Raw genomic sequence first — 53,013 nt, 5'->3', positions numbered from 1 at the left:
ACTTTGCATATATATGTAGCAAAATAGCAGAACAAATTGTCTCAGATTCTTTAGTCCAAAGAATATACAATTTGACAAACAATAGACTGCTAATCTACTTGCTCGGCATTGAAAGACAAACACAAAGCAAAGAACATTGTTGTTGTCAAATAAGTTAGAGTTGTAAGAGAAATGTATAATTGCAGACACATTAACTCAAATAATGCACAGCTTAGTTTACACTCAGAGGTTCACCAATAATGAGAACTAGAGCTTCAAGATGAAATTGAACGTAAATGGGGCACTAAAATTGAGATTTGGCACCCAATCCCTCTTATAATAATTCTTTAAGCACATTTTTGAAGAGCCTCCATATTGTATTACTTCTATGCATTCCTTTATGTTTTCTTTAGATGATCAAAACTTTTTTAAATGTTCAAACTTTTTTTGTCAATCATTTATTTTTGTAAACTGTGCCAGTTTTTCCAGCCCAAAGGGAACAACAGTATTTTCCCAACTGATTTTATGTGTTTATTGATAGGCTCTGAGCCAAGGCTCTCAAGCAGGATTTGGTGCTGGAATACAGGGACAATATGCACCTACAATTGTAGGAGGACAACCACGACCAACTGGCATGGCTCCACAACCACTACCACTTGGAGGGGCGCATGATATGCATGGATATGCTATTGATGATGAAGAAATGTTGAAGCTCCGAGCGGAGAGAGGTGGAAGGGCAGGAGGGTGGAGTGTAGAGATTAGCAGGAAGAGGGCACTTGAAGAAGCCTTCAGTAGCATTTGGATTTGTTAGGACCATAGTTTTCTTAATGTCTGTAATGTAATGCATGGTCTTTCATGTAAGAGCATCAGCAGATATTTATTTATTTTTTAAAATTATAAAAATAAGATTTTTGAATATGAGTTTTGGTATAAGTTACCAATGAGAATCCAGATATTTATGCATCAATACAAATTATTTATTAATTCTACAATGATCTCATTTTAGAGTTCTAAAAACTAATTATGGGTTTTGGATGCTGATGCATGTTACACTCTAATTCTGGTCATTCAATGATATCAACTAAGCTTTCAAATTTAGGTCATTCAATTTGGTCAGTCAATTTAAGGGTTGAAAAAATGAAACACAGTCCAACGCAACAAGAACAGGGGTAGGACCGTTATAAACTCGTAAAAAATATTCACCGACCAATAAACTTGTGAAGACATAAAATCCTAAAGGCGCGTACTTTCATCCACTGCTTCAAACTCCATTATCTCCAACTCCCACATCCAAAGGTATGCCATAATCCTCTACTACACCCGCACTCTCTCTCTCTTATATACCTAACAGTTCTTGAACTGAAATTACACTTCTTCAGCACCGAGGCTTACAAATTCCACCAACCCCCATTAAAACCCATAAATCATCAAAACCTTCAAAAAGGTTTATCACAACAAAAACCCAGATTCCCAAAACCAATACAACTCAAAGACCAGAGCAAAACAAAGCCAAAAACTCAACCAAACAAACCAACCTTGACTTAAACGACGTCGTCGTAGATGGTCCCGCACTGCTTCTGGACGCAATATCAGGAAATGCTTCGATGCCGACATTGTTTTACAATCAGAAATCAGAAAACATTTAGAAATTAGAAATCAAATGCGTTCAGGAAAAAAAAATCCCAAATTTCAGGGATTCCAACACCATTCACCATTCACAGGTTTCAAAGCTTACCGTGAGAGTTTCAGAGAAACAGTGCAGATGAAATTGTCTGAGAAACAACTTGGCTCCTCTTCATTCTCTACAGGGTTCCAACCATTTCTTCAACATATGTGACAACGAGTGGGGCAGAGATATATTCCAGAGATAGAACACAGGAATAAGAGGCAAGCTCGCAGAGAGGATGGAGATTTAGTGTGTGGAGAAAGTGGAGATTCAGACAGAAACAATAACCCAGACACCGAGAGTGGAGGTTAGTGTGTGGCTGAGTCTGGTGGTAGGTGAGGCTCGTTTTTCCGCGAAAATTTTCTCTCCCGCCCGTTGGAGGCAAATATTTTGGGCTGAAATTTTTTTTAATTCGCCAGATTTTTCATAGCGTTGAAAAAGTGTCCTAGAATTCAAGTTTATGACATTTCTATGTTGTCATGGTTTAGTCGAAGTATCCATGACGTTGGAAAAACGCCATCCCATTTTTAAATTTTTATGGCACAATATTCATGTCATTGTTTCATTATTTAATGACATTTTTATTTGATTGTCATAGTTAACGATCTATATACTGTATTCCATGGCGTTTTATTTTAAAACGCCATAATAGTGTCTTTTCATGACATTGATTTTTAAAACGCCATTAATAAAATGTCATGAAAAGTCAAATTTGTTGTAGTAAGGCAGTTGGTTTTTAGAAAACAATGGGCTAAAAGTGGTTTTTCAGAAAACAATGGGCTAAGTGTGGTTTTTAGAAAACAATGGGCTAGAGTTATATTTGGTCTAGAAAGGTGGTTTACCGGAGAAAAAAAAAAAAAAGCAAGAATTATATTTGGTATAGAAGGGTGGTTTTGGAAGTTACAAGGACATTAATTTGCTCAATCTGTTTAAGGGCGGTTTAAGGTGAAATGCATGTATACATCAGAAAATAGAAGTGTAAGATTAGTATGTATTCTAGGCTAGGATTTTTTCTATATCATAATAATTCTAAAGCTAACTGGATTAACTTGCTAACCACATTTTTGGGCCCATTACATGATGTATATCTCATAATCCGAACTATTTATTTTTTAGGCTCTACTTCAAAGATCATCATTGTAAAAAATCTCATAAATCGGAAGTCTTTAAGCCATTTAATTAAAATAAGAACTATTTATATACTTTTATTAAAATATAATGTTCGTCTATTTATAACGTTGTTTGAGAGTGACAGGCCATGTTGTTGGCGTTGGGGGATGATATCTTTCAACCTAGTATTATAACACTGGAATCTAGAAGTAATGTACGATGATCAATAACCATTAGGTACTAGAACTGCGGTTATACACATTATGTGCCTTATTAAACTAGCAGCCAAAAAAACCCTCATTAATTTTTAAAATTCTAAGAGTGGCTAATATCGCCATGTGAATAGAAAGCTCGGTGTTGGAGCTCCTTTGCATAACAACCATGGGAATTTCATGGCAGCTTTAACTAGACCAGTTGTGGGTTTTTTCTTTCCCAAGGTGATTAGGTTTCTATTTGGTTGGAGAAGCCTGCTTGGCTAGTTTCTATCCTTCAATCTGATTGATGTGGATTCTTGATGAATTCAAAAGCATAATCTCATGTTGCTGCCTTTCTATCCAAAAAAAAAAAAAAAAAGAGAGAGAGAAAAATATTACTAATCTCGTCGTGAAATAAGAAATTTTTTATCATCGACATGTTCTTATAGATACACTTCTAGTGTCTTTTCTAGTAATTTTATGAAAATCACATTTGCTTATTTATGGATAAAACTCATATGTATAGAAAAGAAGAAAAATACTATTATCAAGAAATATTTATAACAATATTAATATATAAAATTGAAAATTGACTAGAGAGAGTGACAAAAATGATGTTAATGATAGTGACAATTTTTACCAACTATATTATATATTATATATAACCATATAGGAGCAATATGGTGGTAATGGCGTTAACAATAAAATAAAATGTAAATAATTATAAACCCCCTAGTTAGAGAAAAAATCTCTCATAACCCCCACCCAAAATCTACCTCTCTCATAACCCCCCAATCTTACACTTAATATTTTTCTAAACCCCCTAGTCAACTAATACTCAGCCAAGTTTGACTCTCAATCTTTTAATTTTTCAGTTTTACCCGTTTTATTTATTTTTAATTTTCATAAAATTTTAATTGTTTTTTTTTTAATTCCAATCTCTATGTTTTTACCCCATCTCTGACTCCCCATGTTTTTTTAATTTCCTATCTCTATTTTTGCATTCTCTCTCTTTCTCTCTTCTCGTTGGCGCGTGCATCGCCATCCAGCGACAGTTTTCGGCCAGACTGGTCCCACCATGCTCACCTCTTTTCCAGCTTCCTCCCCCTGCCCTCCACTTTCCACGAAACCCAACAACAGCAGCGGATCAACCCAGGCAAACCCAAGCTCCTCTTCCGGCGATCTCCATTTTCCGGCAGCATTGCTGTCTAACTCTGGCACCAATAGCTTCCTCTCCTCGCAATGAACACGGTGGTACCCACCGATCATCCAACCGACCCTCGACGGCGATGGAACGACGCCAAATAGTAGCGAAGCCTCCGTCGACGATCTCTCTTTTTTGGCAGCGTCGCAACCTAGCTCTGGCACCAATAGCTTCCTCTCTTCACGCTGAGTCTCTCTATGTCATTTTCTCACTCTGACCACCACTGGGCATGGCTTTTGTGAAGCTACAAAGCTGCGGCTTCTCTGCCCATTATCTGGCTACTCCAGAAGCCGTTGGCCTCGACACATGTATGGAATCAAATCTCCTCTGCGTTATATTGCTATTGTTTGTGTTTAATTGAATTGGTTTTTGAAGAAATTGAAATCCCTAATTTTGAACCCACGGGCATTGCAGACAATTGAAAGGGTTGCCAAGCTCTAGCTGCAGTTACTCCGAATTTGGACAATTGAAAGGGTTGCCAAGCTCCAGTTGCAGTTACTCCGAATTTAATGTTTGGGTGAAGGTGTAACTGTTTTAGTCAAGGTGTAATTGTTTTAGTCAAGGTGTAATTGCTTTTTAGTGATCAAGGTGTAATTGTTTCATTACTTAATTCAATTTCAGTAAGTGAATTCATAACTAAATTCTTCAATTTAGTGTAACTGAATTTCTGAAATTCAGTTTCAGTGTAACTGAATTCTTGAAATTCAATTTCAGTGTAACTGAATTCTTGAATTTCAGTTTCAGTGTTTGATTTTAGTTTTAGTGAAATATTGAGTTTCAGCAAAAAATTCAGTTTAAAAAAAAAAAAAAATCAGTTTCACCCAAATTCAGTTACAGAAAAAAAAAATCAGTTTCACCAAAATTCAGTTATAGTGACGTCAGCGTGCGTCAGAAGAGTAATTTAGGATTACAAATTATAGGGGGTCTTAAGAGAGTTTCTAAATGGGTGGGGGTTTAGGCAAATTTTTTGGGTGGTTAGGGGGTTTAAAATTACTCACTAGAAAATAAAAAAGTGGTTTAATATGTACTCGATTTTTGGCTTTTGCTTTGTAAGCTCATCAATAGTTTCTTTTCATTTTACTCTACTTTCTCTCATTAATGAAGTTGCCTTCAAGCTTAAATAAAAATATATTTATTATCAAAAGTTTAAATTAATCTATTAATATACGACCTATAAATATGCGAGAAACTATATTAGGGAGATTACGTGCATGGCCGTGTATATATGCATAATTAAATGCATGGCCATGTACGTATAAATAAAATTGAAATATATTTATTTTTTGCTTTTAATGCATGCTATACAAGTTAATTTGTTATTGAAAAAGATGTTTTAGTAAACTTTCTTATAAGATTTTAAACTTTAAAGTTCTATAGATTTTGTAATTATTAGATCTCAAAATGTGTAAAAGATAGGAGTACGGGTATGGATAAGTAAGGAGAAGAATCATAATTAGCATGCATAAATAAAAAAATAGATGTTCAAATCAAATGGATCGGATCTATGGACCTGTCCATCATTTTTCAGATCGACCCGAAACATGAATATATATATATATATATATAAATATAGACATGCCATATATACAAGTTAAAGAGACTCATCATTAATTATAATTACTCCACCATAATGAGCAGGATCTCACTCCCGTCCCAAGTCCTAACTGGTAAGTGCTTGAAGAATCATGATATGTACTCGATTTTTGGCTTATGCTTTGTAAGCTCATCAATATATAGTTTCTTTTCATTTTACTAGCTTTACTTTCTCTCATTAATGAAGTTGCCTTCAAGGTGTTAAATTTAAAAATTTTCGGCGAAATTTTGCCGAAAATTTTGATTTTTTGGAGTGTCGAAATCAAAACCCATATTTCTTAATTTTTTGTGATAATTTTGTCTAAATTTCGCCGAAATCCTCAAAATTTCGACGAAATTTTCGGCGGGTGAGATCGAGGATTGGTTTTGGGTTTTGGAAGGCTGGGTTTTTGGAGAAGAAGCTGGGTTTTTGGAGAAGGAGGAGGGAGCGGCGGCAGGGGGAGATCGAGGGAGAAAGAGGGGCGGCGGTAAGAGGGAGATGGACGGAGAAAGAGGCCGGCAGGGGGGAGATCGAGGGAGAAAGATGGGGCAGTGGCAGGGGGCGACAGGGGGGAGATGAGGGAGAAAGAGGTGAAGGTGAAGGTGAGGGTGGGTTGGTGATGGAGATGGAGAGAGAGAGAGAGAGAGAGAGAGAGAGAGAGAGAGAGAGAGAGAGAGGATGATGAAGAAGAAAAAACAGTGGAGACTCACAGGGAAAAGGAAGGAAAGAAAAAGAAGGAAAAAAACAAAAAAGAGAAAAAAATTAAAAGGTTTAGGGTTGATTGGGGTTTGGGGCCTTTGGGCAATTGTAAAGAAAAAAAATGGTTTGGGGTTTTGTTTGGCCGTTTTGGAGTTTCGTTTAGTTGTTTTTAAACCCTAAACTAGTAAACTCTAATATATTTCTATATAAAAAATAATTAAAAATATCCTAAAGGGTCTAAACCCTAATATCATATATCATATCCTAAACAATATAGAGTATATATTATAAAATATATAAGGTTTAGTGTATAGATTATAGAATATAAATAATATACTAATTTCATTTATTCATTATACTAATTTTATTTAACAGTATTTGTTTCCAACGAGCATTATATTCATCTTATATCACATGAAACCTACTATATAATTTGGTTTCTTCAATATTTTTATCAATTTAGTGGATAATATGTTAAATAAACATATAGTAAAGTTTCACTCAAAATTTCCGTATTTTGATAGCAATTTCCGTCATTTCCGTCTAATTTTTGTCAAAATTTAAAAATCTTCAAAATTTCTATCGAAATTTCTTCAAAACCCGAAATTTTATTCCTTGGTTGCCTTCAAGCTTTAATAAATATATATTAATTTATTATTAAACGTTTAAATTAATCTATTAATATACGACCTATAAATATACGAGAAACTATATTACACTACAAGAAAAAAAGGTTTGGGCGACGAACGTAGTTCCTCTCCCAAAGTTGAATTTCGTCGCCCAAACGTTTGGGCGACGAAATGAGTTCGTCGACAACTTGGCCGCCCAATCCATGACGCCCAAGAGTTTGGGCGACGAACCAGTAAATTTCGTCGCCCAAAGACACCTGGGGCAATAGATTTTTTTCGTCTCCTAAAGCATATGATTCCTCGCCCAAAGCATGTTTTGAGCGAGGAATAAGGAGGTTCGTCGCCCAAAGCATGTTTGGGCGACGAAATTTTCCGTCGCCTAAACACGCTTTGGGAGAGGAATAATTAATTTCCTCGCCCAAACGTGCTTTAGGCGACGTGAAATTGTTCGTCGCCTAAACATGGTTTGGGCGACGAACTTAATTATTCCTCGCCCAAAATATGTTTAGGCAACGAAATTGTTCGTCGCCTAAACACGATTTGGGCGAGGAATAATTAAGTTCGTTGCCCAAATCATGTTTAGGCGACGAACAATTTCGCCGCCTAAACATATTTTTTTTTAAAAAAAATTTTTAATTTAAATTATATATTTGAATTTAATATTTTTCTTATTTATTCAAAAACTATATAAAACAAAATTAATAAATTTATATATCCAAATATCCATACAAAGTAGGAACAATTTAATACTGTATGCAAATATAATCGGTACATACACTAACTAATGGCCCCCTAGGTCAGTAGCATCATCGACACCGGTGGAGGAGTCTGGCATGCACTGGTCAATGTTCGGTGGCAGCACAAACCCAGGTACAATCCTGGCCAACTGGCCAAACATCTGCTGCATCTGATGCACCTTACTCGTCTGCTCAGCATATGCCGCTCTCGATTCCTCTAGCTAACCCTTCAACAGCTGCAGTTCAGGGACATGTTGACTAATTCTGCAGATGGCTGAGACGAAGACCCGACGCTGAGATCACGAACCCAACCCGCTCCCATTCCGCGTATCTCCCTACCATGCCTAACACCCAGTGTCTTCGTCATAATACGAAGACCGGCATCGTGATCGGGACTGAGATCGACGCCAACGGAGTGTCCGGAGGGTATTGGCTGGCCACCTCCTCCAAATAACTCGCCTTCTTGGCGAGCATCTCAGCCTTCAAAATGTTATACACAAGTTAGAAATTAGGAAATCAAATACAAATATTAAAAATTGTGAAATAAAACTAAAATATAAAAACTAACGTGCTTCGCCTTGCCCTTGTCGTCGCCAGGTCGGCCATAAACATCCCCGTAGTTGTCGAGCTCCAGAAATTGCGAACCAGCCTGAAAAAGAATGTAATGTTGACAAAAACTCAAACAATACTAAGGAATATATATATATTAAATTAAATAATGGCGCACCTGACGATACAACTCCACTCGGTATGAGAAAGGCATGGAACCACCATGATGATCAATCCTTGGGGGCGCTTTCCGGTTCTTAAGATTGGCATTCGACTTCTTCTGTTAAATATTAAGCAAATTGTAAATGCATTAGTGCATACACAATAAAGGAATAACATAAGAAAAAAGATTTTTGAAGTCTTAAAATGATATAACATACCAAAAATTTCGGACTCTGAAAATGAGTGCACAACCACTGCCACTGATCAAGCCGAGATGCCATCTCCGGAGGAGGGCTGGCCAATGCCTCAGCTGCCGATCCAAACATGTTATATTCCCTGTGCAGCTCGTGCTTCCATTGTGTGTAAACTTTTCTCAATAACTTCTCCATATATCTAGCTACATCCGAATCTCATAGTTTACCTGAAAAAAAAATTATTAAATTGTTAGGAATGATAAAATTAATCATTTTGTATTAATCAAAATATACTCACAGAAATGGAGCCCATAATGCTCCTCTTGATGGCGTCATCAACCTTTTCCCAACTGGGGAAAAGCATGGGGCAGTCGGCACGGATAATTGCCCTGACAAAGGAAGCGAAAGTACTATGGACCTCCTTGCTCGGTCGTACGTGATCTTGCTGAAGAACGATTCGAATCCTCTCGTTCTTCGTGTGCGTGATTCGGGACGCCTTCAACCCTCTATTTATCCCCCTCGTGGTTTTGGTATCTAGAAAAGCAAATATAACATATTAATTTCACAGTAATCTTATAACATATTAATTTCACAGTAATCTTATAACATAAACACAAGTGCTGTGAAAACATTTTTCTTACTCTCTGATGATGAGGCAGTACGAGTGGATGACGCAACATTATCCTATACACCATAACGGTGACCACGTTGGCCCTCCGTGCCGATTGAATCGCAGACCCAGTATTGGATGAAAGATCTGGGGCTATCGCCGGAGTCGATTCGCCCTGGACTATAAGGTCGGGCTGTACTGTAGGGGCGTGCTGTACTGCAAGGACGGGTTGGGCTGCAGGGGCAGACATGGATGCTGAACTGGACCTCCGAGATCCACCCCTATTCGAGATCAAACTCATCTGCACAATTCAATAAATATTTATGTTAGTCAAAAAGAAAACTAAAGTAATGACTTACTAATCTGAATCATCATTATCACTTACTAATCTGAATCACCATTATCACTTACTAATCTGAATCACCACTAGAAATACTCATTTCATCATCATCATCATCATCATCATCGATACCATCAACATCATCATCTTCATCTTCATCTTCATCTTCATCATCTTCATCTTCATCTTCATTATCTTCATCATCATCATCATCATCATCATCATCATCGATGAAATCATTAACATCAATTCAGGGAAGTGGCCCAAGATCAATTAATAAGGCATCGATCTCAATTAGAGGAACGTCATGTATCTCGACTTGTTGTATGGTAACATTATTGTTGTATGGATTGGGTATGTCGAAGATAAATCCTCTTGATAGGCCACATCATCCTGATTTTCTTTTTCCGGAATATCCCATATATTTCGATTATGAATCATCTGAGCTACTTTCCAACTCACACCCGCCTTAGGATCATCCAGATAACATACTGGATTCGCCATTGTGGCAAGAATAAATGGATCATTCTCATACCATCGAGTGTTTGTGTTCACAGATATTAAGTCATAATCGAGTTTAATACTATTGTTCCTATTCGGGTCTGTATTAAACCAATGACACTTAAATAACACAACTTGAAAGCGATGCGAGTACAACACTTGATGTACACTCGTCAGCTTGCCGTAGAAATCTACCGTGCCAGTCTCCAAGTTCTCTACACAAACCCCGCTATTTTGAGTGCTCAAGATGACATCTCGTTATACAGTTAAAAACTTAACTCCATTCACATTACATCCGGAAAACGTTTTAGCCCATTGAATGTCACTCGTCAAACTCATTAACTCCTTGTATAATGAAGAATTATCATCAATCAGCTTTTTCATCTGTTAAAAGACAATGTAATTAATATATTACAAAAAACATACAAACACATGAACGAACTGATCATTATTGTCAGTAATCACTTACATGTTCCTTAAACCATTTAAGAAACAATTCCCGATGCTTTTTCTGGACACGTTCCCTGTCCCATCTTGGATAGTCGCGATTCATTAGTTCTTCATGCTCAATGCGTAAAGAGTCAACTTCTTCGCAATTGTTGAGTATGAACCAATGAGCCACCTCCATATCGTGTTTCGAGAATTCAACAACTAGTTTAGGGGCTTCGCCAAATGGTCGTGTAATTTGAGAAAAGACAGAAACTGTCTCATTTTTTTCACCATCGTCGTCGTTGCGTTGGGGCCGATTGAATGACGTCTCAACACTGCTGAGATACATTGCACAGTACGTGATGGATTCATTTGCAATGTATGCCTCCGCTATGGAGCCTTCGGGGCGTGCCCTGTTTCGGACGTACCTTTTGTAATTACCCAACATTCTGCAAATGTAAGTACATAGTGAGAAAACTTTTATTAGTAACATAGAGCTAAACTTGGAGAATAGTAACAAAAAAGTTTAGGAATTGTTACCTTTCTATTGAGTACATCTACCGATAACTAACCAGCCTAGCAAGAATTGTTTGTTGCGGTAAATGTATCATTAAGTGAATCATTATATCAAAAACGGCCGGTGGAAATATTTGTTCAAATTTGCATTGGATGTACACAATCTCATCTTTCAATTTTGACATGTCCGACACACGCAACGTCTTAGCGCATATATGCTGTAAGAACCTCGACAACCCAACAATCGGTTTAACCACATCTTCGGGCAAAAATTTTCGAATACCCACCGGAAGCAGACGTTGCAATAAAACATGACAATCATGACTTTTCAAGCCCAAAATTTTTTCATAGTCGATTTTCACATTTCGTGAGATATTGGCCGCATATCCATCTGGAAATTTGACCGATGCAAGAAACTTTAAGAATTCTTTCTTATCCCCAGGCTTCACGGTATAAAATGAATGTTTCTTTATTATTTTATCACCCTTCTTCATTAACCACAAATGTTTCCTGATGCCCATTTCTTGCAAATCTTGTCGAGCCTTAATTGTATCCTTTGATTTTCCCTCAATGCCCAAAATTGTCCCCACCAAACTTTCGCACACGTTCTTCTCAATATGCATTACATCGAGATTGTGCCTGATTTTCAACTTGGACCAATACTCCAACTCGAAGAATATCGACTTGTTTATCCAATTTAGATGTGCAGGTGACCTTGGCATATTTCGTTCTTTGTTAGAGGGATGTTTACCAATCCGGCCAAATTCTAAGTTATTCAACTGCCTCAAGATGTCATCACCAGATAATTCTTTAGGTTTCACGCCCATCTCCTTTTTTCCGTCAAAGGCCTCCTTACTGTGACGCCATTTATGATCCCCCAGCAACCATCTTCGGTGGCCTATATAACATACTTTACCACTGTGTCAAGCGGAAGTTATATCTTTATTACAAGTAGGACATGCCATATAACCATTGGTGCTCCAGCCTGATAGATTCTCATAAGCTGGAAAATCATTTATTGTCCACATGACTGCCGCATGCAAGGAAAACATTGTTCCGGTGGACTTATCATATGTCGGCACACCATTTGACCACAATTATTTCAGCTCATAAATCAACGGTCGCAAATATACATCGATCTCCTTGCCAGGGGATTGCGGTTCCAGAATTAATAGTGTCATAATTGTGAATTTTTTTTTCATGCATTTCCAGGGAAGCAAATTATAAGGAACCACGACCACTGACCAAGTGCTGTGAGATGTGCTCATATTTCCGAATGGATTAAATCCATCAGTAGCAAGTCCTAATTTGACATTTTGTGGATTTGCTACAAAATCCGGATATATCTTGTCAAATTCTTTCCATGCGCTTCCGTCTGCAGGATATCTCATCACATCATCCTTAACCCGCTTATTTTTGTGCCATCTCATGTCACTTGCAGTATGTGTCGACATGTACAATCGTTACAATCTTGGCTTAAGTGGGAAATAACGCAACACCTTTTGTGGAATCTGTTTCTTTCTCTCTACAGACTTGTTCTCATATCTCGGCTCATTGCACACATGACATTTATCCTTCCCTTGGTGTTCTTTGTAAAACAATACACAATCATTCTTGCATGCATGAATCTTTTCATATCCCAAACCGAGATCTTTCAACACCTTATTCGCAAGATAATGGGTTTCAGGTATATGATTGTTCTTCGGAAGCATTCGTTTCAAAATCCCCATCAACTGATCATAACTTCTATTCGAATGTTGATTAAGTACTTTCCAATGCATTAACTCCACAACAGCAGTTAGCACTGAGAACTCTTCACAACCAGAGTACAATTCCCGCTGAGCTTGTTTCAACAATCTCTCGTACTTATCAAACTCTTCTCTTTGGACTTCGGGCAACCCATCATTTTCATCCATATTATCGCTCTCTGTATCATCCTGATTGACTTTGTGATCAAGCGATGCATATGGATAAGCATCATTTATTATGCCCATCACTTGGTCATTATCATCACCAACAGATTCAGTAGGCTGCAAAATTGTTCGAGCATCCGAGGAAGTCGAAGCATAAACTCTCGGTTCACCATGATAATACCATGTCATATAGTTGTGTGACATCTCATATTTCACCAAATGAATTCTGACTTCACGCACTGTCTTTCATAAAGTGTTGTTACAATTCTGGTACGGACACTTTATATTATTTTGAGCATTGACATGTTCTTGTGCAACTTGGATAAATGACTTGATTCCATACAAATATTCATCACTAACACGATTCGTATTACGTATCCACTGTCGGTCCATGATGCCTGTTTCTATATTACACGACAATTAGAAAAAGATTCGTCACCCTTCTTCGTCTCCTTATGCCTCCGGTAAGGGCCCTATCCCATTCGAAAATGCACATATGTGTCGTGGTTGTTGGCTCGCACGACGTAGTTTCGATCTGGGAAAATTTTGGCAGCATCTCCTTATGGTTCTCCAAGTGCACGACGTAGATATTTAAAACAAATATCTAGTATGCACTCGAAGAACACATAAGGAGATGTTGCCGAAATTTTCTCAGATCAAAACCACGTCACATGAACCGCTAACCACAACACATAATTGTGCACTTCCAAATTGTCCATGGGTAATTTGGACAATTCAATAATCATATTGGAGCGCAGTCACGCCCAGTGTCCATACGCACGTCCAACAGACTCTCGAACGGGTCTAAGGTGAATTTAAGTTTAGTGTACAAAGTTATCCATTGATAACTTCGCACGACTAGTTGAATGTACAAAGTTATCGACTGATAACTTCGCACAGGCGCTTCGTGCCACATGACCTAACCCAGTACTCAAGGAGTGCTGAACTACATCATCGGGAATTTTGCAATTACAACTAAATTAAATGTAACATACAAACTAAACTATAATTAATTTTAACATACAAACTAATTCACTAAAAAAGTTTAATACAATTATATATGAAACATTAAATACTAAATCATACAAAAACTTAACTAAAAGATAGATTAAACACATACCTCACCAAAAATGTAATTATCCTTCACAACAAATGCAACACTATCCTTCCTTTACCAAAAAAATAAATCATTGTCAAATATTAGCTCAACATCAATGTAAATTCAAATTTCACAACCAAACCACTAAATTAAAAAAAAACCACAACATTAACTAATTACCACTAAAATAAAAAATTCCACAACAAGTGCAAATTGTTCAATCCTACAAATGCAAAATCCACAATATTAGAAAACATAAAAAACAGAAAATAACAAAACTTAATTAAAATAACAGAAATTGAAAAAAAAAAAAAAATTACCGTGTGTGTGTGGGGGGGGGGGGGGATGGGATTTGGTGGGGGTGGGTTTTCGGGGGAGGGTGGGTTTCGGTGAACTGGGAGGGTGGGGGGGGGGGGGATGGGTTTCGGTGGGGGGGGATGAGATTCGGTAGGGGTGGGTTTTCGGGGGAGGGTGGGTTTCGGTGAACTGGGAGGGTGGGGGGGTGGGTCTCCGATAGGGGGGTGGGTTTCAGTGGGGGGGTGGGTTTTCGGGAGGAGAGAGGAGGAGAAGGTGGGTTTTCGGGAGCAGGGAGGAGGAGGGGGGTTTTTGGGTTTCGAGGGAAGGAGGAGGGAAGGAGGAGGGAGGAGCGAGAGCTGAGAGGGAGTGAGAGGGAGTGAAGCTGAGAGGGAGTGAAGTGTGAAGTGAACCAAGAATTGGGTTATGTAAATTGAAAGACTTTGAGCGACGAACATGATTCCGTCGCCCAAAGCACCTTTAGGCGATGAATTCATTATTTCGTCGCATAAAGAGCCTTTGGGCGACGAAATCATGTTCGTCGCCCAAAGTTGATTTTTGGTATGAACCATGATCGTTCATACGTTCGAGCTCCAATACCAAACTTCTAGATCTCCAATTGACCTAATTTTTTAGAGGAATGATATTTGAGTGGGAAACTAATAAATGAACGGTTCGGATTGTTAAAAACACAATCGACATATAAGGTTCTACATATAAGTCAGTGTACTTAAATAATAAAATTCTATTAACTATTTCGTTCAAACCTTATTGATTCAATAATTGTGAAGACAATAACGTCATTACAACAATCACAGTCGTTCATCATCTATGTTCATACGCAAAGATCATTCCTGCAAAAAATCGGCTCAATCAGAGTTCATCTAGCCGTTCGATTATGATTATAAAAACCATGATCTTTCATACACACTAAATGCTAAACCTAACTTCTACATCTCCGATTGAGATAATTTTTTGTATGGATGATCTTTGAGTGGGGGACTAGCCAATGATCGGTTCGGATCGTTAAAAACATAATAGAAATCTGAGCTTCTACATATAAATACACTTGAAGAGTATAATTCTATTAACTTTTTCGTAGAAATTTTGGCGATTCAACAGTTTGTGAAGACTACAATGTGATTTCAACGATCGGAACCGTTCATTTTATTCGTTTATACTGGAAGATCATCCCTGCAAAAAATCGGCTAAATAGGAATTCATCTCCTCCTTCGATTAGTATTAGATAATTCACGATCGTTCATAAGTTCAACCACCGTTACCTAACTTCTACATCTCCGATTGAGCTAATTTTTTGCAGGGATGATTCTTGAGTGGGGAATTAAAAAATGAATGGTTCGGATCTTTGGAAATACAATCGTATCGTATGTTATTACATATATAAAATTGTAAACAAAAAAGTATTGGAACTTTGGGCGAGGAACTACAAATTTCGTCGCCGAAAGTGATCTTGGGCGAGGAAATGATAAGTTCCTAGCCCAAATCATTATTACAAAACGATCATTCCTACATACGAGCTCCGATACCAAACTTCTACATCTCCAATTGACCTAATTTTCTGTAAGAATAATCTTTAAGTGAGAAACTAATAAATGAATGGTTCGGATCATTGAAAACACGATCGACATATGAGGTTGTACATATAAATGAACGGTTTTTACACTTAAAGAATAAAATTCTATTAACTCTTTCGTTAAAACCTTGTAGCTTCAATAATTGTGAAGACCACAACGTGATTATCATGATCAGAGCCATTCATCATATACGTTCATACTCAAAGATCAACCCTGCAAAAATTCGGCTCAATCGGAGTTCATCTACCCGTTCGATTATTATTATAAGAATCAAGATCGTTCATACACCCTAAATGCCAAACCTAACTTCTACATCTCCAATTGAGATAATTTTTTGCATGGATGATCTTTGAGTGGGACACTAAGAAATGATCAGTTTGGATCGTTAAAAACACAATACAAAAGTGATCTTCTACATACAAATACACTTGAAGAGTATAATTCTATAGTTTTTTCGTTGAAACTTTGTCGATTCAACAATTGTGAAGACTACAATGTAATTTCAACGATCGGAGCCGTTCATTTTATTCGTTTATACTCAAACATCATTCCTGCAAAAAATCGCCCAAATCGGAATTCATCTACTCCATCGATTAATATTAGCAAATTCTTGATCATTCATACATTCGAGCACCGTTACATAACTTTTACATCTCCAATAATCCTAATTTTTTGCAATGCTGATCTTTCAATGAGGAATTAAAAATTGAACGGTTCGGATCGTTGGAAACACGATCGCATTGTATGAATAACATACATATAATTGTACCAAAAAAAGGAATGACCCTTTGGGCGGGGAACATACAAATTCCTCGCCCAAAGGGATTTTGGGTGAGGAATTTGTATATTCCTCGCCCAAATCTGTATGACATTGAGCGACAAATGTTCTTGTTCGTCGCCCAAAATTACTTTGGGCAATGAATATTGGTTTGTCGCCCAAAGTTTCGTCACCCAAATATGTTTTTCTTGTAGTGTTAGGGAGATTACATGCATGGCCGTGTATATATGCATAAGACGCGACTATGTGCATGACCATGTACGTATAAATAAAATTCAAATATATTTATTTTTTGCTTAATTTTAATGCATATTATACAAGTTAATTTGTTATTGAAAAAGATGCTATAGTAAACTTTCTTATAAGATTTTAAACTTTAAAGTTCTATAGATTTTGTAATTATTAGATCTAAAAATGTACATGTACATTATAAGAGTACGGGTAGGTTGTAAGCAGAAGAATCATAACATGCATAAATAAAAAAATAGATGTTCAAATCAAATGGATCAAATCTATGCACCCGTCCATTTTTCAGATCGACCCAAAATAAGAATATATATATATATATATATATATATAGACATGCCATATACAAGTAAAATAGACTCATTATTAATTACTCCACCAAAATGAGACTCTTCCATAATGAGCAGGACCTACCGTCCCAAGTCTTAGCTAATTGGTAAGTACTTGAAGAATCATGACATAACTTAGAGAGACATCTTGTTTGGTGTTCAGCTTCTCCCTTATGATCTAAAATGGAGAATTGGTTCTAGGTAAGGAATAAAATTTCGGATTTCGAAGAAATTTCGATGGAAATTTCGACGGAAATTTCGAAGATTTTTAAATTTCGACAAAAATTCGATGGAAACGACAGAAATTACTATCAAAATACGGAAATTTTGAATGAAACTTTACCATATGTTTATTTAACATATTATCTACTACATTGATAAAAAACATTGAAAAAACCAAGTTATATGGTAGGTTTCATGTGATATGTGATGAATATAATGCGCGCTGGAGGCAAATACTGTTAAAAAAATGCTTTACTAATTAATAATTACTTCAATAACACCTCAATTTTATTTTTACTACAATATTGCCACATGAATTACAAAAGTAATCAATACCACATAGAGTTTCTAGGAGGTTCAAAATTTCCGCTGTCTTCAGTATCATCATGTCCAGAGTAGGTGGTAATGCGAAGAATAATCATTCCAAGATACTTCTCTAGCATAATTTTGCATGTAATTGCCAACATGCCAACCATATGGATCAGGAATCTGTTGTGGTTGAATTTGCCCATAAGCATACTCATTTGAAAAGTTTGTCTCTTGTTGTGCCAATGAGTTACTATCAGACTCAACCAAATAAGGCAGATCTGGTGGGTAGAATATTAGAGGGTTTTGCCCATAATTGTAATTGTCACTTCCTACCCCCATAGAGCCAAAAGTGGTGGATAATAAATCATCTTCTTCTTGTGCCAAACTCTCATGACCTCTTTGTCTGCGACTATAGTCTTTTCCTATGGCACCAATTCCTGGTCCGGCACGCCTACTCCCATGATCCTCATCTTGTGTTGCATGTGTGTAGTTTGCTTCGACAGAAAATGGGCTCATATACTCTTGAGAATGTCCAGTGACATCTTCATTTCCACCTCTACCACCACCACCACCACTACCTCTACCTCCACTGTTGGTAGGAGTGCCCGATCTTGTGCTAGAGTTGCCTGATCGAGAAGGATTAGTGGGAACTGGCTCAGTACGATGTGTCGACCTTGGTTGCATAAGTTCATTCAAACTTGTAGTAGGGCTCACCTCCTCATTTAGAACTCTGTCCACATTGATACCTTCCTGACGTGCTTAAGCTACAATATCAGGGTCTGGATTGCCTGCATCATCATCTAAATGGAGGGGTCTAATCCACTGATAAAGCTGGTTTTCCTCCACATCATCATCCCCTATAGCAGCATCATATATATCCAGCGGATCATATTCATCGACGCGATCCTCCTCTGCTTTCTTGTCTCGAAGTGCAAGCCTCATATTATAGTAGCAATTCACCATCTTTTCTAACCTACTGTATGAGAGCATGTTTCGTTGTTTGGTGTGCATGAGTGCGAAAGTGCTCCAGTTTCTTTCACAAGCTGATGATGACGCCGTTTGTGATAAAACTTTGATGGCTAACTTCCTCACAGTAGGCGCATCACTCTCATACATGATCCACCATTCACCTGAAATGAAAAATTTGTTTGTGTAAGTGTAACTATAAAAATAAATAATTAAGTTAATCTAACTAATACAAGTACGATGTATACTCACTAGGAGACATTCGTCATCTAGCGGCCTTTGCTGCTCGCTCTCCGAACATTTTCCGGACATCTTTAAAATATGTTAACTAGATACAAATACAATACAAATTATACAATATCAATCAAATATATAATTTAAGACAATCAAATTCTATAAAGTATTAATATTTTTTGTAAGGATTCTTATGGGCCTTATGACAAATTATTTTTACCTCATTTGCAAATTGGCCAACTTCTGGTGAATAGGGATCCAATTTGGAGAATACGTTGTGCACAGCCCGAATAAGTTCACCATCATCTCCAACGCCAGGTCTATATTGATAGCGAGGATTCAAATAATAGGCTGCAATCATGCATAAAGTAAATATAGAAATACATAATTAGTAATTTAGTTCATTAATTGAAAGCTAAATCAATTAAAAAAAATGCGAAACCAAAATAACAAATAAATTATTGGGTTACCTGCTACGGGCAAATCGTGTTGTAACGTTTTAAACCATCGATCGTTGATGATTTTTATTACCCACCGTGCACCCTGTTTTTTTTCTAGCTCTTCCTTCACGACACGCATCAACTCATAAATTGATCCCATTATAAGATACACTTCTGTGTCAACAATACGTAAAACTACGTAAAGAGGTTCAAACAAACCGCACACCTTATGCACCTATTGCCAAAAAGAGTGATCAAAAACTATATTGTCAACCCTAATGCCTGCATCTGAACGCCGGAAATTGCTACGACCCCAATCATCACTGGTGAACAATTGCTTCAGCCCCATTATCTTACCATACAAACTATCCAATGCAATATAGTTTGTAGCAAATCGGGTGGCACCAGGACGAACAATATCTCCCTTTGTGATCTCTCGCATCTTTGCCAACAACCAGTTATAGTTGTAAATATAATTCGTGATCATTCTGACTTTTTTAATCACATTAGCAACCTGCTCTTTCTTCCTCATCTCTTCAAACATTAGATCAATGCAATGTGTTACACACGACGTCCAGTACACATTGTATTTGTTCATTAACTTCTTACCTGCTTTGACAAATGCGGAACCATTGTCGGTCACAACTTGAACAACATTCTCCTCTCCAACCACCGTGATTACATCCTTCAGTAGCCCATAAATATATTAATGATCCTTTATGCAATTTGAAGAATCAACGGACTTAAGGAATACCGACTTCCCTCTTGAGTAGGCCATGAAGTTTATGATAGACAGTTTGGTTGGACCTGTCCAACCATCGCACATGATTGTGCAACCATAAGTTGCCCAATCGGTCTTCAATTTGTTAACATGCTCTTGCATTTCTTGAAATTCCTGGTCCAAAAATGCGGTGCGTATCTGATAGGGTGTTGGAGGTTCCACTCCTACTCCTGCCTGTTGACATCCTATCACCAAATTTTTAAAATGATGAGATGCTGCTTTTGAAGGAGGAACATTTTCATATATGAAGAACTTGCTGATCAAGCGTTGCATCCCATCTTTGATTGACCCTCCAGAAAAGAGATTTTTAACACTCTTTTGGCGTGCTTGAGCTGTCTTGTACAAGCTTGGTGCTACTGGAGGTGTTGGTCGTGATTCCCTCATGCTTGATGCTCTTTGCATCTGTGCACCACTACTAGACCCAGAACCTTGTCCCTTATTTGGGACTTTATGTAAGTGTTCCCTCTCCCATTCTGCTGCTCTAGAGGCTCGAAGTGCAGCTCGAAATTCTCTTCGCTCTTGAGGCCCCATATCATCATTATGATCTTCATCATCATCATCCTCATCATCATCACTCAGCTCAATCTAACCTTGTCCTCGAAGCTCTTCTCTGAGCTCTTCCATCCTTTGTATTTTTTTGTTCTTTTGGTGTTGTTTGTGTTGCATCCCTGCAATGATGAATTGTCTCACTTTTGGTGGGACACTATTGCATCGTTGCACATTGTGTCTAGGATCCAAACCACTAAGGTGGTATTTCAATCGTGTCACTCCAGCACCCTTCATTACAAGGCCACAATATTTGTATATTGAACCTTGTCTGCTACCTGGTAGTGGATCGGCATGATCCCAAGCTGGATCACGTGATCTCCCTCCACTGGCCATTGAATTCTAAATTCCTAATAACAAAAAGACATACACAGTAACACAAGAACAATAACAATTAACAAGAGAGTTAAATTTTATATTAATATCATATCAGTATATCCCCAAGAAATTAATATCATATTAGTTATTAACTTATTACTATTAGTAATTTCATATCATATCATATTGATATTACCAATTGGCAATTCCATATTACTAATTTGTAATTTCATATCATATCACCAATTTCATTTCCATATTACTAATTTCATATTAATTATTAATTTATTACCAACTCCATATTAATTTCACTAATTCTAAATTACCAATTCGGCAATTCCATACATGATACATGTTAGATACTATTAACAAATCATACTAATTCCAATTCTATATCATATCACCAATTTCATCTTCCATATCAATATTTATATATCATACAAATTACACAAATCATACAAATTAAAATCAACCCAAAATTATACAATCAATTCCAAAATTATACGATTAAAGATTCAAAATTAACCCAAAATCATACAGATTATACAAATCAAAATCAACCCAAAATCATACAATTAATTCCAAAATTATACAATCAAATATGTAAAATCTCAACATCAATCCAAAATCATACAATCAATTCCAAAATTATTCAATTAACCCTAAAATTTTAGTCACATTATCACATATTGATCTTAGATAATATCATAATAGGTGATAATAATTTATTTTGATGCTAAAAAATTTTAAATAGTAAAATTTTAAATATAGATAATGGCTTACAAAGTTAGAAACTCTGTAAAATTGTAAATAGAGATAATGAATTAATGACTAAAATTATAAAATTGTGTACAAATTACAAAGTACCAAGGGTTTGAATTACAAACCGATTTCTGGGTTAAGACTTAAGAGAGAGAGAGAGGTCGAGACTCGGAGTGGCCTCGAGGTAGCCTCCGATTTCTGGGTTGAGAGAGAGAGGTCGAGACTCGGAGTGGCCTCGAGGTGGCCGGATGCTTCGAGGTGGCCGGAGTTGGTGAGAAGACAGAGAACAGATCGACACAGAGAACGCCGGTGAGAAGAGAGAGAGAGATGAAGCCAGTCCAGTCCAGGCGTCCAGCAAGCCAAGGAGAAGACGAAGGAGAGAGGAGAGATAGCGGCACTGCAGATCGAGTTTGAGATCGAGAGAGGCGTGCGAGTTGCGACTGTGCAGGTGAGGTAAGTTGGTCTGGGTTATTGGGTAAGTGAGCGAAGTTTCGTGGAAATTTCGCTAAATTTCGACGAAATTTCTCTGAAATTAAAAAAATTTGGCTGTTACGGTGTTCGAAATTTCGCCGAAACATTCCGAAATTTTGTCGAATCAGTGTTAAAATTTTGAACCCCCTCAAAATCGAAATTTTCGGCGAAATTTCGCCAAAAACTTTGAAATTTAAACCCTTGGTTCTAGGATGATGGAATAGATATTGATATTAAGAGTCCAAGAGAAGAAACTTGTTCTCTTGACCACGTAGAAAGTTTTTGTATAACTAAAAATGCTTATAATATTGATACTGCAGTAGCATACAACACAAGCTTTAAATAGCTAGACTCTCTAACAGATAAGACTTCCAACACAACATTAAATATTACATAGAAAACTGTAAAGACACATAGAGAAATGTAAAAACACAGCTGACTCTTAATTAATTTCAACCACCAGAATAACTAGAGAAGTCTAGATTATTCTCAGCAATCCCCCTTAAGCTAGACTTCTTTAACTCCAATTAAAGTCCTCATCTTGACAATCAGGTCCTTCTTCAATGGTTTAGTGAATAAGTCTGCAAGCTGGTCTTGAGACTTGCAAAACTGAACTTCAACTTATTTTCCCTTGATTAATTCTATAATAAAATGGAACTTAATCTTGATGTGCTTACTCTTGCTGTGAAACATTGGATTCTCAGATAGACATATGACAAATTTGTTATCACAAAACAGCCTGGTAGGAGCTTCTTGAGATTGATCCAATTCTTCCATGATGCTTCTTAACCACCTAGCTTGACAACCAGCAGAAGTAATTGCAATATACTCTGATTCTGCAGATGAGAAAGCCACAACCAGTTATTTCTTGGATGACCATGAAACTGCACTTGAACCAATGCCAAAAACGTAACCTGAAGTGCTCTTACAATCGTCGACACTTCCAGCCCAATCACTATCATTGTAACCTATCAAATTCGAATTTTTCACAGAATAATAATGAAGGTCATAATTGAGAGTTCCCTTCAGATATCTCAGTATCCTCTTTCCAAGCTCCCAATGAACATCTTTTGGTGATTCCATGAACTGGCTAAGGAAGCTCACAGAAAATGCAAGGTCTAGTCTTATAGTAGTTAGAAACATAAGACCACCAACAAGACTACGAAAGAGTGTTTGATTCACTTTTGAATCTCCATCATTTTTCCCAACTTTAACACCAACTTCTATAGGAGTACTGACTGACTTAGCATATATCTTCAAGTCTGAATCTCTTCACCAATTCTTGGCATATTTCTTTTGAGAGATACAAATACAATTTCCATTTATTTTTTTACTTTAATTCCAAGGAAGAAATGAAGCAGTTTATAAATGCTTGCATAAAGATTGTAGTGGCACGAAACAGCCACCATCCAAGTTGAACACTCCAATTTCAATTCGATCTACACCTACGTAGTAATCTTCCTAAAGAAATATGTCTGTAAGAGAAATAAATGCATTTCCCCTAGGATCCAGGGAAATCTTGACTAGAAGCAGAGAAGCCACAATCTTCACCCATAAACAATATGTGATCACTGAAACTGCATTCAACTTATAAAGCACATGGAGACCCAAGTCAATTAAATTAGGCTAATTAGCACACAAAGAGAAAAAAAAATCAATATATATGAAGTTGGAGCTTTTATATCTAAAGAAGACCCTATGAGGATTTAAATTTTGAATGATGAAAGTCTTGAGCAGCGAGCAACTGGAGTTGATTGTAAAAAAAAAAAAACAAAAAAAAAAAAAACACAATTGACGTTTACACCAATCTCTTAGTAGCAAGTGCAAAACTGATCAAACTCATATGTGGTCTTGGGGGCTCAAATGCAGTGACGGATCCAGGAATTTGATCTCGGGGGGTCATAGTGTACACTATACCATAAATTTATTTTACGAAAATAACACTAAAAAAATTAAATGATAGTAGTTTCATTTATAATTCATGATAAAAATATACTTGCTACAATTGTCCACGACGAGTTTTCATATTTGAAAACGCGTCATTATAGCTTTATTATCAATACAATTAAAAACATTTTTCGCAATGTAAACAATTAAGCTATCGCTCAACCATTGATCTCTCATTTTGCTGTGGAGTGGACCCTTAATAATATTCATGGCGGAAAATGCCCTCTCCACTGAAGTAGTTGCAATCGATAAAACCAAAGTCAATGTAATAAGCAAATACACATAAGTATATGTCCGATCCAACCCTTTCTCCACCAATTTTTTCGCAAGATCACCAATCCCTTTCAATTCTGAAAAATCACTACTTGAACGCATATGATGAATATAAATCCTAAGTTGATCTTCAAGTACCAATAGATCTTGATCCGAAGAATCTTGAGGATAAAATTGAGCAAGGCGAAGTAGCTTTTGTATGTCAAAAGCTACGAAAGAATTATCCGGACTCAAACATGCCAAACAAATAAGTAACTCATGATTTACCTCATTGAAGTGATCCTCCAATTCCATAAGTTCCTCATCAATGACATAAACAAAGAGCTCCACACGATAATGATGATGATATGTTTTTATTGGAGCATTGCGCCGTGACCTCCCTTGAGCTACATATGTCTCATCCATGTTAGGAACCTCAATATGATTTTTGGCACAAAAAGAATATACTTGATCAACCAAAAGATCAAACGCATTATTTCTCATATGGTATAGTCTTTCCTTACATGCTTTGACTAAAGCCATTGCACTCACAATTTCTTGATCTTTCGTTTGTAATGCTTTTGACAAAGCATTTGTGATTCCTAATATAGATCTCATCAAAAATAGGTGAAACACAAACTGAAAAGATAGTATTTCTCTCAATAATCTATTTGCTTTACCCACACTATCATTGTAGCGATCATCAACAATCAATTCAAAAACCTTCACAACTGATGCAAACATGGAAATCAAACTAATCAATATACCATAATGGGAGTTCCAACGTATATCACCGGCACGTTTGAGACTAGATTCTTAATTTAAGCCTCGACCCGTTTGAAGACAATCATTTTCAAAGGCTTCCATAAGCTCTTTTTGGAGTTGCTCTGTCAATGCATCATGACGCTTACAAGATGCTCCAACAATATTAACCACACTATTACAAGATGTGAAAAAAGTGGCAATGTCGGCATTTTTCTTTGCCACGGCAACAAGAGCTAGTTGAAGTTGATGAGCAAAGTAATGAACATAAAATGCACAAGGTTGTTCTCTCAAAATTTTTGTTTTAAGGCCATTGAACTCACCTCTCATATTACTAGCTGCATCATAACCTTGCCCTCGTGGCTTGGAAAAGCTCAATTTGTTGAAAGAAAAGAATGCATCAATGGCATCCTTTAGTGCACTAGAAGTGGTTTCAGCAACATGTTGGACCCCCACAAACCTTTCCATTACCTACCGTTTGTCGTCCACATAACGCAACACCATAGCCATTTGCTCCTTTATTGAAATATCACGTGAATCATCCACCAATATAGAAAAGAGTTGATCTTTCATATCATTCATGATAACCCCAATGGTTTCCATTGCACATGCATTAACAAGATCTTTTTGAATTGAAGGAGCTACTAACTTGAGATTCCCCGGGGCATTTTCCAACACAACGGCCTTAACTTTCTCATCATGATCTGCAAGAAATTGCAAAAGCTCTAAATAATTCCCCCTATTACTTGAAGTGGCACTTTCATTATTGCCACGAAAAAAAGTCCTTATCGCAACAAAAACTTTGTGCAATCAATTGATGCACTCAAGCAAGTGCGATAAGCAATACGAGCTTTGTCTGACTGTTTTTGCACAACTGTTTCAATATGTGAATTTTGGTTCATTAAATTCATAGCAGCTTCTCTAGATCGATTGTGAACACTGTCAACTGGCCCAACATGCGTGCTAAACTTTTCTCTCCCATTCTTCCAATTCCTGAAGCCTACCTTAGTAAAGATGTCACTACCCGCTTGTTTAAAATTGGATTTAAATAGATAGCAATAAAGGCAAAATGCAGCATCCTTAGATTGACTATACTCCGACCAATCAAACTCATCAAACCATTGGGAAATGAAGCGTCGATCAATTCCCGATTGATTAGTTTGTGGGAATATATGACCTCTAGGTTGACAAGGTCTCTTTTGTAGATATGCTCTTCGGATCTCATCTCGAAATAGGGCTATAATCCGTCATTTGAGTTCTTAGTCCAGGGTTTGCTTGAAGATTAGCCAAAATATCATTTAACCCACTTAAAGTCAAATCAAAACTTGAATTAGCCGAATTATTTGAACTACCCGTTGGAATTTTTCTCCTAAAACATCGTTCCATAATTCTACACATGTAAACCAATTTTCAATAATCAATTAAATTATAATAATAAATTTATCAAATTTATTAAAGTAATAACAATAATCAACCAAAATCCAATAATCAACTTAATATAATAAAAACTCATAATCAATTAATCAAATTATCAAAGTAATAACAATAATCAACAACAATCCAATAATCATATTAATACAATAACAACCCATAATCAATTAATCAACCAATAATTAAATCAACATCAAGAAACCACTAATTAGTCTAATTTCATCACAATAATCTTATCAATTAATTAAAAAACATCATATATTATAAATTTAAGGTGAATTGAGAATTAGGGTTTGAAACTTCAAACTTACTTGAAAAAATAAAATTCAAACTTCAAACTTGAGTTTTGCAGGGCACTGGGTAGCAGCCAGCAGGAGCGACAGCGGGCAACACTGCAACAGGGGTGACGGCTGACTGGGTACTAGCCTTTGTGGGTTGGGCTCTGTGTGTGGATTTTGCTGTTTGGGGAAATTAATGAAGGGAATGAGCGAGGAAGAGGCTGAAAGCAGGAACTTAAAAAAAAATTAAACAAGCCAAGTCGTTTTTGGCTAGGCAACAAGTGAACAAACAAAAAAACAAAAAACAAAAAACAAAAAACAAAACAAAACAAACAGCGCCAATGACTCAGTGAGCAGCCCACAACCCAGCCCTTTCTTCTCTTCTCAGTGACCACTTTCATCAAACACCTAGGGGTCGCCTTCTTCACGTCGGAGGGTCTCTAGTGTCGCCGTCCAGAGGTCCAAGCCTGCGTGCTCCGCTGTTCAGGGGGTCGCTCGACCCCCCAAGATTGGCTGTGCGTTCGTCCCTGCTTAAATGTGTTTTTTTTTTATTTTTTATCTGGTAAAGGGAGTAATTTCTGACAATGACAAATTAGTCATCAACATAGTAATTGGGGCAACCTGTATTGTGATCCCTTTATGTCATTACGGTATGACATAACAGGAAATCCACAAAATGCTGCCATGCTAACTTTGGCAAAAAAAAAAAATATATATATATATATAGTCAGATGAATTACTTTCATTTTCTATAATAGAACTAATGTACACTTAACATGTGACAACAAACATAACTGTCAAAATAAAATAAAAAAAGCATAATATATAAAATCATAGTACATAGTCAACCATTGGATTTGGAGATTATGATATTTCACAAACATTAAGATACAAAAAGATTATCAAAAAGCAACCACACATTAAAAAGCAATTAAATTAATCCAGCTTTCTATATCGAGCAGACTTAGGCAAAGGTTGGGGTTGGGAAAAGATATTAGAAAAGCTTGCATAATATGCTAGCCCACCATCATCATCTAAGTTGAACTTGAAAACTCCAATTTCACTAATGTGAGTACTATCTTGAGTAAAGCTAGGACTATAGAAAATATGATTCCCCTTGCAGTTGGGGACATCTTGAGTAGAAACAGAGAAGCAGCAATCACAACCCACAAATAATATTGGATCACCCAAAGCTTCCATATATCCCAACCCATTGTTGTTCAATCACATTCAATTTATAAACCCCGAACTGATCCTCGTATCTATCAACTAAAAGCAGTTTGCCGAATGATTGGACCAAATTCCTCTTGTGATAAATAAACTCACCTAAAAGGTTTTTATGACAAAGATCGAGGTCCACTTTTTGACAATTAAACTCATGTTATAACAAGCCCTGTGTTTTAACAATGTCGATCGCTCGATCTGCTTTTTTTTTCTTTTTTTTTTAAACTAGAGAGTTTGCTACTGTCGAACTGTAGTAATTAGTAACAGTCATTTTTACGTCATAACGCATGTGGCTATATTAGATAGACTTTGTTTATAGGCCTAATCCTATTGTATTTAGTAATGTTTGTGTCATTGCTTGTGCCTTAAGTCATTGGGCTTTCTTTGTACTTGTATACATACACATATTAATTTGTTAATGAGAAGATCGATCATCCAATTACACATAACTCACATGGTATCAGAGTATTCTAGGTTTCCCCCCTCCCTTAAAACCCTAAGATCGATGTGACTCCATAAGCTTGAATTTTGTGTTTTGTGTTAGTTTCATTAGTTTTTGACATGTTTATTAAGAAATGACATATATAAGTATCTTTTTTATGCAGTTTCAAATAGTCATTGTTGCACAGTGGCAATTGTCGCACACTCGGTGAACAGTGCCGAGCGTTTGGCTCATTAAAGTGGACCGGCATGTCACCATGTTTTTACAAGTGGGCCATTCGGTCATAGGCTTTTCAATTTTTGAATTTTTTTTTTTTTAAAAAAAACCCTAAAATTTGAACCCATTATATGCTATTTAATTATATAATTATAATTTGGTTCCAATCACTAAAACACTACTTTCTATAAGTTAGTTAAATAAGAAAGAAAAATTAAATTTGTTAAATATAATATGGTACCATTGTGAATGATACAATTTTATTAAATAAAGGCTTATTATTACTTTTGCCCCCTGAAAGTGTAACGAAATCTCAATTCACCCTCTGTTGTTTTAATTGTCTCAATTTGCCACCTGATAGTATATCTCGTGTTTCAATGTGCCACTTCGGATCAATTCTGTCATAACCTCTGTTAGCCTTGCTGATGTGGTCCCAACGTGGCAGACCATTTTGGTCATTTCCTCACTCACTCGTTCCACCCCCCTTTTTCTATTTTTTTTATCTTCTTTCTCTCATTTTTTTTCCTTCTCTCTCTCTCTCTCTCTCTCTCTCTCTCTCTCTCTCTCTCTCCTTCACCGCACTTGTCACCGGCGTGTCATGCACCGTCCGGTGGTCAACGCTTTAGGTGTTGGTCGGGTTTTGTTCGTTGTCCTTCCCTCTTCCCCCCTCTTCCACTCACTCGCCTGGAAAATCACCCAAAAAAAATAGAACACGACTTGAACACCAACGGGTCCTTGTCGGCGATTTGCCATTTCCGGCGGATCAAGTTGTGATGCTGGACCGGTTGGGTCGTCTTCCTCTCGTCGCACTAAGTCATGTGGTGTCCTTGGATAATTGTGTACAACTGCTAGACGCAGGGAGGCTCCCTGGGTTCCGACAATTTGGGCTTTTCCGGCAGTCATTTTTGTCGAGTTAGGTATCGATTCTCACCATTTCTTCATCCTCTACCTGGTTGTGTGGTTGAATTGAGAAATTTGTTGTAGAATTTGAAAAACCTAGAATCGAGCTCACTGCCACAACGTACTCCGCCGCGTGTGGTAGTGATCGACATTGTGTTTTGGTATTTTTGTTTCTCCCTTAGCCTTTTGGATTGGTTTTCAACTGCTAGGTAGTGTTTGGGTTTAATGTAGGTAGAATTTCTTGCCCAGGTAGCCTTTGCCGCCGTGAATTCTCCACTTGTGGTGGCAGTTTGGATCTGGTTTCCTCTCTGCTTGGTCTGTTGAATCTTTAGGAGTCAATTCCAGGTATATATTTTGTGTGATTGTTGGGTTTTGTGTGTGTAAACAAGCCGGGCAGCCACCAGATAAAATTGATAAGGGTGGAGAGAGGTGAGAGTGAAAAGGGTCGAGGAGTATTAATTTCAGCAGATGGGGAACATAGGAGGAAAAGTGGGCGGGAGTTCAACAAAATGGGTAGGAAAGCTGGCGTGGCAAGGGGTGGGTCCCACTTTTGCGTCTATGTGGCAAAAGTGGGGCGATGAGTGGTCCATGCTGGTTGAAATAACCAAAATGTCATGTCATGTAGACGCCACGTCAATAAGGCTAACAGAGGTTATGATAGAAATGAGCCAAACAAAGTGATAATAAGCCTTAAATAAATAAAGCAACAAACTAATTTACCCACCAATAATATCAAGGCTTATATGCACATTTACCCTTTGAAACTATAGTTTTGTCTCACTTTACCCTCTTAAAGTTTATTGTCTCAATATACCCCTAAAATTTCTCAGGTGCCTTACATAATCCAGAAACCGTCAAGTCTGTCAATTATACCGTCAATTTACCCCCTGCCACGTCAACAATTCAAACGGTGGAATAATAGACTTGACGATTCGGGTTATGTATGACACTGAAGAAACTTACAAGGGGTAAATTGAGACAACAAATTTTAAGGAGGTGAAATGAGACGACACTATAGCTTCAGGGGTAAATGTCCAAATAAGCCTAATATGAATGCAATGGTGATCATGGTAGAACACATGACTAACATATTAGTGGGCTAATTAAGAAAATGTCAACATCAATGTTAGTTTTAGGGAGAGAGGAGAGAAGAGAGATAGAGACAAAGTTAGAGAGGGAAGGAGAGAGAAATGGAGGTTGGTGGGTTGAACCACCGGTGACAGTGGAGGCGCGTGGTGGCCGGGGTCGAGGCCAAGGGTGGAGTCGGGACTTGGGATGGTTGGGTTGAGGTGGATTGTCCTTTATATATGGTCATTTGAGTTTGAGTTAAAATTGTAATTCACTAAATAAATGTGAGCAAGGGGTGCGTAATAAGAGAAAAAGAGGTGTGCATGTTGCTGCCCTCGAGGGGGGTTTGAGCACTTCTCTAAGTGTTTGGTCTAAAAAGGGCTAGGCCACATGTTAGGATGATGGTCGCCATGTGGCTCTCTTTCTTTTGCGGGTATGCCACAGCCTAGGCGCTGGGTCTCGAAGGAAAATGGGTTCTGGCTGTTAAAACTTGGCCCAATTTGACTTTTCCAGTCAAGTCAACTGTTTGGCTGAGAAGTATCTCAGCCCAGGCTCTTTTCTTGCCTAATATAGGTTAAGACTTCACTCATTTGTGTTTGACCTTACTCTGTGAGTGAATTTAAAGGTATGACTATCGGACTTAGAGTGCTTTGCCCTAGGCAAAAACAATAAACTTTAATAGGCTTTTTATCAATTTACCCACCTAAACTTAATTTAACCCGTTTTTCACTTCACCACCTAATAAATTTTTTGACTCGATGTTACACCTTAATTTTAAAAAAATTTCAATGTCAGACCTCTGTTACATTCTGTCTAATTTTCTATCAAAAAATAGTCACGTGCGACACACGTGACCTCTTTTTAAGGGACATTTTGGTCTTTTTGAGTCCTAATGAAATTATTTTAAGATTCTTCGATTCATACCCCAAAATTTACTCTCCATATCCAACAATTTCTAATTTAACCTAAAAGTTAAATTTTTTCAAAAAACAAAAAATATATATAAAATAAACACAACAGCAACCCCACTACCCCTCCCTCTACCACCGCCGACTGTCCTTGCTCTGACCACCCCATTCCCCATCCCTTCCTCCCAACCAGCCCCTTAAAAATCCACCTCATCTTTTCTCATTTTTGCACAAAACCCAAAAAAGGAAAGTATAATCATCATGACCATCTTGATCTTGATCTTCCCAGCAACAAAGAAAGAAAGAGGAAGAGATAAAGAAAGAAACTGATGGAAGGAAAGATTTTGGGTCTTAGGAAAATTGACTTTAATTTCGTCGTCGTCTTTAGTAGGAGATCTGAAAATGACTGTGGGGAGTAGACCAGGGAGGCTGGAGAGAGAGAGAGAGAGAGAGAGAGAGAGAGAGAGAGAGAGAGAGCGCCAAGGGAATGGTTTCATTGAGCAATGTTTAGGAGAGCTGGTGCATACCCAGTTGCTGGTTTTGTGTGGAAACCTGTGGGTGATGAAGAAATGGGAGAGAGGGGTTTGAAAATGAAGGGGTTAAAGTTAGAACCTTATGAATGAAAGTTAGAACCTTATGAATGAAAGATGAGGTTTTGCTGGTGATTAAGTTATTGGGTTTGGTGGTGGAGTGGAGGTGGGGTTGTGGAGTTCACGACGATTATTGTGGTTTCATCATCGTCTAGTTGAAAGAGAGAGCCACTGAATGATCGAAACATATTACATCTGGGTAGCTCAGGGAGTGGACCAGAGAGGCAGTGGGAGTGTGGGGATGAAGGGGAGTGGTGGTTTATCTTTTGTTTTTTAATTTGTTTTTTGTCTTTCAAAAATAATAATGGATGTATATATATTAATTACATACAATTTTGGGAATGTTATAAAGTTTTTTTAAAATAAAAAGACATGTGTAAACTTTTTATTGGTCCAAGTCATGTGAGGTTGCTGCAATTTTTTATTTTTTATTTTTTACAGTAGAAAACTAATATGGAAAGACTAACATGCCCTTATTTTTAACAAAAATATTAACGGAATGTAATGAAGGTCTAACATTGATATTTTTTTTTTAATTAAGGTGTCACATCGAGTTAAAAAAATTTATTAGGTGGTGAAGTAAAAACGGGTCAAAGTTCATGTGAGTAAATGGTTAAAAAAACCACTTTAATATGAAAGGTGAAGTTGATGTGGTGAGGATATGGTTGATAAGTCATTGTGGTTCTAAGGGTTTAAATTTCGAAGTTTTTCGGTGAAATTTCGCCGAAAATTTCGATTTTGAGGGGGTCCGAAATTTTAACACTGATTTGACAAAATTTCGGAATGTTTCGATGAAATATTCGAAATTTCGGGCAAAATTTCGAACACCCTAACAGCTAAATTTTTTAAATTTCAGAGAAATTTCGCTCACTTACCCAATAACCCAGACCAACTTACCTCACTTGCACAGTCGCAACTCGCACGCCTCTCTCGATCTCAAACTCGATTTGCAGCGCCGCCATCTCTCCTCTCTCCTTCGTCTTCTCCTTGGCTTGCTGGATGCTTGGACTGGACTGGCTTTATCTCTCTCTCTCTTCTCACCGGCGTTCTCTGTGTCGATCTGTTCTCTGTCTTCTCACCAACTCCAGCCACCTCGAAGCATCCGGCCACCTCGAGGCTACCTCGAGGCCACTCTGAGTCTCGACCTTTCTCTGACTCGGACCTCTCTCTCTCAACCCAGAAATCAGAGGCTACCTCGAGGCCACTCCGAGTCTCGACCTCTCTCTCTCTCTTAAGTCTTAACCCAGAAATCGGTTTGTAATTCAAACCCTTGGTACTTTGTAATTTGTACACAATTTTATAATTTTAGTCATTAATTCATTATCTCTATTTACAATTTTACAGAGTTTCTAACTTTGTAAGCCATTATCTATATTTAAAATTTTACTAGTTAAAATTTTTTAGCATCAAAATAAATTATTATCACCTATTATGATATTATCTAAGATCAATATGTGATAATGTGACTAAAATTTTAGGGTTAATTGAATAATTTTGGATTGATGTTGAGATTTTACATATTTGATTGTATAATTTGTATAATTTTGGAATTAATTGTATGATTTTGGGTTGATTTTGATTTGTATGATTTTGGGTTAATTTTGAATCTTTAATCGTATAATTTTGGAATTGATTTTATAATTTTGGGTTGATTTTAATTTGTATGATTTGTGTAATTTGTATGATATATAAATATTGATATGGAAGATGAAATTGGTGATATGATATGGAATTGGAATTAGTATGATTTGTTAATAATTAATATGAAATTTGTATGATTTGTTAATAGTATCTAACATGTATCATGTATGGAATTGCCGAATTGGTAATTTAGAATTAGTGAAATTAATATAGAGTTGGTAATAAATTAATAATTAATATGAAATTAGTAATATGGAAATGAAATTGGTGATATGATATGAAATTACAAATTAGTAATATGGAATTGCCAATTGGTAATATCAATATGATATGATATGAAATTACTAATTAGTAATAAGTTAATAACTAATATGATATTAATTTCTTGGGGATATACTGATATGATATTAATATAGAATTAACTCTCTTGTTAATTGTTATTGTTCTTGTGTTACTGTGTATGTCTTTTTGTTATTAGAAATTTAGAATTCAATGGCCAGTGGAGGGAGATCACGTGATCCAGCTTGGGATCATGCCGATCCACTATCAGGTAGCAGACAAGGTTCAATATGCAAATATTGTGGCCTTGTAATGAAGGGTGCTGGAGTGACATGATTGAAATACCACCTTAGTGGTTTAGATCCTGGACACAATGTGCAACGATGCAATAGTGTCCCACCAGAAGTGAGACAATTCATCATTGCAGGGATGTAACACAAACAACACCAAAAGAGCAAAAAAATACAAAGGATGGAAGAGCTCAGAGAAGAGCTTCGAGGACAAGGTCAGATTGAGCTGAGTGATGATGATGAGGATGATGATGATGAAGATCATAATGATGATATGGGGCCTCAAGAGTGAAGAGAATTTCGAGCTGCACTTCGAGCCTCTAGAGCAGCAGAATGGGAGAGGGAACACTTACATAAAGTCCCAAATAGGGGACAAGGTTCTGGGTCTAGTAGTGGTGCACAGATGCAAAGAGCATCAAGCATGAGGGAATCACGACCAACACCTCCAGTAGCACCAAGATTGTACAAGGCAGCTCAAGCACGCCAAAAGAGTGTTAAAAATCTCTTTTCCGGAGGGTCAATCAAAGATGGGATGCAACACTTGATCAGTAAGTTCTTCATATATGAAAATGTTCCTCCTTCAAAAGCAGCATCTCATCATTTTAAAAATTTGGTGATAGGATGTCAATAGGCAGGAGTAGGAGTGGAACCTCCAACACCCTATCAGATACGCACCGCATTTTTGGACCAGGAATTTCAAGAAATGCAAGAGCATGTTAACAAATTGAAGACCGATTGGGCAACTTATGGTTGCACAATCATGTGCGATGGTTGGACAGGTCCAACCAAACTGTCTATCATAAACTTCATGGCCTACTCAAGAGGGAAGTCGGTATTCCTTAAGTCCGTTGATTCTTCAAATTGCATAAAGAATCATAAATATATTTATGGGCTACTGAAGGATGTAATCACGGAGGTTGGAGAGGAGAATGTTGTTCAAGTTGTGACCGACAATGGTTCCGTATTTGTCAAAGCAGGTAAGAAGTTAATGAACAAATACAATGTGTACTGGACGTCGTGTGCAGCACATTGCATTGATCTAATGTTTGAAGAGATTAGGAAGAAAGAGCAGGTTGCTAATGTGATTAAAAAAGTCAGAATGATCACGAATTATATTTACAACCATAACTGGTTGTTGGCAAAGATGCGAGAAATCATGAAGGGAGATATTGTTCGTCCTGGTGCCACCCGATTTGCTACAAACTATATTGCATTGGATAGTTTGTATGGTAAGATGATGGGGCTGAAGCAATTGTTCACCAGTGATGATTGGGGTCGTAGCAATTTCCGGCATTCAAATGCAGGCATCACGGTTGAAAATATAGTTCTTGATCACTCTTTTTGGCAACAGGTGCATAAGGTGTGCAGTCTGTTTGAACCTCTCTACGTAGTTTTACGTATTGTCGACACAGAAGTGTATCCTACAATGGGATCAATTTATGAGTTGATGCGTGTCGTGAAGGAAGAGCTAGAAAAAAAAACAGGGTGCACGGTGGGTAATAAAAATCATCAACGATCGATGGTTTAAAACGTTACAACACGATTTGCACGTAGCAGGTAACCCGATAATTTATTTGTTATTTTGGTTCCGCATTTTTTTAAATTGATTTAGCTTTCAATTAATGAACTAAATTACTAATTATGTATTTCTATATTTACTTGATGCATGATTGCAGCCTATTATTTGAATCCTCGCTATCAATATAGACCTGGCGTTGGAGATGATGGTGAACTTATTCGGGCTGTGCACAACGTATTCTCCAAATTGGATCCCTATTCACCAGAAGTTGGCCAATTTGCAAATGAGGTAAAAATAATTTGCCATAAGGCCCATAAGAATCCTTACGAAAAATATTAATACTTTATAGAATTTGATTGTCTTAAATTATATATTTGATTGATATTGTATAATTGTTATTGTATTTGTATCTAGTTAACATATTTTAAAGATGCCCGGAAAATGTTCGGAGAGCGAGCTGCAAAGACCGCTAGATCACGAATGTCTCCTAGTGAGTATACATCGTACTTGTATTAGTTAGATTAACTTAAGGCATAAATTCAATTTAGACACATAACTATATAAGCTATTTCAACGGAGTCCATGAACTTTAAAATATTTCAAATTTACACCTGATTTATTATCTAAATTGAAAAATGAATTTTTGTCCATTGATTCGTTGAGAGATCAGTTAAATAACAGCTTGGCTTTTGCTGACCGAGATTACTTGACGACGTGACGCTGTCTCAGCAAACATTTCCCGCCAAATGAGCGACACGGGCCCACAATTTAATAATAATAGAGAGAGTGAGAGTTTGTGGGCCCATGCCAGGGGTTAGGTGGGCCCGTGTCGCTCATTTCCCGCCAAATGAGCTACACAGGTCCACCTAACCCTTGACACGGATCCACAAAGTCATCATCTCTTTCTCGCTCGTTGAACACAAGTGAGAGATTTATATTCGAATTTGGGGGAAACGTGATGTTTTTTGGAGACTAAATGGTCAGAAGAGCGTTCGACGAGCGGGAAAGAGGTGATGGGTGTGTGGGCCCGTGTCAAGTGGACATGTGTTGCTCATTTGGCGGGAAATGTATGCTGAGTTGGTGTCACGTCATCAATTAATCCCTGTTAGCAAAAGCCAAATTGACATTTAACTAATCTCTCAATAAATTGATGGACGAAATTTCATTTTTCAATTTACATAATAAATCAGGTGTATATTGAAATATTTGAAAGTTCGTGGACCCCGTTGAAATAGCATATATAGTTACGTGTCTAAATTGAATTTATGCCTTAACTTAATTATTTATTTTTATAGTTACACTTACACAAAAAAATTTTTCATTTTAGGTGAATGGTGGATCATGTATGGGAGTGATGCGCCTACTGTGAGGAAGTTAGCCATCAAAGTTTTATCACAAATGGCGTCATCATCAGCTTGTGAAAGAAACTGGAGCACTTTCGCACTCATACACACCAAACAACGAAACAGGCTCTCATACAGTAGGTTAGAAAAAATGGTGAATTGCTACTATAATATGAGGCTTGCACTTCGAGACAAGAAAGCAGAGGAGGATCGCGTCGATGAATATGATCCGCTGAATATATATGATGCTTCTATAGGGGATGATGATGTGGAGGAAAACCAGCTTTATCAGTGGATTAGGCCCCTCCATTTAGATGATGATGCAGGCAATTCAGACCCTGATATTGCAGCTCAAGCACGTCAGGAAGGTATCAATGTGGACAGAGTTCTAAATGAGGAGGTGAGCCCTACTACAAGTTTGAATGAACTTATGCAACCAAGGTCGACACATCGTACTGAGCCAGTTCCCACTAATCCTTCTCGATCAGGCAACTCTAGCAAAAGATCGAGCACTCCTACTAACAGTGGAGGTAGAGGTAGTGGTGGTGGTGGTAGAGGTGGAAATGAAGATGTCACTGGACATTCTCAAGATTATATGAGCCCATTTTCTGTCGAAGCAAACTACACACATGCAACACAAGATGAGGATCATGGGAGTAGGCGTGCCGGACCAGGAATTGGTGCCATAGGAAAAGACTATAGTCGCAGACAAAGAGGTCATGAGAGTTTGGCACAAGAAGAAGATGATTCATTATCCACCACTTTTGGCTCTATGGGGGTAGGAAGTGACAATTACAATTATGGGCAAAACCCTCCAATATTCTACCCACCAGATCTGCCTTACTTGGTTGATTCTGATAGTAACTCATTGGCACTACAAGAGACAAACTCTTCAAATGAGTATGCTTATGGACAAATTCAACCACAACAGGTTCCTGATCCATATGGTTGGCATGTTGGCAATTACATGCAAAATTATGCTGGAGAAGTATCTTGGGATGATTATTCTTCGCATTACACCTACTCTGGACATGATGATACTGAAGACAGCGGAAATTTTGAACCTCCTAGAAACTCTATGTGGTATTGATTACTTTTGTAATTCATGTGGCAATATTGTAGTAAAAATAAAATTGAGGTGTTATTGAAGTAATTATTAATTAGTGAAGCATTTTTTTAACAGTATTTGCCTCCAGCGCGCATTATATTCATCACATATCACATGAAACCTACCATATAACTTGGTTTTTTCAATGTTTTTTATCAATGTAGTAGATAATATGTTAAATAAACATATGGTAAAGTTTCATTCAAAATTTTCGTATTTTGATAGTAATTTCCGTCGTTTCCGTCGAATTTTTGTCGAAATTTAAAAATCTTCGAAATTTCCGTCAAAATTTTCTCGAAACCCGAAATTTTATTCCTTGGTTCTAACCACAAATCTAACCATTAGTGAAACCCCTTTCCACACTTCTCGAAAAAGGAACAATTTTTGAATGTTTAAACCAAGGAATAAAATTTCGAGTTTCAAGGAAATTTCGATGGAAATTTCGACGGAAATTTCGAAGATTTTTAAATTTCGACAAAAATTAGACGGAAACGACGGAAATTAATATTAAAATACGGAAATTTTGAATGAAACTTTACCATATGTTTATTTAACATATTATCTACTACATTGATGAAAAAATATTGAAAAAACCAAATTATATAGTAGGTTTCATGTGATATATGATGAATATAATGCGCGCTGTAGACAATACTGTTAAAAAATACTTCACTAATTAATAATTACATAATGAAATTACAAGAATAAATCACCAATGTGGCAACGGGAAGTAGCAAGCTTACTCAAAGGGACTTGGAAATGGTCTTCGATAGTTAAATTGAGCCGAATTTGGTTAAAATAGAACCAACCTGATGACAGCAGCGGCGACAGCAATTTATCTAAAATTCAATTTTACAAATTCTCGATCTTGAAATTGGAAAATCAAACATTAAGGAAATGAAACTTCATGATGAGGGGTAAATTTTTTTTTTTCATAATTTATGTTTACAACTAAACGAAACACCAAAATGGCCAAATCAAACCCCAAATAAAATTTCAAATCTTTTTTTTTTCTTTCCAATTGCCTAAAGACTCTAAATCTCAATCCACCCTAAATTTTTTTTTTTCTTTCCTTTTTTTCTTTTTTTCTTTTCTCTTTTTTTTTTTTTTTCTCTTTTTTTTTTCTTTCCTTTTCTTTTCTTTTTTTTTTCTTTTCCTTTCTTTTCTCTTCTTTTTTTTTTCTTTCCTTCTTTTCCTCTTCTTCCCCCGTGTCTTCCAGACTTCCAGTGGCCTTCGTCTTCTTCAAGCTAGTGGTCTACTGGTCTTCCTCTTTTTTTCTCCTGTTTTTCTTTTTCTTCTCCAATCTCCCTTCACTTCTAGTTTTTCTCTTCCCTCCTAATCTCTCTCTTCCCTCTCCCTCTCCCTCTCCCTCCCCCGATCTCCTTCTCTTCCTCCCCGGATCTGTTCTCTCCCTTGGACGACGGCGCGGCGCGCCTCTGCAGCTTCTCCGATCTCTTCTCTCCCTCCGGCGAGTCGGCGACAGTGCTCCTCCCCTCTCCCTTCGATCTCTGCCTCCCCTTTCTCTCCGGTCTATACATCGAAACTTTCGGCGAAATTTCAAGGATTTGGGCAAATTTCGGCGAAATTTTTCGAAATTAATTTGGTATGGTGTTAAAATTTCCATACCCCTAAAAAATGAAATTTCGCCAAAAATGAAATTTTCGGCGAAATTTCGTCGAAAATTTCAAAATTTTACTCCTTGGTTTAAACTATGTAAAATTGGAATAAAATGAGTAAAAGAGGGTAGCATGTTGAGAGTGACTCAATTGTGCAGATATTATAGAGATTTGTAAGAAAGATTTGTGGGATAGTGTAGCTTAATTTGTGTAGTCGACTTTAGCTACAAGTTGACTTACCATACTTGTATATCTGTATTCCTATATAATTCCTCTAATTGAAAAGATATCAGAAAATCACCCCAAACCTTAAGTTTTATCATGGTATCAGAGTCGACTCTGGTATCCTCTTCTCTTTCATAGGAACCAGAGGGTGTTTATGTTTGTTGGTTGTTGTTTTTCTAATCACTAAATAAATTTGGTTAGTGATTTACCCATAAAATCCAAGATCTACTACTCTTTGGCTGAAAAGTTCATCATCTTGGCATGCCTGTTTTTTCTCCTTCTCTGTACCTATATCTGTACAGAGACAACAACATTTTCTCCGCAACCCACCGCACAACGTCCACTGCCTCCGTGACTTACCATGCGTCGTCTAGCCACTACGAGTGCGTCACCACAACCCACTACACGTCCGCTGCCCCCACGAGTGCTTCGCGCACTGCCCTCCGCAACCCACTGCGCACCGCCCAGCTGCATCGCGCTGCCCTCCGTGACTCACCACGTGCAACCCAGCCACATCGCACTGCCCTCCGCGACTGACCGCGCGCCGCCCAGCCACCGCGAGTACGTTGCACTGCTCATCCGCCTGCATGAGGGCGTCGCCCAACCTCCACCGCAGCCTAGCACCACCATGCTCTCGCTGCTTTGCCCTTGTGACTCCTCTATCACGACCTTGCTGTAGCCGCGACTCCACCGTAACCCAGCAGCACCTTCGTGACTCCTTTGCCGTCGCATCCCCCCTCTGTTTGTGCTAGTCTTTGTGTGCGACTTGTTTGTTCCTCTGTTATTTTTTCTCTGTTTATATGGCAAACGAAAGAAATGAATAGCCCATGATGGCTGATTTTAAATCAACTGGATCTGACACAAAAAGTGGTTCCAGTAAACCCCCACCTTTGCCACCACTGTCTTCACATGAAATCAATTCTGCTATTGCACCAGAGAAATTAGATGACACCAATTATGTTGATTGGGCCATTAATGCACAGATAAATAGTACTGGAAGAAGAAGATGGAGCCTTATCAGTGGATCACGATCTGCACCCGCTATCGATTCTGCCGAGTATGAGACTTGGAATGAGAAAAATTGTATGGTAAAAGCCTAGATGTTAAATTTAATGACTCGAGATGTGAGAACCATGTTTCAACGGATCACAACTGCCAAAGACATTTGGGAGGCTCTCCAACAACAATACTCTGTTAATCAAGATTTCAACAAAACTTATCAGCTCCAGTGCCAGTTAATTACCACTAAACAAAATGGTGGCACTATTATGGCTTATTTTGGGAAATTGCAACATATTTGGCAGGAACTTGATGCACTTCGCCCCTGTGCATTGACAAATGCGGATGATATCCGTACAAGAGCTGCTAAAATCAATGTTGATCGCGTTTATATCTTCCTAGCCGGTCTCGATTCACATCTGGATGCAGTTCATAGCTGGATTTTAGCATCCTCAACTCTTCCCAGTTTAAGGGAGGCGTATGCTACTGTGTGTACTGAAGCCAACAAACAAAAGGTTATGATGGGTAGTTCAGTGATTGAGAAATGAGTCTTTGCCGCCAAGAGAACTGGTGGAAAGTTTGATTCTAAGAAGTCTGGCAGGAAGTGCACCTACTGCAATAATACTAACCATGTTGAGGATACCTGTTTTAAGAAACATGGGTATCCCGAGTGGTGGGAAAAGAAGAAGGCAGGGAAACCCGGTCAGACCTTTGAGTCTTCTGCGCACGTTTCCAAAAGCAACTTAGTCACTGCTTCCGGATTCGTTGCCAAGTCAGGTATATCTGGTTCTGCTCTTAGTTTTCTGTCTTTTACTGGACATAGTACATGGATAATTGATACAGGTGCAACTGACCATATGACTTGTGATCGTTCTGTGTTTCGTCATTTTACCTCCACTTGTCCTACATCCATTATCACTAATGCCAATGGTGTGTCTTCTCCGGTTGTTGGAGTCGGCCGGCACTGTATCTTTGTCTATATCTGACGTTTTATTTGTTCCATCACTAGATTGTAATCTTATTTATGTTAGTCAACTAACCAAATCTTATAATTGTGTTGCCACTTTTTTTCTCACTCACTGCGTTTTTCAGAACATTCATACCAAGGAGAAGATTGGTAGTGATAACCGGAGAGTAGGTTTGTACTATCTAGACAATGGATTTGCTCAGTCTGCTGGTCAGGCACTAGTTCATGTCATGGGCGACAACATTTTGCGAAAGAAGAGAGAGATTTGATTATGGCATCGGCGGCTAGGTCATCCCTCATTTAGTTATCTGAAACGACTGTTTCCATCCTTGTTTACTGGATTTAGTCTTTCCGATTTTGTTTGTGATACTTGTGTTATGGCCAAAAACCATCGTACTGTTTTTTCTACAAATGATAATAAAGTTGCCGCCCTTTTTGCCTTAGTTCATTCAGATGTGTGGGGTCCTGCCCCTCTTTCTACGAGTAATGGGATGAAGTGGTTCATTTCTTTTATTGATGACTGTACCAGGATGACCTGGGTTATTTTTTGAAATATAAGAGTGATGTTTGTGCTATCTTTCACATGTTCCACCAAATGGTACTCACATAATTTGGTGTTTCTATCAAAGTTCTCTGTTCCGATAATGGGGGTGAGTATGTCAATAAAGAGATGACTGACTTTCTACATTCAGTCGGTACTCTTCACCAAACTTCTTGTCCTCATTCTCCCTAACAGAACGGAGTTGCTGAGCGTAAAAATTGACATCTATTGGAAGTTACTCGGTCACTGTTACTTGGCGGTCATGTTCTGTCTCACTTGTGGAGCTAGGCATTGAGCTCTGCTATGTATCTCATTAATCGCACACCCTCTAGTGTTCTGAGTTTTTGCAGGCCTTTGGATGTGTTATCTGACCACTATCCGCTTCCTTCCATTGTTCATTTGGAACCTCATGTGTTTGGGTGCGTCGTATATGTTCATTTACATACCCACCAATGTACCAAGCTTGATCCACGTGCATTGAAGTGTGTATTTGTGGGGTATGGTTCTTCTTGGAAGAGTTACCGTTGTTATCATCCGACTTCACAAAAGTTTTTTGTCTACATGGATGTCACATTTCATGAACACATATTTTTCTACTCCAAAGCTATCCCAGATTCTTCTCTTCAGGGGGAGACTAAGGAAGAAGTTCAGAATCGTGATGATATGAATTTGTTTGCAAATGACAGTCTTGAGAACTCCATGGAATAAGTCAATACATCATCTCCTACTTTGTCCTCCGAGTGCTCTGGTGATACATGTGAAAATCAAGTCTATGATAGTACATTGTCTCCTACTCCTTCACCATAACCACTGATCCAATCTTCTCTGGATAATCTCTTAGAGGTATCACCTAATTCTATTCTTCCTACCCTTATTGATTCTAATATTAATGATTTAGATAATGATACTGGTCCTGATTGTGAAACATGATATCATCTTCCACCACGGTCTAATCGTGGTTAACCACCAACTAAATATAAGCCTGATCCCAAAGCCAAAGTTAAGTATTCCATAAATAGTCATGTATCATCTCACAGGTTATCCAAGTCATATGCATCTTTTGTACTACAATTATCTTCTGTGTCTATTCCTAGTAAATTGCAGGAAGCTTTGGCAGATTCCATATGGACCAAAGCTATGGCAGAGGAGATGGCAGCTTTGAAAAAGAATGCTACTTGAGAACTTGTACCCTTACCAAAGGGAAAGAAGACCGTGGGATGCAAATGGGTATTTACAGTCAAATACAAAGCAGATGGGACTATTGAGAGATTTAAAGCTCGGCTAGTTGCAAAGGGGTATACACAGTCTTATGGTGTAGATTATCAAGAAATGTTTGCACCAGTTTCCAAGCTCAATACAGTGAGAGTACTTCTGCCTTTAGCAGCTAATCAAAATTGGCCACTTCTCCAATTTGACGTTAAAAATGCTTTCTTGCATGGAGAACTTACTGAAGAAGTGTATATAGATCCTCCCCCTGGTATATCACTATACTCTAACATAGGAATGGTGTGCAAACTAAAAAAATCTTTGTATGGGTTAAAGCAGTCTCCTAGGGCTTGGTTTGGCAGATTCACCAAGTCTATGAGGAATTTTGGCTACAAACAAAGTAACTCTGACCATACGTTGTTTTTGAAGCATAGAAGAGGTAAAATTACTGCCTTAATTATCTATATTGATGATATGGTAGTAACAGGGGATGATCATGAGGAAATCTAAAATTTACAATAGTACTTAGCTTTTGAGTTTGAGATGAAGCAACTTGGAGACCTAAAATATTTTCTTATAATTGAAGTAGCCCGGTCAAAACATGGTATCTTCTTATCCCAACGAAAATATGTCCTTGACTTGTTATCTGAAACAAGGATGCTTGGATGTAAGCCATGTGACACATCCATTGAGCATAATCACAAGTTATTTGAGTGTTTGAGTGCATCTCCTACTGACAAAGGGAGATACCAAAGGCTTGTGGGAAAATTGATCTATTTATCTCATACTAGACTTAATATTGCATATGCAGTAAGCGTGGTAAGTCAGTTCATGCATGATCCTCGGAAGCCTCACATGGATGCTGTAGATCGCATACTGAGATATTTGAAGGCTGCTCCAAGCAAGGGTCTATTGTTTTCTAATCATGGCCATCTGAAGGTGGAAGGCTACACTGATGCTGATTGGGCAGGTTCGGCTAATGATAGAAGGTCTACTTTCGGGTACTTCACCTTTGTCGGTGGTAATCTTGTAACTTGGAGAAGTAAGAAACAACCGGTAGTAGCAAGATCGAGTGCTGAAGTTGAGTATAAAGGTAGGGCACTTGGAGTATATGAGTTGCTTTGGCTAAGAAACTTACTTAGGGACTTGGGTCTAAAGCCAAGAACCGCAATGAATTTATATTGTGATAATAAGTCAGCCATAAACATTGCACATAACCCAGTTCAACATGATCAGACTAAACACGTGGAGATTGACATACATTTTATTAAAGAGAAGCTTGAAGCTGAAATTGTTAACTTTCCATTTGTGAAGTCCGAAGATCAATTAGCCGATGTACTTACTAAAGCAGTGGCCAACAAGGTATTTAATGACTCACTAGTCAAGTTGGGTATGTGCGATATTCATGCACCAACTTGAGGGGACGTGTTGAAAGTGAGTCAATTGTGCAGATATTATAGAGATTTGTAAGAAAGATTTGTGAGATAGTGTAGCTTAATTTGTGTAGTTGACTTACCATACTTGTATATCTGTATTCCTATATAATTCCTCTAATTGAGAAGAATAAAGATATCAAAAAATCACCCCAAACCTTAAGTTTTATCATGGCATAGATCTCAAGCCTAAAAATAAACAAAGAGATAAAAAGTAAAGTGTAGAAAGTCTCTCAAAGATTCATAAAATAACTTATATAGAAATAGTAACTTTGGAGTAACTAGACAAGACAATAAACTAGAAATAAATACAAAGTGGTTTCATTTATAAGCTAAAAACTATCTAAACAAGTTGCAGAAAGCAGAAAGTTGGTGAAAAATATGACAAATTAGGGTTCTTGAATCTTCAGATTTTGTAGGGCCGCCGCTTTGGGGTTTATATTCTTTTGGGGTTGTTCGTGATGCCTTCATTCCCTTTGTAGTATTGTATTTATAGTCTCTTTTGGCTAGGGTTTCAGTGAGCCCTTTCCTTGATGTGCACCACGTGTAGGGTACCTTTACAGCTGTTGTCCTTTCTTTGATCAGGTGAGATTCTCTTTTGGCAAGCTTCATTACTTCGGTTGAGAAGTCATTTGTCGATTTAGGTCCATCAGTCCTTGTTATCGGGGTGAGACGTGGCGTCTGATTTCCTGGTACCAACACCAAGAGAGCTCGAGTACTCGAGGATCAAAATTATGAAAATTTTAGAAAAGGATTAAAAAATTTTAATGGAAACCAAAATGAAATTCTTTTTTTTTTTTCTTTTTCTTTTTAAAGAATAAATGCTATTTTACCCTAAGCAGTAATTGACTTTGAACTTGTTTGACGGTGTGTCGGTGTATGGATTATCGAAGAACACTGATGCGTAAACAAGTTACCCCGTTCATTTCTACACGTGGCATTACAATTTTGTTGGTGAACTGACGACTGTGCTGGGTTACTTGGGTACATAGATCACTGTGGTGATGCATTTCCCGAAACGAAACGCTTTTTACAGGGGAGGGCCTCCAATGATAGCGAAACCTGCTTCACTGATCAGTTCAATCGCAGACTCTACAACCCAAAGATTCCTAGCCCTAGGGTTTGGCTTTGGGCTTTCTATTTCAGCTATTTCTCAGGTTTCTCTCTCTCTCTCTCTCTCTCTCTCTCTCTCTCTCTCTCTCTCAGAGGCATTCACAGCTAAGAATTTTGCACAGTTTAGCTATGACTTCAATTTTTAATATGTGTTGTTGTTTTCAGAATCCTATTGTATCATAGAGGTTGAACCTTAAAGTCTGAATTATGTGGATTTATTACTGATTTAATGACTCAATGCCTATTGTGAGTTACTTTCCTTGAAAAATTTGACTCCTAGTTAAGTGGGCAAGTCTGGGTGGTACCTGTCAATGCCTTTGGTAACTGAGACTGTCAGTAGAGTCACAAGGTGAAGCCCAACCTTAACGAGCATTTTTCACAATCTGCATTGTATATCTGGGGATGCAAGTAGATACAGACTTGATCAAGGTTAACCTGCAAGCCTAAGAAAGGAGCTTACTCTTCCATGAGGCAAGCCTCTGCTGGATCTTTTGATGCAACTCTTTGTATGCATCCTTTGTGATTTTAGAATGAATGAGGAAAACTCCTAGGTACCTCCCAAGATTATCTTTGAGCGGTATATTTCCACAATTTTTATAGCCACCTTTCTGTCAACATTTGGGAACCTGTGGACATGGATTCAAGTGTCAGGTTTGGTACTGAGCTAATGTATTTAAAAGGGGAACACCCAAGCGATGCGCCTTTGTATCATTTTAGAGATGGGTTCTCATTTATGTTTTAGAAGAGTGTACGTGTGAGCCATATAGAGTGAAAAAAACAGAGTAAAGAACCATTGAGCTATGTAGTTGGCAATAAGTTTTTTAACAAAATGGCATTCTATCCTTCTCATTTTGTTGTAGTCAGTAAAGGTGGATGCTTTGGTGTTATGTGGGTATCACGATTGATAACGTGCATAGTGCGGGCAAATTTGAAATCATCTTGTTGTGCATGCTCAAAACAAATTCTAAACTTGCCATGTGATTGGTTTCATACTGTCCCTGTTTTGCCTAATTGTAAGCTAAGGCTCATTGGTGACGATGCACACTATTACTTGCCTATTTGACCTTTTGAATAAATTGGATCCTGGAGTGATGAGAACAATTTAGTTGCTGCCATTGCTTGTGCTTCATCCACGCTTTGGGCTTTAATGCTATGGTTTTGTTCGATACAATAACTTATCCCAGTTTCTGGCAGGTCCATGATGGCAAGCACCTCAGGACAAGGATTTAGTCCCGATAGAAACTATAGGCGTTGGCTAGAAGAAACTTTTACCAGTCATGAAACAGCTGATGAAGAGCTGTCATATACTCCTAGTGCAAATGATAATTTGATCCAAACATCTAGTCAAGATTTTCCTTTGACTTTGGAACCGGTTATCGGCATGGAATTTGAATCAGCAGAAGATGCTAGAGAATTTTATGAGATGTATGGTAGGCATATGGGTTTTACAATACGGAATAACCGTACACGTCGTTCACTAAAAGATAACTCAATAATTGGTCGGGAGTTTGTTTGCTCAAAAGAAGGTTTTCGAGCAGAAAAATATGCAAGCAGACAAAACAGAGTTCTTTCATCAAGGCCGGCCACCAGAGAGGGATGCAATGCAATGTTAAGGATAGCAGCAAAGGATGGAGGGAAGTGGGTTATATATGGTTTTGTAAAAGAACATAATCATGAATTGAATCCTAGCAAAATGCCACCTCGACGATCACATAGGATTGCATTCTGTGAGGTATGTTGGTGTGTTGGTGTTTGTGATTGTATATAAATGAACTTGTGGAATTTTTAATCTCATTTTCCAAGTTTTTTTGAAAACTAGTTAGATTCCTATTTAAATAGCATGAGAATAGAGTTGTATGGATTGGAGCCAACAACTAGATTTGAATAATTAATAATTGTATTCATTGCAAAAAGTCAAAATGTGCATTCAGTGCAATTTGCTTGAATAAATTTGTAATATTCTGATTTGTAAGAGATGATGAGGCATAATGTGACTTGTAGTTGGAGATTGATTTTTTTGATGGGTCCAATGATTTCTTTTTTAATATTTTATATTTTATATTCAAACTCTGTGTTTGTAGATGACCACTTTGAGTCTGTTCTACGTATCTTGAAGAAAAGGAAAAACTTTGATGCAAAACTGGTAGCTGCTATGTACTTGCTGTTACAAAGGCATGCAGGTCCTTTGACAAAAGCAGTTCTGGTTGGACAAATATTCCTTCTTTTTTTTTTTTGCTCCATAAGTTAGGTGGCTATGATTCCCAGGTCAGATCAAGTAGAAAATTTGCTAGGCAGGACCCTAAGACCAGTCAAGTTATGATCTAAACCCTCAATAATTATCTTGTCATGCAGCTGCTTGTTGAAAACATTTGTGTCATCCTGCATTCTTTAGTAAATATAATTTAAAATTTATTATATTTTACATAAGCTTATATGTACACATTCCTGTATGAGCTTGTATTCCAACAGTGTCTGATATTAGTTCTCTGTTTCCAGGATGAGAAAGATTTGAAAATCCGGGAACTGTCCACGGAGCTACATCGGGAGAAAAAGAAGTCTGCAGCTTATCAAGAGCAGCTGCAGATTGTATTGAAATATATTGAGGAACATACTCAGAGGTTATCATTGAAAGTTGAAGTGGTAACTAACAATATGAGAGAACTTGAATCTGAAGAGCAAGACAGTTCATACTCCGACTAGAGTGAGTGTCATTTTGATCTGTCTCTGTTTGTGTTTGATGTTGTTCATTTCTCTCAGTGAATTTTTGCTTTTCCTGGAACTTTGGATTTAATTGAGACAGATATTTCTGCCTCCGGGGCTGGCTAAACTTTAAAAAGCTTGTCCTTGGATAGTTTCTTGCTTTCTTCGGCCAAGCTTATGTTTCAACTGCAATATATATATATATATATATAGAGAGAGAGAGAGAGAGAGAGAGAGAGAGAGAGAGAGAGAGAGAGAGAGAGAGAGAGAGAGAGAGAGAGAGAGAGAGAGAGAGAGATGGATAGATAGATAGATAGATAGAGCAATAGATGTATATATAGGGGGAGAGAGAGAGAGAGAGGATGTGCTTCAATGAACTATTTCAAGGAATCTGTACTTCACTCTTTAAATGTTTGGAATAGATTTTTGGTAGCACTTCTTTCTAATTTTCAAAGGACTTTTGAATGAAGATTTCATCTTCAATTGGCAGAGGAAGAGAAACTGAATATCAGTTGGAATACAAATGCTGTTATAATATGGATTACAATATAAAAGAAAGAGAAATTATCGTTTTTCTAGGTTGATCTGATTCTGATGATTATACTACTAACTTATTAATATTCGTGTATTGTCTGTGTGCACATTTATTTTACTTGGAAATTATATATGTTGAAAAAAAAATTTCTTGGATTCAGATTGATTAACTGTCCACCTTAAACATTCTAATTCAATTGTTATATGTCACTTCAATATCAGAATGTATGCAGTTGCTGGATACATTAAGATTCAAGCCAAATCTCACCTATCTATTTTTATTCTTTTAGTTATTTGATCAAAACTAAATAAGAATACGGACTTCAGATTCTGCCTAAAATAAGTGTTTTCTTCACAGAGCATGCAACAATCCCTTGCCTATCAGTTTGAATCTCTACAAAAGACAGATCACTGCATCTCCATTATTCCCCTTGTACCTGAAACACAAGAGCATGTTTTACTGTTGTGTGAGTGGAATGAGCTTATTTGGCTGGGGTCTAGCCTCATTCATAAAGGACACAAAGCAGCAGCCATGTCAAGGTTTGCAGACTAGCTTTTGGATGTGTTGGTGGCTTCTAAAGTTCCCTAATGATCAAGGAACGAGAGTGCAGTGAGCATAGCCTTTACTTGGTGGTCAGTCTTCATGGAGAGGAATGAGGCTTACTTTGTAAAATGCATGCGAAATCCATCAGCTACTTTTGATCTTGATCAGGTATTCTTGTGCTTGACTCTGTGCTCTAGTACTGGGCCACATCACATCACAGGTCACCACCATAACAGGATTATGTTAAGGTTAATGTCCATCAGTCTAAGGCTTGCATTCTTCTCTGACAAAGCTTTGCTGCAATTGGTTTACACAATCATTAGAAAATCTGCTGGAAATTTGATTAAATAGTTCATGTGATTTTTATATGATCATTGTCAGGAAATCTCAGATGGCAGAATTTCTGGCTTTCAGAAAGGGGTAGAAGTAGAACTTCTCTTAAGCGAGTTGAGGCTGAAAAGAAAAGGATATAACTAGTTCAAAGCTTCACTCACTTCATGGCCATAAGGGTGCAAGTTGGATTGAAAATTCAATTCCTATTTCAGTTGAATTCCAACAGAAAATTTCTGACTTTGGCATGACAAAATTAAATCTGAATTCCAGAAATTTGAAATTAAAATAGAGAAATATTGGATTGGAGTTGCAATCTATTTGTAAATTCTTAGAGTTCCAATTTTCCCACTCGACACTTTTGAAATATTTTGAGCAGTTTTCTATCTGAATTCTGAAAGTTGTGATTTATTCCGAGCATTTGCCTAGCTATATATGTGCATTAAGGCTTTCTACTTCAAGTGTTCAACAGAGTGCCACATTCTAGCTACTATACAGTGGTGGTGCCAATTCAGGGATGGAAGAAACGAAAACCAAATACGATGGAACCTAGCTATCTAGATCTATCTAGGCAAGTGCTACAATTGAAGCCCAAAGACATCCAGAACAATGATCAGAATCATTTTCAACTAGTATAGATTTTTCTGCACTGATTTTCAACTATTTCTGAGAATTTCTGAACCACCTACTTTGATACGATGTGACTTTGTGAGAGAGAGTGGGATGAGATGAGATGAGATGAGATGAGGGGAGGGTTCTCCTTTCTTTCTTTTTTTTTTTTTGGTCACGAAAATGAAAGCTTGAGAAAAAGCATTATAAGGAGAGCTTAATTTAAATAATAATAAAATAAAAATGAAATACATAAAAAGAAAAAAAGAAAAGCTCAATTAGAAATGCACCTACAAAAGATATAGAGAATTTTAGATTGGACAACAAATAAAAAATGTTTCAGATTAGTATACTAATTAACATAAATCCTAAATCGATCCTAAATCTTAAACTTACAAAATAATACGTCATAAATCCTAAACTTACAAAATAGTATGTCCGTCATGAAATCATTAAGAAGAGCATTAAATGTCATTGTAACAACCCTAACATGGATTTTTTAATGACATAGTTGCCAAATTTACACCATATGGGCATGGATTGAATGCCTCGCCCACCGTTTAGTAGTCTTTTTAAGTCCACGTCATTAATCCATGATAATAAATGTTGATGAAATTATTGTGTGTGATCGTAACAACACGTGGTATGATAATGTGGTGTTCCCAATTCACTTAAATTGTAACACGTGTACAATTATTAAGTTCTAAAACCTACAAAATACACTTAAAATCGTACACATATTATAATATAAGTGAAATGGTAACACTACGTCATCATATCACGTTGTGTTACAGTCACATACAATAATTTTTTACCTATAACTAAGATTGAGCATGGTTCAGTAATTAAACCGACCTTTTCAGTATGCCAAAAACGAAAAGAGCTAATTAGAAATACATCCATTTTGGAAGACCCAATTTGATATTACCTTTTTTTTTTTGGGAAAATTAGATATACACTCATTTTTTAATTTGCCATGTAGGATTATCCATTTTCTGTAGAAATTTTATTTTGTGATTTCCTCTTTTACCCTTTGAGTTTAAAAAAGGTTAATTTTATTTTTGTCAATTAATATCTTATTTCAAGGTATTATCATGAAACTTTTTTGTAATTAATTGCCATTAATTTATGAAGTTGAATATTAAGATTTTACATTTTTTGTTTTCGTTTTCAAATTTCAAAGTTTTCTGCATTTTCCAAATGGGTAGTACTAGGAAGACCATCTTTTTATACCATTTAGTATACTATCTCTCTAATAGAGATGAGACCCACCAATACAAGTGGGGCCCATCTCTATTATAAAGATGGTACAAAAAGATAGCCTCCCTAGTATTTTCCTTTCCAAATTAATGTGTATTAATGTCATATTTAAAGGTTTTGTTGTTATTTTTTTGGTAATTAATTCTCATTTATGTTTGACTTTGTAAATTAAGTATATCCTTTTTTATTTTGTTTTCAAATTTCAAAATAGGTGTTTTTTTTGTCCAAATTAGTGTATTACGACCAACATTCAAAGATTAAGAAGAAACGTCATTTACGTTTTCTAAATATCATTAAGCTTCTATCCTCACATGTTCTTTAGGTTAACAATTTCAAAAATTCA

At 37.3% G+C, this 53,013-nt stretch overlaps 1 protein-coding gene and 4 pseudogenes across 5 annotated transcripts; 2 read left to right on the top strand and 3 right to left on the bottom strand.

The window, feature by feature from the left end:
• Positions 1 to 18,636: 18,636 nt before the first annotated feature.
• On the bottom strand, positions 18,637 to 21,180 carry LOC147293142 (uncharacterized; annotated as a pseudogene).
• Positions 21,181 to 23,256: 2,076 nt separating this feature from the next.
• LOC147293141 (secreted RxLR effector protein 161 pseudogene) lies at positions 23,257 to 24,298 on the bottom strand (annotated as a pseudogene).
• A 96-nt stretch (positions 24,299 to 24,394) lies between these two features.
• LOC147293140 (uncharacterized) lies at positions 24,395 to 26,742 on the bottom strand (annotated as a pseudogene).
• A 7,804-nt stretch (positions 26,743 to 34,546) lies between these two features.
• On the top strand, positions 34,547 to 40,971 carry LOC147293139 (uncharacterized; annotated as a pseudogene).
• Positions 40,972 to 46,596: 5,625 nt separating this feature from the next.
• On the top strand, positions 46,597 to 51,168 carry LOC147293138 (uncharacterized). Of its 5 annotated transcripts, none has more exons than XR_015120673.1 (5): positions 46,597 to 46,737; positions 47,888 to 48,425; positions 49,190 to 49,394; positions 50,286 to 50,639; positions 50,863 to 51,168. XR_015120673.1 is itself a non-coding variant. In XM_086234011.1 (4 exons), exons 2-3 carry the CDS (start codon positions 47,892 to 47,894, stop codon positions 49,391 to 49,393), a joined length of 738 nt encoding a protein of 245 aa, XP_086090137.1. In that variant the 5' UTR covers positions 46,597 to 46,737; positions 47,888 to 47,891; the 3' UTR covers position 49,394; positions 50,286 to 51,168. The 5 variants fall into 5 exon arrangements, 3 of the variants coding, with proteins under 3 accessions (XP_086090137.1, XP_086090139.1, XP_086090138.1); XR_015120672.1 differs by having other exon boundaries at positions 50,853 to 51,168; XM_086234011.1 differs by having other exon boundaries at positions 50,286 to 51,168.
• The last annotated feature ends 1,845 nt before the right edge of the window (positions 51,169 to 53,013 follow it).

The sequence above is a fragment of the Dryas octopetala genome, chromosome 2 (genome assembly GCF_963921425.1).
Source record: "Dryas octopetala chromosome 2, drDryOcto1.1, whole genome shotgun sequence".
NCBI lineage: Eukaryota > Viridiplantae > Streptophyta > Magnoliopsida > Rosales > Rosaceae > Dryas > Dryas octopetala.
Note: the sequence above shows the minus strand (reverse complement) of the source record. Positions and strands in the feature narration are given on the sequence as shown.

What these genes read in the sequence shown, in the direction of transcription:
- LOC147293138 (XM_086234011.1), top strand. Translation starts at nt 47,892, where the DNA reads ATGATGGCAAGCACCTCAGGACAAGGATTTAGTCCCGATAGAAACTAT. An exon ending in ATAGGATTGCATTCTGTGAG is followed by an intron (nt 48,426 to 49,189) that starts GTATGTTGGTGT and finishes CTCTGTTTCCAG; the next exon opens with GATGAGAAAGATTTGAAAAT.